Consider the following 72089-nt stretch of genomic DNA (forward strand, 5'->3'; position numbering starts at 1 on the left):
TCATTAACTGCTTGGCCATTAACCTTGGACAGTGTCGATTGGTGATTGATGTAGCTGCTAGTGTTTATAAATAAAGAACCAGAAAGCCAACAGATCTCTACCCCTCCTTCTATGACAAGAAGTCTCCTTCTCCGTCTACTACCATGTCATTGCCTTCAAATTTGCTACCCTTAAAGTTAAACAATGCGTGAGAGAGCAGAATACCATTGCAAGGGATACCCGTCGGAGATATTTAGCTCGTGAAAGAGAGAGAGCTAGGCAGGCCGGCGCATCCTCTTCTCATGGGGCTCCCCTCCTTTACCTCCTACGATCAAGCTCCCCCATCAGCTTGAGCATATCCTACCTATAATTCGAGAGCGTTACATTACAAAGTTTTAGAATTCTACGACATTCAGAAGGGAAATGCTCGACGTCGCCACCGCCACCTTCATCCAGAGCTTCGATGATTGTAAGATCTATCTACTGAAGGTAATGCCGTATCTAAAATTTTATAGCATATAAACTGACAGTACCGATGAAGAGGTGGAGATCTCGACGGATGAAGATTGAATCAGCTCATCCAGATGGTTAGAAGGTGAAGTCCTCAATAGATGAAGATCAAACCAGCTCATCTGATCGATCTGATACTCCGTAGATTATAGTGGGATGTCTCTCCTCATCTTCTTCTCTTATTTTTCTCTCCTTCTTCTGCTATCCTTTTCTTTTTTCTCTTGTTCGCAAGACGTTGCCTGGAGCAACCATCCTCTAAAGTATTCGAAATACCAATTTTTTCTTCGTAAAGTGCTTGGAGCACCAGCTTTTTCTTTATAAAGACTTTAATAAATAAAAAGAAATGCTTTATTTTGAAAGTCGTTGCTTCGTTTTCAACTTTAAATTTATCTTTGTGGACTTTGTGAATTTTGCTCGGCTCGTAAAGAACAATACAAATAGATGCTCAAATCATCGTGAGGAAATGCTTAATGCTCAGCTCAGCATGAGTAAGGTTCTAAGTAGCTCAGATTTAGTATAGATATATTTAGGACAACTTCGATTGAAGTAAACATATTTAGAGCAGTTTAGAATAACTTGAATGTAATCCGGCCATCTATGGATTTGAGGCTTCATAATAATCATCTCAACACTACCTCCTACTCCTGAGTTTGAGACAATGGCTCTAGCAGAAGGAGTAATATTGAGGTAATACCTCTGGTCATACATTGTCCATCTTTTTACTCTTCTTCTGAAGAGGCAGTGTGTGTCGGTGGCGATCTTGTTCCTATGACATCTAGAGCTCTTTTAGTGGCATTCTGAGGGTCTGATCAGTTATCCCTCATGAGTGGCATTATGTGCCTGCGGTGATCTTGTGCCTAAGGCATCTAGCATTTCTCGTCTTCACACTAGAGGCAGTATGTGCCAATGGCAATCTTGTGCCTAAGGCATCTTACACTCTCGATGATATTCTATGGGTCTGATTAGTTATTCCTCACAAGTGACATTGTGTACCTACGATGATCTTGTACCTACGATATCTAGCACTTCTCATCTTCGTGTGAGAGGCAGTGTATGCCAGCGGTGAGCTTGTCCTACGGTATCTTGTACTCTCGATGGTATTCTGAGGATCTGATTAGTTATCTCTCGAAGAGTTTCCTTAAGGGTCTCCCTCCTTTTCTCACGCGACTCAGGCTCTGCAGGGGTCTAGTAAGTTAGCCCTGCCTCGGAGTCGTCGAGATCTTCTCAAGAGTCTAGTAAGTTAGCCCTCCAGAGGTCCCTCAAGGGTCTTCCTCCGCTTCTTGTGCGACTTGGGCTCGCAGGGATCTGATAAGTTAGCCCCACCTCAGAGTCACCGAGGTCTTCTCGAAGGTCTGATAAGTTAGCCATCTAGAGGTTTTCTCAATGGTCTCCCTCCACTTCTCACACGACTCAGGCTCTGTAGGGGTCTGGTAAGTTAGCCCCATCTTGGAGTCACCGAGGTCTTCTCGAAGATCTTATAAGTTAGCCCTCACGAGTGGCGTTGTGTATCTGCGGTGATCTTTTACCTACGACATATAATACTTTTCATCTTCATGCGAGAGGCAGTGTGTGCCAGCGACGAGCTTGTGCCTACGGTATTTTGCACTCTCGACGGTATTTTGAGAGTCTGATTAGTTATCCCTCTGAAGATTTCCTCAAAGGTCTACCTCTGCTTCTCATGCGATTCGAACTCTGTAGGGGTCTGATAAGTTAGCCCCACCTTGAAGTCATTGAGATTTTCTCATTAGTTGACCGTAGTTATAGTTCAGGGTCTTAAGTAGGAGGAGGCAATTCTTGGAGGACTCGGGCACCCATCGTAAGTTGATGACTCTACAAATTTTATTTTTATGAAAAATATTGTTACATCATTGGTAATATATACTGAGATTCACTGAGTTTCATAGTCTAAAAATTGGAGTCTCGTCGAGCTGCTTTAGCCTACAAGTTTCTGGGCAAACCACTTCATCCACCCGATAAGGACCTTCAGTCGGGCGATAGCCCTCCTTCTAGCATCTACTCGATAGGTTGTGAGACTTTGGCTCGTCGTAGTACCAGAACACCAGCTTGGAACTTTTATCTAGAAGTGAGCCGATTTCACCATCCAGCTTGGATTCTTCTTCCTCAGTGGGACATCTAAAAGGTCTTCTATTGGCTGGGGGCGTCCATCAATCAGGTCTTCCCTAGCATCCAAGCCTATCGAAAGTCTGGACTGGATCTTTATTGGGGTCGGTTGATTCTCTGCTTTCAGCTTGGTGGCAAAGCATCCACGAGCTATGGCTTGGTTGCCTTAGATCTGCCCCACTCCATGCTTGGTTGGAAACTTCATCTTTAAATGGTAGCTTGAGGCATCAGCTTTTTAAGTCCATAGGCTAGGATGATCGAAGATGGCATTGTAAGTCGAAGAATTTCTTTGACTGAGATGGCCTTTGGTAATCATGTGGATTTCTCCTTGGATGGATAGCTCTTCTTCCGTCATTTGCCCTCCGACCTGCTACTGTTCCTACCGTGCTGGCGTTTGCTGTAATTAAGGCAAAGGGAGAGGTTGCTGGGATAAAGGGGGTGGCTGCTGAACTCTCGGAGCTCGATGTTGAGGAGTTGCTCTCCAGACAAAATGATTCAACCACCCCTGCCTGATAAGCCTCTCGATCTCGTCGCAAAGTTGGTGGCAATCTTTAGTATCGTGACCATAGTCACAATGGTAAAAATAGTATTTATTCGGATCTCGATGGTATTTCGACCTTATTTTCATTAGTCGAGGCTCAGATAACTCAGGCCCCACTTGTAACAATACCTTGCTCCGAGGAACAATCAAGGGCCTATAGTTATTATAATGCCCAGGAGGTGATGGTCACCGAACCCTTCTCGGAGGACTCTGGGATCAATAATTTCAACCCCTATTATGTCACCTCTGGGGTGGAGACCGAGAGCACTGGCAACTTTTCTCCTCTCATCTTGGATGGCGCTCCTTACTGAATCCCACCACGGCTGAACCGACAGAAGTATCATCGGCAAAGGCCTCTTCCATGCGGACATACTTCTCCGCACGGGCAAGCATATCTAGGAGATTTCGAGGATAAGTCTTAATTAACGACTTTTCAAGTCGTTCTTCAGCAGACCACTCATCATTATGGCCATTGTAGTTGACTGATCTAGGTTTTGGACCTCCAGGATTGCCATATTGAATCTATTCATAAAAGAGTAGATTGACTTGCCCTCCTTTTGCTTGATGGTGTGGAGGTTGTCGGACTGCTTCTGCTGTCGTCAGCTACTAATGAAATAGCTGACGAAACATCGGCACAAGTTTTCAAAGAAATGGATAGATGCCGGTCTCAAACTCGAGTACCACTGTCGAGCGACCTCCTTAAGGATTGGAGGCAACGTTCGATAGAAGATTGCATCTGATGCTTTTTGAAGGAGCATGACTGTCTTGAAGGTCTCCACATGATCGACGGGGTCGGCAATCTTGCTGTAGATCTCTAGCTAAGGCAGTTTGAAGTGTAGAGGGAGTGGTTCCTACACAATTCTCGAGATGAAGGATGGCTGGCTGTTATATTTTTCGTAGGACAGCATCGAGGAGCCATTATTGTTGAGGACCTTTTCTATTTTTTGATCCAATTGCTGGTCGAGCTTTTGGAACTACCTTTCAAAATCAACTTCATAGACAATACCAGCCTCAGAGCGTAGAGGAGATCGACGTTCGAAGACTGAGTCATGGCCCAACTATGAGCTTAGAGATCATCACCTGGCCAGCTGCTGGACCCTAAGGTGACTTTGATGAGTCAACCTCCTCTCCAAACTTCGAGGAGGTGCCTGCGGTTCTGGTTGAGGTGGTGGCTGCGGAGCTGCAGTCAAAGTAGGATTTTGTGGGAGCGCCACTACGAAAGGCACAGGCGGCACCACCAAGGGAATTGTATGATGCACCACTATAAGGGATACAGGAACAGTCTGAGGAGACTGTGGTGCCATCTAAAAAGATATGAGAAAGATCTGGACTACTTGAATTGTGACCGTCAGATGTTGAACTTGCTGAAAGAGTTGATCGAATTGGTCAACCATGACTGGCGCTGGTTGGGTCGATTGAGTCGATGAAGGGATGATTGGTTGAATCGATGGAGAAATTTCTGACACCAGTGGTTGAACTTGATTGTTAACTTGACTGGCCATCTGTCGGAAAGCGACGATATTGAAAAGTCAGAAAGATGTCCATCTCAGAGCCATGAATGCAAATGTAGGCCCTTCTTTTATCTGTTGCTGTTGAAATTGATCGAGATCGAAAAATAGACATCTGATCCTAGTGTAGAGATACTGGCGCTGGAGTGATCTATAAAACAAGTCTTAAACTAGAGGTGGTGGCTCCAATAAAGACCTTCCAACATTTAAGTCAGAAAAGTAGATAACAAAAGAGCAGCAACGGATTCTTTAAGAGAAATTTGATTGGACTTATCTTGATCCTCAGGGTTTTAGTTATTTATATAGAAGGGTGCTGGACAGCTGGATTGTTAGCCGTGAGATTGTACAATCTCGAGATTGTCGGACCATTGGACATGCCAAATTTGATGAGATAATTCAATCCTTAATCGCTCCCGCGAGATCAGGGAAGACGGTTACATCAAATTCTATCTATTCGAGATAGATAGCTGTCATGCACGTTGAAAAGATAAGTCGGCTAAGCAGTTCATACACAGATTAGACCTCAAAGATGCCTCAGCTCAGCATGGAGATGGACTCCTCAGCTCGGATGGCGGTCAGCAATCGTGTTGATGACCCGAGCACTTGAGATGCCTTGTGATGTAGTGCTGATCCGAGGCGCTCATGGTAACCACCATAACAGGACATAAATTCAATCTCTCACAAATCTCTTGGATCATTGATCAGATCATTATCATCTCCAAAATTAAATCTGAACCTCATGTCTAGTACTAGCTAGACATAGTCAACTGTTTAATCCCGTATGATCTCTAATTTAATTCTTAATTAAGTTAATCTATTTATTCAATCAAGTCAAGTACTTTCAAATTGAATATATAGACTTAGGTCAATTATTTCTTACTTTGTCTGACTTTTATGCGTGACTCTATTGGTTCGAACACTAAGTCGGTAGCACAGAAAATTATTTTTTATACTAATCGAAGTTACTATCTAGAAATAATTTTTGACGTTTGGATAGGTCGAATGTTTGTAAGATAATATTCAAGAATCAAAGAATATGGTTACCGCATAATTTATCCCTTTGATCCTGCATGCTCAAGATGATTTGGAGTTTAACTGTCAACCCTAGAATAGTCATCCACAATGTGTTTCAATCTTTTTCAAATTTTGTGGCCCATCACATAGATTGCTCTGACTGAGGTCGTACTCAATTGAAATACAATAATGCATTAACTCCTAAAATATGGAGGGGTCAATTTTATTTTGATTCACACACCAACTACCATAAGTACTTGATTGTGCCCAGCAACCAAAGCACCAAAGCATAATGAGTTGCTTGCAAGTCATCATGATGATCTCAGATCGGATAGACACTTATGTCCATATTCTTCACGAGCTGCTCTTGACAGCAGAGTGCTCCATAGATGAGTCACTTATTCAGTAACGTTGTACTCTTACATCTCACCTGTATGTCATACCAGTGTCTTCATACTCCTTAGTTAAAAGGACAACCAACCTATATGATATACAATGACATACACTCGATAAATGTCATCACCCTTTAATGACGTATCATTTGGTCGTGAATATATTTAAGAACTATTTGATAAATCCTCCTTTATCGATTGTCTTATAATTTTAGAGACTTTATTACAATATTAGAGTTCAATCAAAAAGATGTAACCTTGTGATGAAAAAGCTAAATAATTTTTATTATTTTATAATTCATATACCAATTACAAAGAGCACAATCATCCAAACGATTAGCTTTAAGACATATTTTCTAACATATTGGGGATGGAATAGCAAGTACCCTTCAACAATATTATGGTGGCACCATCTTATCCCGCACATGCAATTGTCGGCACTTTCTTCTGCCTGGGGGAGTCTTCTCCTACCTTCGATCAACCATAAAGAATCTCAAGGGAAAGCGTCAGCAGGCATTCTAGTTTGGCATGGGAGGTATTGAAAAAAATTGCTGCTCCGACAATGAAGTCACAGTGATGGTCGCTAGCAAGTGCTTCAGCATTGTGCTCCATAAAAGGATCTTGGATCTTTCTAAGGGTTGTCCCCCCCGGCCAATTAGCTTTTTGGCCCTTCTTAAAGGAATTTTCAAGAGATAGGCGGTTCCTGAGAGGGTACCCACTATTCCATCCTCAATATCTTTTACCGAGGACCGACAACCATCGAAGGGGGAGGTCTTCATGCACGGATGTTGTCGAGGACTTCACTAACTGTAGTTCAGCTTTGCATTGGATGATAGTCGATGACATGGACATCGATCAAGCCTCAATTTTATGTCTTTTCTTTCTTTTGCTGTAATAAACTTTGTCCAAATGAAGTTGTTTTGTAATAAACTTTTTCTGAAAAAGATACAGACCTTTTGAATAAAGTATTCCTTTGTTATCTCTTTCATGTATTTTGTGTTGCTGTCGACCTGATATTAGTGTCAAGTTTTTATCATTCCCTCAATCTGATTCTTACGGAGATATTTGGTTTGAAGTGAATTTCAGTGCAGGGGTAAAACGGTAATTTTAAAATTTTTTCAAAATTATAATTTTACAGTGAAAATTATTAATTAATTTAATTAATTAATATATATTAATCCTACATAAAGATCTAAATATGATATATATAGCATGTATTTAAATTTAAAATTTAAACTTCTACAGTAAACGTTTTACTGTTATGTGTTCAGAACACATTACCTTCGTGCAGGTAGTCGATCACTGCAGTTTGATCACCGTCGGAAAGGTCTGATCATTGCAATGCAGCCACACAGTATGTCTGACCTCTGTGGATCATCCACATGAAGCTTTCGATCTGATCGGCTCCTCACGAATGCTAGTTCGTTGCAGAACCCTTTCGACGGCTGATGCTGATCGAACTCCTTCGATCGATGTCTGTCGACTCTTTGAATGCTCCAGATCATCAGTAAAGGTACTTGAGAGATTGATGAAGCTCTCCCTAAAGTTTGGTGGGCTCACGACACTCGTAGCTCACCTTCTCACTTTTCGAACCCTAGACAGAAATCCTAGGGTACTCTCAGAAAAACCCTGCGCCTTTTCTATTTCTTTTCTTTTCTCTTCTTTTCTTTTCTTTTCTCATGCACAGAGCCTTTCTCACGACACCCTTTCTCTTTAAGAAAGTTGTGCGTATGCCCCACCTTCTCTTCCCTTTTTAAAATAGTGCAAGACTGCGTCTTTACTACATCTTCACTGCGTGAGAGGATAAAGCTAGGTGGTTGCTCACTTGAATTCAAATCGAATTTGAATTCAAATGCCAACCAACCAATCTTTATCCATACTTGGCACGAGAAGAAGGGGGCGTGGGTTCTTTGTGCGTGGAGAGTTTACACGAGAAATTTTTTCTCGTGTAGAGCAAGTGGCGCACAAGTGGATAAGGTGGCGCATGAGATTAGTTGCCCATTCAAATTCAAAGATCATTTGAATTTGAATGGCCAACAAACCATCTTTATCCACTCAAAATGATGCACAAGGGAGGGACGTGGGAAGGCTTCTGCATGGGAAAAAATTCATGAGAATTTGTTTTTCATGAATTCAAATAGGCGCAGGTGGGTGAGGTGGCGCAGGGAGATAAGTCAAAGTGGTTTCAAATATTAAATCAACCTAATTGAACCAACCTTATTAAAATAGGTTAGGCATAATTAGACTAAGTTAAACCCAACATAATTAGGCTTAATTAGACTGAATAAAATCTTAATCAAATAAAAAATTGACTAAGCCCAACCCTTGATCAGATCAGGGACCAAACCACCTTGGCGATTAGGTCAACTCTTAACCTAATCGGGTCAAACCCAACTGAATCCAATTCAATTAGACTTGATCCAAAAATAATTACTTAATCAAATTGAGTTAATTAATGATCAAATCACTAATTAAACCTCTCATAAATACTGAGTCCAAATCCGATGGGCAATCGGGCATCAAAGTCCATCGATATAAAACCTTGATCGAAGAGTCCCAAACCAGTAGGACTCTTGACCCCGGTACCCAAAATATGTGGAACTCATGATCAGAGAATCCTGATTCTCGATCATAGAGTCCCAGATATGTAGGACTCAGAGTCTCCAAGTATTAGGATTCTTGGTCGAAGAGTCTCAGTCCAGTGGGACTCTTCACCAGCCATCAGATCAGATAGGAACCTCTAATGTGTGTGACCCCGCAGGTTCGATCCTAAGCCGGTAGCACAAAAACCAATTTCTGTACTAATCGAAGTGACCATCTAGCAATGGTACCCAACGTCTGGATAGGTTGAATAGTCGTAATTGCAACATTCAGAACCTACGCGAATATGGTTACTGTATAATTCATCCCTTTTGGCCCTTGTGTATAGGACAGCTCAGGGTTAAACTGTCAACCCTGATCAGATCATCCGAATCGTGCTCAACTCAAACAGTCCTGTAACTCCTCACTAGGACTACCTTGGTCAAGATTTTGCTAAATTGAAATACGACTATACACAGCTTCTGAACTGGAATGGTCAATCCCATCTTGACACATGCACCGACAAGTCAAGTACTTGACTACATCCAGTAGCTTTCCGTCACTGAATTAGAAATTCAGGAAGTCCAGTGCCTAAGTGCAGTGAGTTGCTTGCAAGTCACTGTGGCAGTCTCAGGTCGGAGGGACAGTTATACCCATATCCCATCGGAGCAAATCTTGACAGTAGAAAAAGCTCCGAAGTCAGTCACGTTCAGTGCAGATGTACCCTTACATCTCACCTGTATGTCATACCAGTGTCTCCACACTCCTTGATTAAGAGGACAACCAACCTATATGGCACACAACGACCTATGCTTGATAAACGTTGTTATCCTTGGTAACAACGTATCATTTGGTCACGAACAGGTTTAAGGACTAAACGACAAATCCTCCTTTGTCGAGTCTAAATAGTCTCAAGGACTTCACCACAACACAGGAGTTCATTAGAAGATGAAACAATTTGTGATGAAAAATACCAAAATAACTTTTATTAATTTATAATTCATATACTAATACAAGAAAGAGCACAACCGTCAACAGGCTGACGATTGACTTTGGGACACTATTCCCAACAATCTTTCACTTGGCCTAAAGCCAATCGATGTAGTATCTAATACCCATCTTCAACATGAAGTTGTCGAACTCCTTCACCGCAATGGCTTTAGTGAATGGGTCGGCCAGGTTCTTCTTTCCGTCGATCTTTTGAAGGTCGACGTCACCTCTATCCATGATTTTTCGGATAAGATGGTAGCGGCGTAGAATATATTTCGTCCACTGGTGTGCCTTCGGTTCCTTCGCCTGAGCAATGACTCCAGTGCTGTCACAATAAAGCAGAACTGGACCAACAAGGGAGGATGCTATTCCGAGCTCGGTGAGAAATTTTCTCAGCCACACCGCTTCTTTGGCAGCACCTGATGCAGCAACATACTCTGCCTCGCAAACTGAATCTGCCACAGTGTGCTGCTTGGAACTCTTCCAGCAGACAGCCCCACCATTAAGGATAAAAATAAATCCTGACACACTTGCTGTCATCGTGATCAGACTGAAAACTGAAGTTTGTAAATCCTATAAGTCTCAAGTCTGATTCACCATAAACAAGGCACTGGTCCTTAGTATTTCTTAAATACTTCAGGATGATTTTAATAACCTTCTAGTGATTTTCTCCTGGATCAGATTGGTATCTACTCACTACCCCTAGTGTGTATGCCACATCTTGTTGTGTACATGTCATGGCGTACATGACAGATCTCACTGTCGAAGTATATGAAATTCTACCCATATGCTCTCTCTCTTGAGATGTTGTCGGACAATCCCTCTTCAAGAGAGAAATTTCATGGCCTATCGGTAGATAGCCTTTCTTGGAATTCTCCATGCCAAACCTCTTCAGCATAGTATCAATATACGTGAATTGGGATAAGCCAAGCAACCTTTTAAATCTATCCCTATAGATCCTCATCCCTAGGATATAGGAAGCTTCTCCCAGATCCTTCATGGAGAACTGTGACGACAGCCAAATTTTTATTCCCTGTAATACAGAGACATCATTCTCGATTAAGAGAATGTCATCCACATACAATACAAGAAATACCACTACTGGACCATTAGCCCACTTATAAATACTGGGCTCTTCTCTGTTCTTAACGAAGCCATACGTCTTGATCGTCCTATCAAAATGTATGTTCCAACTCCGGGATGCCTGCTTAAGTCCATAAATGGACCTCTGTAGCCTGCACACCTTAGACTCATCTGTGGACGTGAACCCTTCAGGTTGTATCATATACACCTCTTCGTCCAGCTCTCCATTTAGGAAAGCTGTGTTCACATCCATCTGCTAAATTTCTTAATCCAGATGGGCAGCTATCACAAGCATAGTTCGAATGGATTTGAGCATTGCCACAAGAGAAAACGTCTTGTCATAGTCTATACCATAATGTTGACGATATCCCTTGACAACCAAACGGGCTTTATAGGTCTCCACCTTTCTGTCTGTGCCCCTCTTACTCTTGAAGACCCACTTACACCCTATGGATTTTACTCCTTCGGGTGGGTCAACCAATGTCCACACATCGTTGACCTTCATGGACTCCATTTCGGATTTCATGGCCTCTAGCCATTTCTCAGAGTCAGGTCTCTACATTGCATCCATGTAGGTGATCGGATCCTCATTGTTTTCATCAAGTTCGACAGGATCACCGTCCCGAATCAAGAAACCATAGTATCTGTCCGGTTGATGTGGTACTCTACCAGACCGCCTTAAGGGTGCAGGAACAATAGGCTCCGGATCTGATCTAACCAAATCCGGTTCAAGTTCAGCAACTTGTGTCAGTTTTTTCACCTACCGAACTTTCTCAAGTTCGATCTTAGAGGCAACAGTCCCTTCACCAAGAAACTTCTTTTTCAAAAAGATTATCTTAAGGCTGACAAACACTTTTTGCTCATCAGCTAGGTAGAAATAATACCCTTTGGTCTCTTTTGGGTACCCTATGAAATAACACTTGTCAGACCTAGGTCCAAGCTTGTCCGTAATTAAACGTTTAACATAAGTCGAACACCCCCAAATCCTAAGGTGCGAGAGTACTGGCTTACGCCCTATCCATATCTCAAAAGATGTTTTGGTTACAGACTTACACAGAACCCTATTTAGAAGGTAACAAGCTGATTCGAGCGCATATCTCCAGAGATAGATCGGCAGACCAGCAAACCCCATCATGGATCGAACCATGTCCAACAAGGTCCGATTCCTTCTTTCAGACACACTACTATGCTGTGATGTTCTAGGAGGAGTCCACTGAGAGAGAATCCCATTCTCCTCAAGATATGTCAAAAACTCATTGAAAAGATATTCACCTCCTCGATCAGATCGAAGAGTTTTAATACACTTCTCAGTTTATTTTTCTACTTCATTTCGAAATAGTTTGAACATTTCAAACGACTCCGACTTATGCTTCATTAAGTAGACATACCCATACCTCGATAGGTCGTCTGTGAAGGTTATGAAGTAGAAATATCCACTTCTTGCACTTGAGCTCATGGGTCCACATACAATAGAATGTATCAGATCCAAGAGTTCACTGGCTCGCTCACCTTTTCCAGTAAAAGGTGATTTGGTCATCTTCTCAAGAAGACAGGACTCACAGGTTGGAAGTGATTCACAATCACCAACTTCAAGAATTCCTTCTTGAGCCAACCTGTTTATCCTGTTCTTATTGATATGACCTAGCCTACAGTACCAAAGGTAGACTTTTGACATATTATCCATTTTAGGGCGTTTATCGGAGGTTTAAACCATATTAATAAGCTGTGATAGTAAGTAAATTCTATTATTTAGTTGTCCAATAAACATTGTAACACCATTCAAAATGATATTGTAAATATTTTTTTTTTATTAAAAATTCATAAGTGTACATGGCCAAAAGGCCTACAGAAATAATATTTAATAAAAAATTTGGACAATAGTGATATTCACTCAGAATTACATTACGAGAGTTGATTATAAGGTTCATGATTCCTAAAGCTAGAACTGAAACTTTGCTTCCATCTCCAACGTTCAGGAACCTCTTGCCTTCATCAAATCTTCTACTGACCTGCAGACCCTGCATCGAATTACAAATATGATAAGGGCTTCCGGTATCCAATACCCAGGTAGTAGTATCACAAATGAAAAAGTTGCAAGGTGTGATCATATAATTACCTTGCTTCTTCTTCGGCCTGTTCGGGTCTAGGGAGGCAATGTATAGAGGACAGTTCCTCTTTCAGTGCCCCTACTTCTTGCAAAAGAAGCACTCCGTCTGGCTCTGGTCGGGCTTGCACTTCTTGGTCTGACCCTGTGCAGACGTCCCAGCATGCGGCTGCACCTTCTTATTCTTCTTCTTCTTGTTTTTCTTCCCTTTTTTAAAGGATTGACGATCAGAAGAAGATCCTCCCACAACATTCACCAACTCCTTATAGAGCTGGTGGTCCTTCTCAAAGTTCTGCAGCAACCCCAACAAGCCGTGGTAGTTCACTACAGGTTTTGTCATCCGAAAATGAGTAAAGAAGGGGAGGAAGGACTTGGACAAAGAATTAAGGATCGCATCCTTACCGAGTTGCTCAAGCAAAGGAAAGCCCAGTTTACTTAGGCACTCAATCATTTCGATCATGTACAGTACATGATCAGTGACTGAGGCTCCATCCCTCATCCGAGCATTGAAAATGGCACAACTAGTTTTATGCCTTTCAACATCGTCAGGCGTGCCAAAAGAGTCGTTCAACATTTGAAGCATCTCCTGCGATTGGGCGTTCTTGAACCTGCGGCTAAACTCATCATTCATTGCCGCCAGCATTTGCACCGAACGGTGGTGCGGTAGTTGAGCCACTTCTGATAAGTGTCTCGGACTGTCTCTCTAGCATTCGGGGCTGGCTCCTCAGGTGCCGAATCCATTACTACATAAAGGATCCGTTCATGCTCAAGGACGATTTTCAATTTTCGATACCAGCTATTGAAATTAGGTCCCATGAGCTTATCATTATCTAATAATGATCGGAGCGATAGGATAGTGGCCATAGCTGCATAAAGAAAAATCAGACCTTTATTAGTATATAAATTATTAATACTAAAGACTTGGACTTTAGTCTAAAGTTTCTTCCAGTATTTTTACGAACTGGTAGCCTTAATCTCCTATTCGAGGAATTACTTTAATTTCTTAGTGGGTACTAAAATCCACACAGACTACACATGAGCCCAACTTTGGCTAGTCAACCCATGTGCATCTATGGGTAGGTTCATAAATAATTGTTTCTCTATACAACTTCTAGTAATTGATTTTGCCCCAGAACCTAATCAGTAGGCTTTGGTCTCCATTGAAAAGATCTGGTTAGGTCCAACCATTAACATGATTTGATTTGGTGAATCTGACCAATAAATGATCAGGTCCGACTTTGGCCGGCCAACTTGACCACCATCAAAAAGACTCAACCAAATTATCATATTATGAATAATAATTTCATTAGTCAATAAGCACCAGGCCTTTGGGCCTCCAGTGATTATTAAACTAATGGACTCATTATCACTCACTTAATGGGAGGCTATGACTTAGTTATCACTATAACTTAATCATTTTTAGGGACCTAATAATTTTTGAGAATTTTATTAAAGGATAGAAGAGAAAAAATTAACCAGCCAATTTCAATCCTCCCACTGACTTCACCAAGTCAGATTAAAAAGGATTTAATTAAAGCCGACATTAAGAGCACCTAAATCAGTCACACTGATTTACCTAATGACATAGGTGAGCCCTAATCATCAAGTGATCTAATCAAAACCTAACTCACTAGGTTGGCCAGATAAGTGAGATCAGTGGAAGGGATATGCCATTAACTCGTCAGAGATCGAATCAATGCGAGTAGCTCCCAGTTAAAAACCACTGGTCAGACTGTCGAACTTATCTTAAACACTAACCGGTTCATTAGTTTTAATTTGATCAACTTAGTAAATAGGGTTCCACCGTGTAGCCATGAATTAAGTCCATCTTGGTCTAGTTAAAGACATGGACCTATTCAACTACAAGTATTGGAGTTGAGTCTAGAGTGTCCTTAACCTAATCTAATTTAATTTTTAATTAGATTTGACCAATTACTCTAATTTAGTCCATTTCTTTAAGCTAACCTTAGGTCTAACCCAATTATGGACCTAATCCATCTAACCCATTGACCCACAAGTTTATGCAATTGTCTTAGGTCTTAATTCACAATTCTAGACCAACTAGACAACACTTAATTCTTTTAATTAAGTATTTGGGCTGATGGATCAGGGTTTGATATTTTGAAAATAATTTTTAAATTTGAAAGGTTTTATTTTTTGTTCACCAAATGTGTTGACTCATTTCACAAACGGATCAGCATATTTCATAAACAACAATCCTATTGCTAATTACATAATAAAAAATAATTCAATCAAAATAAATCATGAATATTTTTTTAGATCTAATCTAACACATTCATGATAAATTTTATAATTGAACCTTTACAATTAAGTCCTTTCGCTGCTTCGTTTGCATAAGATATAATCGCTCTGCACCCCTACCGCTATAGGAGAACCCCATCGAATGAGAGGAGAGGGCCTTTAAATCCTACTTTTTTTCTTTGATCGGACGACCATGGCAACCAACCCAATTAGACTACTTGCTACTTGGATCAAGTATATCTAAATATACCAATTTTAAAATTTAAATTTTAAATTTTAAATTTTAAATTTTGAATTTCAAATTTCAAACAAATTTTAAATTTTAAATTTTTGAATTTTAAATTTTGAATTTAAAATTTAAAATTTCAAACAAATTTTAAATTTTGAATTTTAAATTTTTGAATTTTGAATTTTAAATTTTAAAATTTAAATTTCAAATTTTAAATTTTAAAATCTAAATTCAAATTTTAAATTTAAATTTTTAGATTACTACTTAATCTATGCATGCAAATGTATATCATATTTTAGAACCCGCTCTGATACCATTTGAAGTGAATTTTTGTGCAAGGGTAAAATGGTATTTTAAAATTTTTTCAAAATTATAATTTTACAGTAAAAATTATTAATTAATCTAATTAATTAATATATATTAATCCTATACAAGGATCTAAATATGATATATATAGCATATATTTAAATTTGAAATTTAAACTTCTACAGTAAATATTTTACTGTTATGTGTTCAAAACACATTACCTTCGTGCAGGTAGTCGATCGCTGCAGTCTGATCATCATCGAAAAGGTCTAATCATTATAATATAGCCACACAGTATGTTTGGCCTCCGTGGATCATCCACACGAAGCTTCCGATCTGATCGGCTTCTCACGAATGCTAGTTCGTTGCAGAACCCTTTCAACGGCTGATGCTAATCGAACTCCTTCGATCGGTATCTGCCAACTCTTTGGATGCTCTGGATCATCAGCAAAGATACTTGAGAGGTTGATGAAGCTCTTTCTGAAGTCTGGTGAGCTCACGACACTCGTAGCTCACCTTCTCACTTTTCGAACCCTAGGCAGAAATCCTAGGGTACTCTAAGAAAAATCCTGCGCCCTTTCTATTTTTTTTCTTTTCTCTTCTTTTCTTTTCTTTTCTCACGCACGGAGCCTTTCTCACGCCACCCTTTCTCTCTAAGAAAGTCGTGCACACGCCCCATCTTCTCTTCTCTTTTTAAAACAGTGCAAGACTGCATCTTTACCGCATCTTCACAGCATTAGAGGATAAAGCTAGGTGGTTGCTCACTTGAATTCAAATTGAATTTGAATTTAAATGCCAACCAACCAATCTTTATCCACTCTTGGTGTGAGAAGAAGGGGGCGTGGGTTCTTTGTGCGTGGAGAGTTTACACGAGAAACTTTTTCTCATGTAGAGCAAGTGGCACACAAGTGGATAAGGTGGCGCATGAGATTAGTTGCCCATTCAAATTCAAACATCATTTGAATTTGAATGGCCAACCAACCATCTTTATCCACTCAAAATGGTGCATAAGGGAGGGGCATGGGAAGGCTTCTGCATGGGAGAAAATTCATGAGAACTTGTTTCTCATGAATTCAAATAGGCGCAGGTGGGTGAGGTGGCGCAGGGAGATAAGTCAAAGTGGTTTCAAATATTAAATCAACCTAATTGAACCAACCTTTTTAAAATAGGTTAGACACAATTAGACTAAGTTAAATCCAACACAATTAGGCTTAATTAGGCTCAATAAAATTCTAATCAAATCAAAAATTGACTAAGCCCAACCCTTGATCAGATCCGGGATCAAACCACCTTGGCGATTAGGTCAACTCTTAACCTAATCGGGTCAAACCCAACTGAATCCAATTCAATTGGACTTGATCCAAAAATAATTACTCAATCAAATTGAGTAATTAGCAATCAAATTACTAATTAAACCTCTCATAAATATTGAGTCCAAATTCGATGGGCAATCAGGCATCAAAGTCCATCGATATGAAATCTTGATCGAAGAGTCCCAAACTAGTGGGACTCTTGAGCCCGGTACCCAAAATATGTGGAACTCATGATCAGAGAATCCTGATTCATGATCACAGAGTTCCAGATATGTAGGACTCAGAGTCCCCAAGTATTAGGACTCTTGGTCGAAGAGTCCCAGTCCAGTGGGACTCTTCACCAACCATCAGATCAGATAGGAACCTCTAATGTGTGTGACCCCACAGGTTCGATCCTAAGCCAGTAGCACAGGAATCAATTCCTGTATTAATCGAAGTGACCATCTAGTAATGGTATCCGATGTTCGGATAGATCGAATAGTCACAATCGCAACATTCAGAACCTACGCAAATATGGTTACTGTATAATTCATCTCTTTTGACCCCTGTGTATAGGATGACTCAAGATTAAACTGTCAACCCTGATCAGATCATCCGAATTGTGCTCAACTCAAACAGTCCTGTGACTCCTCACTAGGACTACCCTGGTCAAGATTTTGCTAAATTGAAACACGACTGTACACAGCTCCTGAACTGGAGTGGTCAATCCCATCTTGACACACACACCAATAAGTCAAGTACTTAACTACACCCAGTAGCCTTCCATCACTGAATTAAAAATTCAGATTGTCCAGTGCCTAAGTGCAGTGAGTTGCTTGCAAGTCACTGTGGCAGTCTTAGGTCGGAGGGACAGTTATACCCTTATCCCATTGGAGTAAATCTTGACAGCAGAAAAAGCTCCGGAGTCGATCACGTTCAGTGCAGATGTACCCTTACATCTCATCTGTATGCTATACCAGTGTCTCCACACTACTTGGTTAAGAGGACAACCAATCCATATGGCACACAATGACCTATGCTTGATAAACGTTGTTGTCCTTGGTAACAACGTATCATTTGGTTGCGAACAGGTTTAAGGACTAAACGACAAATCCTCCTTTGTCGAGTCTAAATAGTCCTAAGGACTTCACCACAATACAGGAGTTCATTAGAAGATGAAATAATTTATGATGAAAAATACCAAAATAACTTTTATTAATTTATAATTTATATACTAATACAAGAAAGAGCACAACCGTCAACAGGCTAACGATTGGCTTTGGGACAATATTTCCAATAATTTAGGAGGACTCCTATATGGTGCCGTCCAAGATCGATTTGAAGTTGATTCATGACGATCTTCGTCAAGTTATCGTGGGCCTCTTCTTGACTCACCTATGGATGAAGAGCATCAGATGGCTATATAGGATCTTTGGAGGGTTAGCCTCTTCATAGTCATTATCATTAGCCTTCACTCAATCCATTCATGGATGAAGAGTGCTAGGTGACTATCCAGAGTCTCCGAAGGACTAGCCCCTTAGTAGTTGTTGTTATCGGCCTCCACTCAATCCGTCCATGGATGAGGAGTGCCAAATGGCCATGAGGAATCTTCGAAGGGATAGCCCCTTCATAGTCATCATTATCAACCTCCGCTCGATCCATCCATGGATGAGGAGCGCCAAGTGGCCCTGTAGGATCTCTAGAGGGTTAGCCTATTATAGTCATCATCATCGATTGATTTTGATGGCATCATTTATGAGTAATTGATGATAGTCTAATGTTTCCACTTTAACAAAAAGTTTTCATTGAAGTTCGAATAAGTCTTTATTGATAAGATGAGGGAGTTTACAACTCACTAGTAGTATATTATCAAATTCTCGACATTCCATGTCGAGAGATGAGTATTCCATCGAGGTTCTCAATCTTATATGCTCCAGCCTTAATGACTTCGGTGACTCTATAGAGGCCTTTCCAATTTGAGATCAGTTTATTTTGCTTTATAGGCTTCGACATCTCAGTTCGACATAGAACGAGGTCTCCAGGTCAGAACACTATTGATCGAACTTGTGCGTTATAATAGCTGGCCATCCACTATTAATACGATACCATCCTTACTCAAGCCCACTTCCTAGTTTCCTTGAGCAGGTCCAAGTTCGTTCATAGTTGACTCGGATTTTCCTATTCATTGTTATTCTCCACCCTGATCATCGGCATCCCAATTAGGACTGACAATTTTTGATACGACCTATTGATACAAACATGACATGACATGTACTTAGGCAGATTTAGATTTGAAATAAACAGATTCTTGTCATAAATAGGTTGACCCATTTATGACATGACAAATTCGTGTTTTAAGTGGGTTGACTCATATAACCCATTTTGACCCGTTTAACTAAAAGAGTTAAAACAGGTTAATGGATTACACGACATGTTTAAATAGGTTTAACATATTTATTTTAAGATTACTTGAGGGCAAATGAGGAGCGTTTATAAATAAGATTAATTTTTTAAAGTTGTTTAACTTTATTTTAGAGCTGTGAATTAGAATAGCATGTAACTAAATCATTTTTATATTATTCTATTTTTTTGGCCAAATTTTTATTATTTTAGTTAAATTTTATAAATAAGCTAAATAGCTAAATGGGTCATTAAACGGGTCGTGTATCCATTTGACCTACCAACATGATTATTAATCATGTTAGACGGATCATCTCGTATCAATCCGTATATATTTATGTCATGTTTGTGTTTCACAAGTCGATCTGTTTAATTAAACGAATCATGTTTAGGTTGAGCTAATCTGTATTATACCTCTAGGTCAATGCAATCCGTTTACAACCCACGAACATGAATTGCCTGCCCTAATCCCAATTTCAATCATAATAATTACTATGATGCTGAAGGTGAGATTGAAAAGGGTTTCTTTGGTTGGGTTTCGAGAAGTCATCTGATAGGTCAGAGCATGTTGTATAGTTTCTTCAGCTTAGAGTCCTTTGGCTTGACCGAGTCTTGCCTTCAATCCTTGTAATATTGTTCAGTTAGCCATCTCGACTTCTCCATTTGACTGAGGATGACTGATTGAAGTGAGCCTATCATCGATATATAGTTCGGTGTAGAATTTTTTGAACCTTTGGTTGTCAAACTACCACCCGTTATTGATGATGATAGCTTGAGGGAGTCTGAAGTGGTAGATGATGGATTTTCATATGAAGTCTTGAGCCTTTTTTTCGATGATTTGAGCTAGGAGCTCATCTTCTATCTACTTCATGAAATAGTCGACCGCAACAATCAAGAACTTTCTCTGATTGATCGCCATCGAGAATGGTCCAGGAATGTCGATTCTCCATATGATGAAGGGCCAAGAGGCGATAATTGATGTGAGCTTGATCACTGGTCTCCGTTGGATGCTGGCATATCTTTGGCACTGCTCGCACTTTCTGATGAGGCTGGCTACATCTTGTTGTAGAGTGGACCAGTAGTATCCTTGTTGGACTACCTTATAAGTCAATGATTTATCCCTCAAGGAATTGCTGCAGATCTCTTTATGAATCTTCTGGAGTACATAATCCATATCGATCGATCATAGGCACCGAAGTAGAGGCAATGAGAATGACTTTTTGTAAAGTATCTCTTCTAAGTAGATGTACTTAGGAGCCTGACACTTGATCCCTCAGGCCTCAATAGGACCAGTCGATAGGGCACCATTGAGGAGGTAGTTGATCAGTGGATCCATCCAACTTGACTCATGGTCGACCTATAGGACAATCGATTCCTCTTCAATGCTCAATTTTGGTCGGTGTTTGATGAAGACTCATTTATTGAAGTCAGGACATCCTGAGGTGGTAAGGTGAGATAAGGCATCAGTTCGAGTATTCTTCAATTTTGATATTTATTATACCTTCTGTTGGGAATAGTATCCCAAAGCCAATCGTCAGTCTTTTGATAGTTGTGCTCTTTCTTGTATTAGTATATGAATTATAAATTAATAAAAGTTATTTTGGCATTTTTCATCATAAATTATTTCATCTTCTAATGAATTTCTGTGTTGTGGTGAAGTCCTTAGGACTATTTAGACTCAACAAAAGAGAATTTGTCGTTTAGTCCTTAAACCTGTTTGCGATCAAATGATATGTTGTTACCAAGGACAACAATGTTTATCAAGCATAAGTCATTGTGTGCCATATGGGTTGGTTGTCCTCTTAACCAAGTAGTGTGGAGACACTGGTATGGCATATAGGTGAGATATAAGGGTACATCTATACTGAACATGACCGACTTCAGAGCTCTTTCTGCTGTCAAATTTGCTCTGATGGAATATGGGTATAACTGTCCCTCCGACCTGAGACCACCACAGTGACTTGCAAGCAACTCACTGCACTTAGGTACTGGAGTATCTGAATTTCTAATTCAGTGATAGAAGGCTGCTGGGTGTAGTCAAGTACTTGACTTGTCAGTGCATATGTCAAGATGGGATTGACCACTCCAGTTCAGGAGCCGTGTACAGTCGTATTTCAATTTAGCAAAATCTTGGCCAGGGTAGTCCTAGTGAGAAGTCACAGGACTGTTTGAGTTGAGCATGATTCGGATGATCTGATCAGGATTGACAGATTAATCCTGAGTCGTCCTATACATAGGGGTCAAAAGGCATGAATTATACAGTAACCATATTCGCATAGGTTCTGAATGTTGTGATTGCGACTATTCGACCTATCCAGATGTCTTGCACTATTTTAAAAAGGAAAGAGAAGGTGGGGTGTGTACACGACTTTCTTAGAGACAAAGGGTGGCGTGAGAAAGGCTCTATGCATGAGAAAAGAAAAGAAAAGAAGAGAAAAGAAAAGAAACAGAAAGGGCGCAGGATTTTTCTATGAGTATCCTAGGGTTTCTGCCTAGGGTTCGGAAAGTGAGAAGGTGAGCTACGAGTATCGTGAGCCCATCAGACTTCAGAGAGAGTTTCATCAACCTCTCAAGTACCTGTGCTGATGTTCCGAAGCATCCGAGGAGTCGACAGACACCGATCGAAGGAGTTCGATCAGCATCAGCCGTCGAAAGGGTTCTGCAACGAACTAGCATTCGTGAGGAGCCGATCAGATCAGGAGCTTCGTGTGGATGATCTGTGGAGGCCAGACATACTGTGTGGCTATATTACAATGATCAGACCTTTCCGACGGTGATCAGACTGCAGCGATCGACTACCTGCATGAAGGTAATGTGTTCTGAACACATAACAGTAAAATATTTACTGTAGAATTTGAAATTTTAAATTTAAATACATGCTATATATATCATATTTAGATCCTTATGTAGGGCTAATATATGTTAATTAATTAGATTAATTAATAATTTTTACTATAAAATTATAATTTTGAAAAAGTTTTAAAATTATTATTTTACCCCTGCACTGAAATTCACCATAAATGGTATCAGAGCAGGTTCTAAAATATGATATACATTTGCATGCGTAGATTAAGCAGTAATGTAAAAGTTTAAATTCAAAATTTAAATTTAAAATTTAAAATTCAAAATTTAAATTTTGAATTTTGAAATTTAAAATTTAAAAATTTAAAATTCAAAATTTAAAATTTAAAATTTAAAATTTGTTTGAAATTTCAAATTTAAAATTTCAAATTTAAAATTTAAAATTTGAAATTCAAAAATTTGAAATTTGAAATTTGTTTGAAATTTGAAATTCAAAATTTAAAATTTAAAATTTAAAATTTAAAATTTGAAATTGGTATATTTAGATATACTTGATCCAAGTAGCAAGTAGTCTAATTGGGTTGGTTGTCATGATCGTCCGGTCATAGGAGAAAAGTAGGATTTAAAGACCTTCTCTTCCCATTCGATGGGGTTCTCCTATGACGGTAGGGGTGCCGAGCGATTATATCCCATGCAGATGAAGCAGCGAAAGGACTTAATTATAAAGGTTCAATTATAAAATTTATCATGAATATGTTAGATTAGATCTAAAGGAATATTCATGATTTATTTTGATTGAGTTATTTTCTGTTATGTAATTAGCAATAGGATTGCTGTTTATGAAATGTGCTGATCAGTTTGTGAAATGAGTCAACACAATGGTGAACAGAAAATAAAATCTTTCAAATTTGAAAATTATTTTCGAAATGCCAAACCCTGACCCATCGCCCAAATACTTAATTAAAAGAATTAAGTGTTGTCTAGTTGGTCTAGAATTGTGAATTAAGACGTAAGACAATTGCATAAACTTGTGGGTCAATGGATTAGATGGATTAGGTCCATAATTGGGTTAGACCTAAGGTTAGCTTAAAGAAATAGACTAAATTAGAGTAATTGATCAAATCTAATCAAAAGTTGAATTAGATTAGGTGAAGGACACTCTAGACTCAACTCCAATAGTTGTCATTGAATGGGTCCATGTTTTTAACTAGATCAAGATGGACTTGATTCATGGCTACGCGGTGGAACTCTATTTACTAAGTTGATCAAATTAAAACTAATGAACCGGTTGGTGTCTAAGGTAAGTTCGACAGTCTGATCAGTGGTTTTTAACTAGGAGCTACTCGCATTGATTCGATCTCTGATGAGATAATGGCATATCCCTTTCACTGATCTCACTTACCTGGCCAACCTGATGAGTTAGATTTTGATTAGATCACTTGGTGATTAGGGCTCACCCATGTCATTAGGTAAATCAGTGTGACTGATTTAGGTGCTCCTAATGTTGGTTTTAATTAAATCTTTTTTAATCTGATTTGGTGAAGTCAGTGGGAGGATTGAAATTGGCTGGTTAATTTCTTCTCTTCTATTCTTTAATAAAATCCTCAAAAATTATTAGGTCCCTAAAAATGATTAAGTTATAGTGATAACTAAGTCATAGCCTCCCATTAAGTGAGTGATAATGAGTCCATTAGTTTAATAATCACTGGAGGCCCAAAGGCCTGGTGCTTATTGACTAATGGAATTATCATTCATAATATGATCATTTGGTTGAGTCTTTCATGATGGTGGTCAGGTTGGCTGACCAAAATCGGGCCTGATCATTTATTGGTCAGATTCACCAAATCAAGTCATGTTAATGGTTGGACCTAACCAGATCTTTTCAGTGGAGGCCAAAGCCTACTGATTAGGTTCTGGGGCAAAATTAATTACTAGAAGTTATTTAGAGAAACAACTGGTTATGAACCTACCCATAGATGCACATAGGTTGACCAACCAAAGTTGGGCTCGGTGTAGTCTGTGTGGATTCTAGTACCCACTAAGGAATTAAAGTAATTTTTCGAATTGGAGGTTGAGGCTACCAGTTCGTAAAAATACTGAGAGAAACTTTAGACTAAAGTCCAAGTCTTTAGTATTAATAATTTATATTCTAATAAAGGTCTGGTTTTTCTTTATGCAGCTATGGCCACTACCCTGTCGCTGCGGTCATTATTAAATAATGACAAGCTCATGGGACCTAATTTCGATAGCTGGTATCAAAAATTGAAATCATCCTTGAGCATGAGCGGATCTTTTATGTAGTAACGGATCCGACACCTGAGGAGCCAATCCTGAATGCTAGAGGGACGGTCCGAGATACTTATCAGAAGTGGCTCAATGACCGCACCACCGTACGGTGCATAATGCTGGCGGCAATGAATGATAAGTTCAGCCGCAGGTTTGAGAATGCCCAGCTACAGGAGATGCTTCAAATGTTGAATGACTCCTTTGGCATGCCTGACGATGTTGAAAGGCACAAAACTAGTGCCATTTTCAATGCTCGGATGAGGGATGGGGCCTCAGTCACTGATCATGTACTGTACATGATCGAAATAATTGAGCGCCTAAGTAAACTGGGCTTTTCCTTGCACGAGCAGCTCGGTAAGGATGCGATCCTTAATTCTTTGTCCAAATCCTTCCTCTCCTTTCTTACTCATTTTCGGATGACAAAGCCTGCAGTGAACTACCACGGCTTGTTGGGGTTACTGCAGAACTTTGAGAAGGACCACCAGCTCCATAAGGAGTCGATGAATATTGTGGGAGGGTCTTCTTCTGGTCATCGACCCTTTGAGAAAGGGAAGAAGAACAAGAAGAAGAAGAATAAGAAGGTGCAGCCGCATGCTGGGACGTCTGCACAGGATCAGACCAAGAAGCACAAGCCCGATCAGAGCCAGGCGGAGTGCTTCTTTTGTAAGAAGCAGGGGCACTGGAAGAGGAACTGTCCTCTATATATTGCCTCCCTGGATCCGAACAGGCCGAAGAAGAAGCAAGGTAATTATATGATAACACCTTGCAACTTTTTCATTTGTGATACTACTGCCTGTGTATTGGATACCAGAAGCCCTTATCATATCTGTAATACGATGCAGAATCTGTAGGTCAGTAGGAGATTTGATGAAGGCGAGAGGTTCCTGAATGTTGGAGATGGAAGCAAAGTTTCAGTTCTAGCTTTAGGAATCATGAACCTTGTAATCAACCCTCGTAATGTAATTTTGAGTAAATGTCACTATTGTCTAAGTTTTTTATTAAATATTATTTCTGTAGGCCTTTTGATCATGTACAGTTATGAATTTTTAATAAAAAAAAATATTTACAATATCATTTTGAATGGTATTACAATGTTTGTTGGACAACTAAATAATCGAATTTACTTACTATCACAGCCTGTTAATATGGTTCAAACCTCTGGTAAATGCCCTAGAATGGATAATATATCAGAAGTCTATCTTTGACACTGTAGGCTAGGTCATATCAATAAAAATAGGATAAATGGTTGGCTCTAGAAAGAATTCTTGAAGTTGGTGATTGTGAATCACTTCCAACCTGTGAGTTCTATCTTCTTGGGAAGATGACCAAATCACCTTTGACTGAAAAAGATGAGCGAGCCAGTAAACTCTTGGGTCTGATACATTCTGATGTATGTGGACCCATGAGCTCAAGTGCAAGAGGTGGATATTTCTACTTCATAACCTTTATAAACGACCTATCGAGATATGGGTTTGTCTACTTAATGAAGCATAAGTCAGAGTCATTTGAAATGTTCAAACTATTCCGAAATGAGGTAGAAAAATAAACTGAATAGTGTATTAAAACTCTTCTATCTGATCGAGGAGGTGAATACCTTTTCAATGAGTTTCTGACATATCTTAGGGAGAATGGGATTCTCTCTCAGTGGACTCCTCTTGGAACACCACAGCATAATGCTGTCTGAAAGTAGGAATCGGATCTTGTTGGACATGGTTCGATCCATGATGAAGTTTGCTGATCTGTCGATCTTCTTCTGGGGATATGCGCTCGAATCGACTTGTTACCTTCTAAATAGGGTTTCAAGTAAGTCTGTAACCAAAATGCCATATGAGATATGGATAGGACGTAAGCCAGTACTCTCGCACCATAGGATTTGGGGGTGTCCGACTTATGTTAAACATTTAATTACGGACAAGCTTGGACCTAGGTCTGACAAATGTTATTTCATAGGGTACCCAAAAGAGACCAAAGGATATTATTTCTACCTAGCTGATGAGCAAAAGGTGTTTGTCAGCCTTAAGGCAATCTTTTTGGAAAAAGAGTTCCTTGGTGAAGGGACTGTTGCCTCTAAGGTCAAACTTGAGAAAGTTCGGCAGGTGAAAAAATCGACACAAGTTGCTGAACCTGAACCGTATTTAGTTAGATCAGATCCGGAGCCTATTGTTCCTGCACCCTTAAGGCGGTCTGGTAGAGTACCACGTCAACCAGACAGATACTATGATTTCTTGGTCCAAGACGGCAATCCTGTCGAACTTGATGAAAACGATGAGGATCTGATCACCTACATGGATGCAATGCAGAGATCTAACTCTGAGAAATGGCTGGAGGCCATGAAATCCAAAATGAAGTCCATGAAGGTCAACGATGTGTGGACATTGGTTGACCCACTCGAAGGAGTAAAACCCATAGGGTGTAAGTGGGTCTTCAAGAGGAAGAGGGGCGCAAATGGAAAGGTGGAGACTTATAAAGTCCATCTGGTTGTCAAGGGATATAGTCAACATTATGGTATAGACTATGACGAGATATTTTCTCCTGTGGCAATGCTCAAATCCATTCGGATTATGCTTGCGATAGCTGTCCATCTGGACTATGAAATCTGGTAGATGGATGTGAAGACAGCTTTCCTAAACGGAGAGTTGGACGAAGAGGTGTATATGATACAACCTGAAGGATTCACATCCATAAATGAGTCTCAGGTGTGTAGGCTACAGAGATCCTTTTATGGACTTAAGCAGGCATTCCGGAGTTGGAACATACGTTTTGATAGGACGATCAAAACGTATGGCTTCGTTAAGAATGGAGAAGAGCCCTGCATTTATAAGTGGGCTAATGGTCCAGTAGTGATATTTTTTGTATTGTATGTGGATGATATTCTCTTAATCGAGAATGATGTCCCTACATTACAGGGAATAAAGATTTGGTTGTCGTCACAGTTCTCTATGAAGGATCTAGGAGATGCTTCCTACATCTTAGGGATAGGATCTATAGAGATAGATCTAAAAAGTTGTTTGGCTTATCCCAGTTCACGTACATTGATACTATGCTAAAGAGGTTCAGTATGGAGAATTTCAAGAAAGACTATCTACCGATAGGCCATGGAATTTTTCTCTTGAAGAGGGATTGTCCGACAATACCTCAAGAGAGAGAGCGTATGGATAGAATTTCATATGCTTCGACAGTGAGATCTATCATGTAGCCATGACATGTACACGACCAGATGTGGCATACTCACTAGGGGTAGTGAGTAGATACCAATCTGATCCAGAGGAGAATCACTGGAAGATTGTTAAAACCATCCTGAAGTATTTAAGAAATACTAAAGACCAGTGGCTTGTTTATAGTGAATCGGACTTGAGACTTATGGGGTTTACAGACTCCAGTTTTCAGTCTGATCATGATGACAGCAAGAGTGTGTTGGAATTTATTTTTACCCTTAATGGTGGGGCTGTCTGCTGAAAGAGTTTCAAGCAGCACACTGTGGCTGATTCAGTTTGTGAGGCAGAGTATGTCGCTGCATCAGATGCTGCCAAAGAAGTGGTGTGGTTGAAAAAATTCCTCACTGAGCTCGGAGTAGCACCCTCCCTTGTTGGTCCAGTTCTGCTCTATTGTGACAGCTCTGGAGCCATTGCTCAGGCGAAGAAATCAAAGGCACACCAGCGGACGAAACATATTCTGCATCGCTACCATCTTATCCGAGAAATCATGGATAGAGGTGACGTTGACCTTCAGAAGATCGACGGGAAGGAGAACCTGGCCGATCCATTTACTAAAACCATTGCGGTGAAGGAGTTCGACGACTTCAAGTCGAAGATGGATATTAGATACTGCACTGATTGACTTTAGGCCAAGTGGAAGATTGTTAGGAATAGTATCCCAAAGCCAATCGTCAGCCTGTTGACGGTTGTGCTCTTTCTTGTATTAGTATATGAATTATAAATTAATAAAAATTATTTTGATATTTTTCATCATAAATTATTTCATCTTCTAATGAACTCCTGTGTTGTGGTGAAGTTCTTAAGACTATTTAGACTCGACAAAGGAGGATTTGTCGTTTAGTCCTTAAACCTGTTCGTGACCAAATGATATGTTGTTACCAAGGACAACAACGTTTATCAAGCATAGGTCGTTGTGTGCCATATGGATTGGTTGTTCTCTTAACTAAGGAGTGTGGAGACACTGGTATGGCATACAGGTGAGATGTAAGGGTATATCTGCACTGAACGTGACCGACTCTGAAACTTTTTCTGCTGTCAAGATTTGCTTCGATAGGATATGGGTATAACTATCCCTCCGACCTGAGACCGTCATGATAATTTGCAAGCAACTCACTGCACTTAGGCACTAGACTATCTGAATTTCTAATTCAGTGACAGAAGGCTGCTGGGTGTAGTCAAGTACTTGACTTGTCGGTGCGTGTGTCAAGATGGAATTGACCACTCCAGTTCAGGAGCTGTGTACAGTCGTGTTTCAATTTAGCAAAATCTTGATCAGGGTAGTCCTAGTGAGGAGTCACAGGACTGTTTGAGTGGAACACGATTCGGATGATCTGATCAGGGTTGACAGTTTAACCCTGAGTCGTCCTATACACAGGGGTCAAAAGGGATGAATTATACAGTAACCATATTCGCGTAGGTTCTGAATGTTGCGATTGTGACTATTTGATCTATCCGGATGTCGGGTACCATTGTTGGATGGTCACTTCGATTAGTACAGAAATTGATTCCTGTGCTACCGGCTTAGGTTCGAACCTACGGGGTCACACACATTAGAGGTTTCTGTCTGATCTGATGGCTGGTGAAGAGTCCCACTGGACTGGGACTTTTCGACCAAGAGTCCTAATACTTGGAGACTCTGAGTCTTACGTGTCTGAGACTCTGTGATCGAGAATTAAGATTCTCTAATCATGAGTTCCACACATTTTGGGTACCGGGGTCAAGAGTCCCACTGGTTTGGGACTCTTCGATCAAGGTTTCATATCGATGGACTTTGATGCTCGATTGCCCATCTAATTTGGACTCAGTATTTATGAGAGGTTTAATTAGTGATTTGATTGCTAATTAACTCAATTTGATTGAATAATTATTTTTGGATCAAGTCCAATTGAATTGGATTCAGTTGGGTTTGACCCAATTAGGTTAAGAGTTGACCTAATCGCTAAGGTGGTTTGGTCCCTGATCTGATCAAGGGTTGGGCTTAGTCAATTCTTAATTTGATTAAAATTTTATTGAGCTTAATTATGTTGAGTTTAACTTAGTCTAATTGTGCCTAACCTCTTTTAATAAGGTTGGTTCAATTAGGTTGATTTAATATTTGAAACCACCTTGACTTATCTCCTTGCGCCACCTCACCTCACTTGCGCCTATTTGAATTCATGAGAAATGAGTTCTCGTAAATTTTCTTCCATGCAGAAGCCTTCCCATGCCTCACCTGTGTGCGTCATTTTGAGTGGATAAAGATGGTTGGTTGGCCATTCAAATTCAAATGATGTTTGAATTTGAATGGGCAACTAATCTCATGCGCCACCTTATCCTTTTATGCGCCCCATTCTCTACACGAGAAAAAATTTCTCGTATAAATTCTTCACGCATAAAGAACCCACGCCTCTTCTCTTCTCACGCCTTGAGTGGATAAGGATAGGTTGGTTGGCATTTGAATTCAAATTCGATTTGAATTCAAGTGAGCAACCACCTAGCTTTATCCTCTCACGCGGTGAAGATGCGATAAAGATGCGGTCTTGCACTGTTTTAAAAAGAAAAGAGAAGGTGGGGCATGCACACAACTTTCTTAGAGAGAAAGGGTGGCGTGAGAAAGGCTCTGTGTGTGAGAAAAGAAAAAAAAAGAAGAGAAAAGAAAAGAAACAGAAAGGGCGCAGAGTTTTTCTGTGAGTACTTTAGGGTTTCTGCCTAGGGTTCGGAAAGTGAGAAGGTGAGCTACGAGTGTTGTGAGCCCATCAGACTTCAGAGAGAGCTTCATCAACCTCTCAAGTATCTTTGCTGATGATCCAGAGTATCCGATGAGTCGGCAGACACCGATCGAAGGAGTTCGATCAGCATCAGCCGTCAAAAGAGTTCTGCAACGAACTAGCATTCGTGAGGAGCCGATCAGATTGAGAGCTTCGTGTGGATGATCCACGGAGATCAGACATACTGTGTGGCTGCATTGCGATGATCGGACCTTCCTGATGGGGATCAAACTGCAGCGATCGACTACCTGCATGAAGGTAATGTGTTCTGAACACATAACAGTAAAATATTTACTGTAGAATTCAAAATTTTAAATTTAAATGTATGCTATATATATCATATTTAGATCGTTATGTAGGGTTAATATATATTAATTAATTAGATTAATTAATAATTTTTACTGTAAAATTATAATTTTGAAAAAATTTTAAAATTACCATTTTACCCCTACACTGAAATTCACCACACCTTCGTATTTAAAAAAATCTTCATAAATTCTTTGAGCTTCTGTAGGGAGTGAACCATCTTTAGTCCTTAAGCTTCATATTTTCCTTGAACTAATATGACGACGAGCTACAAGTCCATAAAGACCCTTAGGTCCTATATCTCGAGCTCTTTGGTGATATTGAGGTCGGCAAGCAATGCTTTATATTTGACTTCATTATTGAAGATGTTGAAGTCGCACCAGAGTACGTATTTTGTCACGATCTCTTTTGGGCTCACGAAGATCACTCTGGCCTTGCATCCTTAGGAATTCAAGGCTCATCTATGTGGAGGATCCAGCAAAGAGCCCTTATCTCTTTGAGGGGATCCAGTGTTGGTTCCTCATCAAGGATCACACACTTCATAAAAAAGTCAGCCAAAATTTGGGCTTTCATCACTAGTCGAGGATGATGGTGGACGTCATATTCTTCGATCTCTATTTTCCATTTAGTCATTTGCCCCGAGACATCCAATTTTTGGAAAATAGCCTTTAAGGGCTGATCGATCAAAACAATCACTGAATGGGCTTAGAAATAAAACTGAAGTTGTCATGTGGTGGTAACCAGCACATAGATTAGCTTCTCGATTGTAGAACATCTCGTTTCACTACAAGGAATTTGATTTTTGACGATGAAATTTTAACGATAAAATTTATTTCATCATCAATAATTAAACTTTTGCAATGAAATTTAAATTTTGTCCCAAAAAATCAGGTATTTGCGATTAAAAAAATTTTGTTGCAAAAAGTTATATCTTTTGCAACGAAAATTTCATTTTTGTTGCTAGAAGTTGATCTTTAGCGATAAAAATTTTTTTTGTTGTAAAAAATAATATTTTTTAAGATAAAATATTTTTTCGTAGCAAAAAAATATTTTTTTGTGATGAAAAAAAATTTTATCGCAAAAAAATTACATTGTTTGCGACAAAATCGATATTTCGTTGCAAAAAATAAGGGCTTTTCCAACCAATTTTATTTATATTAAGCGATGAAACTATTTCATCGCTAAAATTTATTTTATTGAAAAAATTTAAATATTTTATGATGAAATTTTAATTTTCATTGCTAAAAATTGATGTTTAGCGACGAAAATTTTTTTCATCGCAAAAAATTATTTATTTTTGATGACAGATAAATTTTTTGTTGCTAAATTTTTTTTTTTACGATGAAAATAATTGCATTGCAAAAAATTTGATTTTTTACGATGAAATATTTATTTCATTGCAAAAAATTTGATTTTTATGATAATTTTTTTATATTTGCGATGAAATTAAACTTTCATTGTAAAAAATTAATCATTTGCGATGAAAAAATTTTTGTTGCAAAAAATATATTTTTTTACGATAAAATATTTACTTTTTGTGATGAATTTATTTCATCGCTAAATATTTTTTAATTAAAAAAAAGTACTTTGAAATAGGGCAAAAATTTGTCCTAATCAAAAATTTTCCCACGCTGTCACGGTCGTCAAAGCTCTTTCTTCCTCCCCGATCTCCGACGACAGTCCTCCCTCTCCGGTTGCCGATCATCCTTCCCGGTAAGTGCTCTCCCTCCCCGCCACCATCCTCTCTCTCTCTCCCTCCCGACCACCATCCTCTCTCTCTCTCTCCCTCCCCGCCGCCATTGAGCCCTTCCTTCCCGCCACCGTCGTCGCTCGAGCCCGCCCCCCATCGTTGATTGAGCCCACCATCCAGCGCACCGTCTCCCTCCTGCCTCGCCACCCTCTCCTTCGTGCACCATCCTGTTTCTTTCTATCCCTCTCGATCTCCACTGTGTCACCGCCGGTCGAGTCCTCCCTCCCCACCACCATCGCCGGTCGAGGCCTCCCTCCCCCATGGGTGGTGGAAAGCATCACTCCTCTGCCGCCTCCACCTCCGGAAAGAAGAGTAGGCCCTCTCCCAGTCCCCCCTTCACCGCAGAGGACCTCACGCCTGTCCTCTCCCTCCTCGCCTCCGCCGTCTCCCTCTCCCTCCACTTCCTCTCCGACTCCAACCTCCTCCTCCTCCCCTCCCAAACCCTATCCCTCGAATCCTCCCTCTTCTCTGCCTCCTTCTCCCTCTCTCGCCTACTCTCCCTCCTTCCCTCCAGTTCTCTCCAATCCCTCAAAACCCTAACCCTAGAGCCCTCTCCTTCATCTTCTTCCTCCTCTTCTTCTTGGTTCCTTCGCTTCCTCTCCTCCACCTCCTCCCATGGCTTTGGTCCTCGTTGGATCAAAGTTTTTCGCATGTCCAAGCCTTCCTTCTACCTCCTCCTCCAGCATCTCTCCCCGTCCTTGGTGGCTTCAACCGGTTCTCTGTTGAGGGAGAGTTGAAAGGGGGGTCGGTGATCGCCCAGGGGTTGGTGGATTCGGAAGGGAGGTTCCTTGATGTCTCACTCTCCCTCCCTCTCTTTCTCACACTTCCTCCCTCCCCACCGTCGATCGAGCCCTCCCTTCCCACCGTCGATCGACCCATCCCTCCCCTGTCTCCCTCCCTCATTTTCTTTCTCAGTCTCCCTCCCTTACTTTCTCTGTCACTCTCCCTGTCTCCCTCTCTTACACCTGGCTTGTCTGGTTTTGTAGGGCCACCGCCGTCGGGCCGCCACCACCATCGTCGGTTGCCGTCACTGTCACTGCATAGCTATCGGATTCACGGAAGAGTTGAAGGTGAGAACAATTTTTTTAATTTATATATTTTTTAATTTTTATTCTTTTTTTTCTCAATTAATTTTAGCCATTAGAAGTAATTATTTGTTATTTTAGTAATTAGATATAATGTTAGATATAATTATTTGTTTGATATAATTAATTTTAGTCATGATTTAAAAATATTTTAAAAATAATAATAATAATAATAATATATTAATTATAGCATAACAAATTTATAAGCCTTAGAATTTTCGTTCGAGGATAGCGTACATAAACTAATATTTTTTTTTATGAAAAAATATTGATGCTTTACACACTATTCTCGAATTGTCCTCGTGGACAGTTTGGGCACGTGAATAAATTTAATATTGCAACACATGTGCTTCTACATCACAGAGTTTTGTCGATATTTTCGATCATGTTCTCTGGATACATAGCATAACTTTAATGCTTGTGTATCTGGAGAACTGCGTCGAAATACTGTCAAAATTTTTTTGGTATAGAAGACATGTATTGCAATATTAAATTCTTACACGCAATGAAGATTGATTCTATTCATACGCAAGGAGTAAGATTGGTTCTGTTCACACGCAAGGAGTACGATCGGAGGCGAATAAGGTGAATAGGAGTTAGCTTGATTCTATTCACACGCAAGGAAGTGCCTCTTTTGCACAGGGAATGAAGATGATGGTACGTAACTACATTTGCAATCATACTTTGTAACTTCTTATTAAATATTTATATTATTTTGATATCTTTTTTCTTCTTTTTTTTGTTTGAATAGGGACTATCCGGAGTCGACACCTATGCTAAATTCTATCAAAACAAGAGTGACGAGTTCGTAACCGAGGAGGCGAGGCAGCGTCATGTAAGTATCATTACTCTACATTTTGAATACTTTTAAAGAGTTTGAAAAAAATTTATGATTTTATTTGATTTATTGTGAAAGAAAAAAATATTACAATTGAGAGAGCATGCGACGAGGGAGGTTGGATCTGACGGTGATACTGGATCGCAGCAGGTTTGTTTGATGACAGATGATACGATTTTGGATACCATCCTCGGACGGCAGCTAGGATTTGATCATAACATGCGGTTCAAAAAATCACGCAGTTCGTCATCTGGCCGGTCTGATGATGCATCGATGCTAGAGACAGTTAGGACATCCATGAGCATGATGCAAGATCAGATTAGTTACTAAATGAATCGTAGTCAGACGCTCGAGAGGATAGTGGCTGCGATGGCGGGACGGCTCGGTATTGATGCTTCTGAGTTAGCATCTCTACAGTCACATGACGTCATCTCTGCACCACCATCGTGACACATATCGGGTCAGGGATCGATGCCTGGAGAAGGAAACGAGGCCAACAAGTCAGATCATACCTAGTTTGTAGTTTTTTTAAATTTAAAATGGTGTATGGACTTATATTTTTGTATATGACAACGGTGGTTATGAAATTTTTTGTTACTTGGAATTGGTATTTTGAATTAGAATATTTCTATTGTGTTAATATATTGTTATATAAAATATGTTTCATCTGAGAATTTGTATTTGAGCAGATTTTTTTTGATAAAAAAATAAAAATTAAATTTTTTATCCAAAATTTAATTTAGCGATGAAATATTAATTTCATCGTAAAAAAAAATTTATGAATCCAAAAAAATAAAATTTTTATTATACATTGTGATGAAATTTTTTATTTTGTTGCTAATTTTGTGATGAAAAAATAATTTCATTGCTAAAAGTATCAATTTTTTACGATGAAATTTTTATTTCATTGTCATTATCACGATAAAATTTTTATTTCATCATTATTATCGCGATGAAATTTTTATTTCATCGCCATTATCATGATCAAATTTTTATTTCATCACAATTATAGCGCCGAAAATTTTATTTCGTCGCAAATATCACGACGAAATTTTTGCGATGAATTTCATCACCATTTTTTACGATGAATTTTTTTTTCATCACAAAATATTACGACGAAAGAAAATTTTCATCGCAAAAAATAAGAGGATATTTTTTTTAATCACTATATTTAGCAATGAAATTATTTTCATCACTAATATTTGTGATGAAATTCAATTTTCATCGTTAAGATAAAAAAAATTAAAAAATAAAAAATTATTTTTTACGATGAAATTATTTTTCATTGTAATTTTAGCGATAAAAATTTAAGCTCTTGCGATAAAATTTTTTCGTCGCTAATACAGCGAATACTTCATCATCTAGGTTGACTATTTTTTGTGATGAAATAAAATTTTTTCGTCACTAAGATCTTTTGCTACGAGGCTTTCTCTATAAATATTTAGCGACGATATATTTCATCGCAAATACTTTTAGCGACGAAAATATAATTTTTAGTGATGAAAAAATTTTATCATAAAAAATTAATTTTTTTGTAGTGTTTCAGCATCTCGAAGGAGCTTGTTGGTATAGTAGATAGGTCTTTGGATCTCTACATCTTCTCGGACTAACATAAAATTGGCAACAACATGTGAGATTGATAAGTATAAATACAAGTCCTCACTTGTGTTTGGTTTGGAGAGTAGTGGAGGCGATTCGAGGTATTGCTTGAGATCTTTGAACACTCTTCAACATTCATACGACCACTCAAAGCTTTTCATTTGTCTGAAGCCTTAAAGAATAGGAGGTATTTTTTGGCCGATCTTGAAATGAATCGGTTGAGGGCAAATACACGGCCTATTAGTTGCTATACATCCCTTTTGGTCCTTGAGTACTTCATCTCCAGCAATGCTCGAATCTTCTTCGAATTCATCTCGATCCCCCACTGAGTTATTATGGATCTGAAAAATATTCTCAAGTTCACTCCAAAGGTACATTTATCAAGATTAAGCTTTATTTGGTTTCACCTCAGCTCAGTGAATGCTTCTTCCAGATCAGTAATATGCTGGTTGGCTTTTGTACTTTTGACCAGCACGTCGCCGGCATAGGCTTTCATATTATGCCCAATCTAGTGTTTGAACATCTTGTTGATAAGGCGCTAATATGTAGCCCCTGTATTTTTCAATCCAAAATGTATCATTTTATAACAATACATACTTTTATTGGTTATGAACATCATCTTCTCCTCACCTTCGAAAGCCATCTGAATCTAACTATAGCCGGAGAGAGCATCCATGAAGCTTAGGAGTTGGTGTCATGAGGTGGCGTCTACAAGCTGATCGATCCTTAGAAGAGAAAAGCTATCTTTTGAATAAATTTTATTAAGGTCGATGTAGTCGATACAAACCTGCCACTTGCCATTCTCTTTTTTCACCATGATGACATTGGTGATCCACTCCAGATAATAGGCTTCTCAGATGAATCCTGCCACCAAAAGCTTGTCAACTTCTTCCTTGATCACCCATTATTGCTCTGAGGTGAAACTTCTTTTCTTTTATCGAACAGGACGATGGCTCGGATTCACATTTAATCGGTAGACAATAACATCAGAAGGTATACCTGGCATGTTCGAAGCTGATCAAGTGAAGATATCTTCATGGGTGTGTAGAAATGACATTATTCTATCCCTGAGATCCAGCGCTAACTTTGCTCCAAGCTAAATGATTTTGCTCGATTCATCGTCGAGTGGAATGGCTACAAGTCATTCAGTCGGTTCACATCAAACCTCCTTAACCTTCTTGTGGTCTTCGATCGATAAGGCCTCCACTAGATGCTTCTCTTTTATTATTGCCAAGAAGCACTGATGGGCCAGGATCTGATCTCCTTGTACCTCATCGATCCCATTTTGGATTAAAAATTTTATAAGTAGGAGATACGTGGAGACAATAGCTTGCAAAGCATTCAATTCGAATCGTCTGAGAATTGCATTGTAGGCAGAGGGCACCCAAACAACCAAGAAGGTCAATTGCATGATCCAACCATGAGGCTCCTATCTGGTAATCACTGGAAGAGTTATTTCACCTTCCATAGTCACGGAGTCTCTAAAGAATCTGACCAATAGAGTATTGACTTTTTTCAGTCGATCAATGGATAATTTTATTTTTTGAAAGATATCATAAAACAAGATATTGACTGAGCTTTCATTATCAAATAATTTTTTTTTTAATATCATAATTCGCTATTGTCATTAACACGATGGTAGCATCATCATGAGGGGTTTGCACCCCTCGAAGATCATCATCAGATAAAGAAACATCACCAATGCATTGTCTCTTCACCTCTTTAGCTCGATCCTCTACCCCACTACCACCGACGGGGCCAGAAATTACATTGATAACACCAAATGTAGGTCGGTTGCTGTTATTCTTCTAATCAAGTTGGTGCCATTGCGGCTCTTTACGGGCTCGATTCTACTGCTCTTAAACATACTTATTAAGATAGCCTCTTTGGATCAAGGTCTCGATCTTGTTCATAAGCTAGAGGCATTCCTCAATAGCATGATCATGGTTATAATGGAAGCGACGGTACTTTCTCTTGATCCTTTTATCCGGAGGGACCTTCATTGGTTCAGACTGTTGAAGATATTTTTGACTCTCGATCTTCATTAGGATTTAGGCTCGAGGAGGGGACAGAGAGGTGTAGCTGTTGAATCATCAAGGTAGGCTCTTCAGTCAATGTTCTTCGATGGTTAGGAGGACTCTCCTTCTGCTCGAGTCATCCGAGAATCCTCTCAACCCTGCTTCTTGCTAGAGATCTTTTTTTCTCTTAGCCTGCTTGCGCGATACTCGGGCTTCTTCCACCTGAGCATACTTTTGAAGTCCTCACTTGAGCGTCGATGTTATCACCGATTCATCAAGATTGTGCATCTCCAAATGTGGTGGCATTGAAATGTGCAACATAGTTGAGCAGCGACTCATCCTCTTCTTATTGGAGAGAGAAGAGATCGTCAAAATTTCTTGGCTGTGCTCAGTTACTGCTGAAGTAAGCAGTGAACAACCTGCTGAGTTGCTTGAATGAATAGATGAATCCGAGCTGAAGTCTCAGAGTACCATGCCTATGCCAATTTTTTGAGGATGGTTGGAAAGATAAGACAAAAGAGGGCGTCTTAGGCGCCCTGCAATGTCATGAGGGTCTTGTAACCCTCCAGATGGTCGAGGAGATTCGAGGAGCCATCATATAACTCTACCTGAGGCATCTTGAAACCAATTTCCTCAAAATGGTTTGGGAGAAAGGAGGTTGGGAGTTGAAGTTGAGACCGTCATTGTTCCGATGAGGCTCATTCTAGACTTTACTAAAGTAGTGCTCGATATCTTGGAATTTTTTCTTAAACTCTTCCTTTTAGTACGACTTCCCCGGCCTAGCTAGGGAGAATAGTTAGGAGTTGAATCTCCATCAAAAGAAGTGCATCGTTGTCAGTCCTCTTCCCTCAAGTTCTGGTGGGAGGACGACTAGGGCAGGGAAGCAAGAGCAGAATGGAGGCACTGGTGAGAGGTACGCTCTAGGCTTTGGGGGCTAGACCATCGATTGCATCGGGAGGGAGCTGCCTTAGGGACCGGCTCCGAGCATTGCTGCTGCTGCTCCGCTATGTACTGGAACTATTGCACGGCACCAGTTAGAGCCTGGATCTAATGAGCCAGGGTGTCAAGGGGTTGCGGATCCATCATGATAGGGGGCTGCACTATGACGGACCCTCGAGTAGCACTGCTTTGGCTGTGACGAATAGACTGTCGGTGAGAGATGGTGGAGTTGTATGCTCTCATCCATTTCATATTCTCTTTTCTCTTGAAATGGGCTTGACTGTTCCTCTAACGTCAATTTTATTGTTGCAAGTCTTTGGTTGCTGATAACATGACTAAGTTAGACGATATTTGAAAATTGAAACGTCGGAGGGAACCTATAAGGAAAGTTCACACTCACTGGAGGGTTTCCAGCGGGGAACCTTCCGATACTTAAGTTAGCCAAAACCTTGAGAACAATAAAGAAAAGAATGGGAGTGGAAGAGAGAGAGAGAGACAAAGAGTAGAGTGGTGGTGTGTTATTTCTTTGTCCAATGGAGCTTATCTAAGGATCCTCTTGGTATCTTTTTCATATAAAGATGGAGCTGTAGGTAGTTTAATTGAAATCTTTAGACTATTATACTAGTCTTATTAAGATATTAGGCTACATTCCGACAGGTCGTTAAGATAGAAAATCTTCCTACTATCATGCGAATCAAAATTATTTGATGGTTGTGGATTTTGTTCAGGTAGACTGAAGAGCTAGTAGTCAATGGTCGGTACTGAGCTGAGGCCTATCACCGATGTCTGTATCTGAGACTTGGGTGTCATCTCCCATCAACTTATGAGAGCTCTATCCTCGATTCTTGGAGTGATTAAGCCATCGAATCGGTACATCTCCGACTTCGCAGTTGGAAGATTTTAGCCACGGGGTTGGTCGATGATCGATTCGGAGGTTGGAAGGAGAGCAATAAAGTGGTTGGTCCATCTTGGCTACTTTTCGTTTTCCGGTGTTTGAGGCAATCTCACCGAATGGTTCGTGGATGTTTAGTCATGCTTTGGAAGGAAGAGAAATGTTATGGATGGTAGATTTCCACAATACTATTCATTGCTTTTCAAGGAGGAGCAACTTATAAGAAATTTTTTTTTGAAATACTGTTTGAATGCCCAGAATACATTATACGATTTCCTGTGAAAACAAGCAATAATTCATGATGTATGCTGTGGTATAGTCCAACAAAGGCGTACCGACAGATGATACATGACAACTTGAGTCTTGCTCAAGATTTATTACATATTAACGAGTAGCTAGAAGACTTTCATACAATTTGAAATCTATTAAGCTAAAGTTGATTAACTTAATAATTACTTTAACGTGACAACCGTTAGCATGCAACGCCCTTCTGGTAGAACGGTTGAAGGCTGGTTGAAGAGATATGATCATGAATATATTGGCTATGGAGAATGGAGGCATAGATACGATGAAATATATCGAGTAGATGTATGAAAGTTAAAGGGATCATAGGACACCAAGCATGTGGAAAATATTTAGGTGTGTGCTACTATTGCCAGTCAAATTAGTGATACCAACAAAAGCTATATCAATTAGGTGACAATTACCATCAAAAGGATGGATGCGCACTACTGCATGTATATTGATGTTAAATTGCCGGTAGGTTTATCACCTTAGTTCATATGTAAAATCAATATCTATTGTTCATTGCCAGCACTGGAAAGCAATGGAGGCTGGCTTCAAGCGGCTTTCATTGGGCTTCAGAGTTTTCCAATGTGCCATAAAAATTTAAAAAAAGAAACACATCTCCTTTTGAATGTATCGGTGCAAGCCAAAGTGCTCAATCCTATTGCCGTTGGTCTCTCTTTCAACAGTTCAAAGACCTTCAAGGATGGGTAAATATGGCCAAATAGCAACGAAATTGAAGAGAGAATCATTGATGCAGAGCAACTTATACTGGAATAAGCTCGCAAGTCAAGCCTTTTTTTTAAAAAAAAAAAGAAGAAAAGAAATATTAGATAACTTGCCATTATTGTGCATCAAATTTGGAGAATATGAACTTATTGGGCTTTACTTTTAGATGACTGCGTCATTTAATCGAAAGTTAATTGCTGTAGAGAATATTGTCATATGTAGCTTGGTCGCTTCTTTTGAAAAGATCGAACCTTGTATTTTGTTCTTGTCACTGTGCAGCTGCTGTTTATGAACAGTTATGAGCTTGTTATAAATTTTTGCTTTCGTATTCATTGAGGGAAGAAAGCTCAACAAAATTTCAACTAAGCTCAATCACATACACCAGAAAGTACAACATCAACAAAACTGCTCTCACCATGGGATTGTCTATCAATATCAATATCAATATCAACTACTACCACAAAATTTATACAAACAGCTTGATTTGCTTAAGCCAAAAGGGAAGATAGACAAAGATTGAGGAGAGCTGGTGGCCTTTCAAAAACCATAGGAAAAAAAAGCGCATCATATGCCCCACCTTTGTTCTCTAACATGTAATAATTGCATGCGGCAAAGCTTGTTAACTAACCTTCACATGGAGCTTCTCACTAAAATAAAAAAGAACATACACAAGGAACCTTGATGATTTCAAGCCAAAGGCCAAAAAGAATACCTGAATTCTTAATAGAGGAGTTCATTGACATGCTCTCACTTATTTGACATTGCTCAGCTTCTCCAGGATTCAGTTTATGGATCGAAGCAGATTATATAATGTTCTAGTGACCCAATGAAACAGAAGTAGGATGACACAAGTCTCAAATCAGAGGCAATTAAGAAAATCTCTTCCATATCATTACATAAAAACAAAAAAAATAAAATAAAATAAAACAAAATGAAACAATAGTAACTTTAGCATATTACATATCTGAAATCCCATTTCAACAACATAACTACTCTGTAGAAAAGAATGAACATGAAAGAAGATGGAGCCACAGCCAGAGCACTGAATGTCCTTTTGCTATAACCCAAGGCACTTGTGTATCAGGATCCTTCTCACAAAATAAGCATCAAGCCACTGGAAAGTGCCATAACCAAGTAACCGAAAAGGCTAATGCAGATGTTGTGAGCAGAACTTTCAGTGGTTGACGACTCGGATGATTTGGGAGCAGACCTGATTCCACCACCGCTCGTCGGAGCTAAATCTGATGGCTTTTTAGTCTCTGGAGCTGGGGCCGGAGCTGGTGCTAGTGGTGGCTCAGTTCTGAAGATTGCCATTGGAAGCAGAACCTTGTCAACCTCATAAATGGCGACAGGCGCAGTTGAGTACACACTGCTGGTAATCTCTGGTTTCGACCAGGTAGAAGCGACATGAATAACCCCTGAGGTGTCAGTGAGGTTCAGAGTATAAGATCCACCCGCAAATGTGTTCACAGGGTTCAAAGCACTAAGGTTTTTGAAATCAGACAGGGAGTAGTACTGGGGGAAGGCATGGTAGAGGAGGAGGGTCTTGAGTTGGTCTTGGGTAAGGTTGGAGAAGGTGGTCTTTTTAAGTGATGAGAAGGCTGAGTCCTTTGGGACAAAGATGGTGATGCCTTGTTGGGTATTGTTTGCTTGGTTTTGGAAGGTTTGGATGACTTGAGTTTTTTCAAGATAGTTGAGGAAGGTATGGAAAGGACCAGCAACAGAGAGCAGGTCGGCAAGGTTCACGAAGTGTGGGGCAGGGGCAGGTGCTGGAGATGGAGGCAGAAGTGGTGCAGGGGCAGTTTGTGCATTTGTTGGAGAAGAAATCAATATGGCCAGAAAACTGCAAGCCACAAACACTGCAGTAAGCCCCATTGGTCTAATACTTCTCTTTGCTTTCTCAGTGATCAAACACTCAAGGGCCCTGCAGAAACATGACCCATCAAAATAAGCAAACCTTGTATATATACAAGTTTAAATTCTTATGCCTGAAAAACTGAACGAGTTGTCTTAAAACACATGTAGGTATGTAGCTTTTCTCCTTAAATTGTGGTGGATTATGATCTTCTCCTTTCAACTCATTAACCCTCTGCAATTGTATCAGCTTAAACAAGTTTTCTGCCCTGTAACTATGGTCTGTTTCTCTTCTTCCCGTTGATTATTAACTGTGTAAAATTGCAAAGCTTAAACAACATGAATGTCTTGTTCATAGAACAACAAAGGGAATCAGAACCACTAACACGATTGAACAGAGCATAAAACATAACAGACAAGCAAATATATTTATATGTGCTATTTTTCCTGTGTTGGGTGTGTTTGGAAACAAAGAGGACATAAAAAAGAGGAACAAAATATAATTGTCACCATGAACTAGACTCTAAATCAAATTTTTTTAGCTGTAAAAAATGCGGATCTAGCTGTAAAAATAAATTTTTACCAGATGGAGCTCTGTCGCGTTCAAAGGAAGGCCAGCCAGATATAAAAGTACACCATGCTCTTTAAGGAAATGGTCTACATCTTAAAAGTGACTATTGATATAAAAACAAAGTAGTGAAAGAAGTAGAAGCTGGGAAAACACAGCGCAAGAAACAGATCTGGTGCTTCAGGAAACTGAACGGTAACCATGACCTTAAAACATGATATATCCCAAACAAAAAGATCCACTCATCATAAATTCAAGAAAGCAAGTAAAAATGACCGAGAGCTACAAAGAGGTCTTCCTAGATCCAAAAAAAGAGAAAAGACCATAATAGTTGTACATTGTTCCCATTTGGGAAAAAAACATCATAAGAAAGGAAAAATAGATGAAGCACAACATATAAGATCTAGAGACACAGTCTTCACATCATGAAACTAAGAGACCCCCCACTGCAGAACTCATTTAAGAAAATGCAAAGAACATATAAAGCTGCACTTAGATCCAACCAGAAAGGATCCATATCTGAAGGTCTAAAAGCCCCAGAATTCATGCATAAATAAAGAGAAAACAAGGTAGAAAACAACATTCTATATTTCATCCCACCTCTAGGAAGAAAACCACCAGAGGAGAATGCCACAAAAATCACAACACAAGCAACATTTAAGACCAGTAGAAGAGAACTTAAATGCAGAGAGGAGAAAGGTGTGAAGCACAGACCTGACCAGAGGGCCTTGAATGTGAGATAGGAGAGGCACAACTTGAAGTCAGGCGAGGTAGCGGGGTGGGGAGGGGCTTGTTATATAAAAGAGTGTTGATTGGTAGTGTTGCGAACCAAAAGGTGGCAGCTGGTGAGGGCGGCAGTAGGTACCCAGAAAAACCAAATGGAGTGAGCAAGGAAAGGAAACGCCAGCCAGATGTGTGCCAACCTTTTTCTTTTCTTTTCTTTTCTTCTTTAACCCCCCCATGTTTGGACCACGCCTCTCCCTGGGAAGCTTCAGGACAGGCCATGTCAGGTGAGATTTCAAAACAGACCCTCCAACTAATGATTCTTTTTTATTTATTGAAATGTTCCACCTTGCACTCTACCCCAAGTTTTAACACCAAATTTATCAAGGTGAGAATTCTCTGCAATTTCTCAGCAGCTTCTCATCTCGTGAGAGGTTTTTTTTTTTTTTCCCGGTTGCTGGTGCCTTATTGGGCTCTCCCATGCATGCGTGGCTCCGTCTCTGACTTCGTACGGAGCACTGAATGAGAGGCCCACGATGAGCCCATGGATTCCATGTGTTGCTAATTTATGGGTCACCACTCACCTGTGATGACTCCAAGTGGGACTGCTTCATTATACTACCCACATCATTACAAGCACTTGGTCATCAATTGAGAAGGGTTGGATGGCTACTGGTGATGCTACCGCTAAGTTGTGATCTCAAACTGGCAATAAGTTATCAATTTCAATGTTTTATATGGCGAAGATTTATGCACTTGCATAGCTAATGATCTTGGGCATGGTAAAAACACTTCATGGTGTATGTTTGCACAACATTGAAATTTTAGCATATGATAAATGGTTTGGGTGGATCCGTAGCTGAACATTTTTTAAATTTAATTCTTTTAAATTTGAAATTATATTTACATACTATAATGCGTTATCTATAATCAAGAGCAAAATTCGCTATATTGGTACTGGATCTCGTTTTGATACCATCATAATGCAATATTGATATATGATCCAATAGAGTACAAGATAGTATATTGAGCATAGATACGATATAAGATAATACATTATTTTGATATCTGTATAGTATGATATATATGGTACTATACAATACCGACTAGTATGACAAACTATAATCTAAAAAGATTTATAGAGAACGGGTGATATACTTTGAGTTCTAAATTTTTGATAAATAATCTGCTTTGTGAAAAATATCAATATAAATTGTGAGGATCTGTACAAGCGTGCATTTGATCTTACGTCGATTATTCGTCAAAAAAATAATAGATACTTATATAGAATTCAAAAATTTTAATAATATATTTTGGCTAATTTTTTTGGAAAAGATCTAGGGTTATTAAATATAATACAAAAATCATGCACATACTAACCGGATGACTCGGACATTCAAAGTAGAATTGCACTATCTTGGGAATTAATTTTGATTATTTTCTTAGTTGACTAAATCATTGGTATATGAAAATTAGGGTCATTGACAGATGGTTGGTGTTTACAAGCCAATGGCCCAATCAACATTCTACAACATATAGCCTTGTCAAACGACAAAATCCACCTCCATTCTAGAACAGCGACTTCAAATCCGGTTACCATGTTGATCTCTATCTTGTAACGGATGTTGGAAGGGCCATTGTTTGGCTTTAGGCCTGTAAAAGTATTGTCTCCTTGCTGTTATGGTCCCCCATTCTGTCCACCGGCACGTTACAATGTCTAATCCTGCAGGCCTCTCATGCAAGGACTGGAACGAGATACAGGGAATTTGTTGCCATTTTAACGGGAATGAGATGGATATTCTTCAAGGCAATGATGCATTTTGTACAGACACAATTACTCGTGCATGATGCCATGATTTATAATAAATTAAGTAATCATTATTCTTATGAATTATGGATCCAGTTTTTGCTGCTGTCATAATGTGCAAGCTTTGCACCGTTGTCTATGAGATCCGGACGGTATCTAGTTTCCTTTATCATTAACTTGTTTTTAAGTTGGTCATACCATAATCATCAAAAAAAAAAAAAAAAAAAAGGTTGATCATACCACAAATATCATATATAGAATGTTGGATTTTATTTTCCCCACGTTTCTGATGATGATCAACATGATCGAATATTATATTGTAGTCATCATATAGGTAGCATGCAATTAATTGGGTCACAAGCTAATACTACCATCATGGTAAAGTTTCTAAAGGCGACCAAAAGGCTTCTAGTTATTACACTAATAGTTGCATCCTGGTATCTTCAAATATCAATCTCTTTTTTTCCTGATAAAGCAGATGGATTGAATCTAATTAAATATAAATAGATACAGCCATATAAATCCAAAAATAAATTATTTAAAAATTAAACAGAAAAATTAATCGAAGAAACCCATAATACTGATCCTATATAATTAGCTATGTATTTCACTCAGCACAATAGTAGTCTTCTAGTAAACATATCATATATCAATAGCAAGCAATGAGAGTTAAAGTGGTTCAGCTAAATATGAACCTTTAAAAAATCACACACTAATAGAGCAAACAATAGGTGCACTCCTCTTCTCCCACAGGAAAAAAAGGTTAATCCAATAGATGCTAAAGATTAAAATGTGGAACTTGACAGATGGATCGAGAAAATCAACCAAAGCTCGAACGAAACATAAAATCTGGACATGAGTCAAAATCATCCAAATTAAACACCAATCCTCAAATGATTTATCAACAACCAGTACAACAAAGACTAGATTCAATGCGTGTGAATAATTCAAAAACCTAACCTAAATTGTCTTAAAAGTTTATTCCTTGGCCTTAAAGTTTAAATTTAACCTAATATTGAATGAAAATGTAACCTAATCACCATCCAACAATTCAACCAACAAATTTGGACCCACATCCAATTTTTCATCTCCTAATAGCATTACGTCGACTTGTTTCACCCTCAAAGCTAGTTGGGCCCATTGTAACAAAAAAAAAAAAGCTAGTTGGGCCCATGTCCATTATCTCACGATAAGATGGCTAAATATTAAGAAGATCGTGTCCCACGCCCACATGATTTGGACCGACGAGCCTGGTTGTTTTCCCTTACCAACATCATTACTGTACGAGCTGAGTTCAAATATTCCGCCGGAACGCTCTAAAACTTATCACAGACTTCTGTGCACTTCTCATCAAATCACTTGTTTTTTTATTCATACGTTTCGAAGTTTCATGGTTCCCATGGCTTCAGAGATGTATTAAATGGCATGCCTTGACATTGTCTTCAAGGGACGGCAACGTGGGGACCAATCACTCCTTTGTGAACCACCAACAACAAAGTCTTCCGAAGCCTTGCGTTACATAGAGCTGTAAAGCGTTGATCATGCGTTTGGAGAAGGGTTTGAGAGGGGATCCAATTAACAATCAAACTGCATGTGCCCATTACTTGCTGATTTCCATGTTATGTTAACATGCTTCCACTCCTTTTATGGGCAAGTTGTCATTGTGGAGCACTGCACTGTTCCATTAAGAATGTAGGTCAGCTCTATTATGCAATGAATTAGAAGTTCACAGTGATTCGATCTTTCGGCATATGTGGTGCTCAAGATCTGGTAATAGATTTGATTTTCATTATGATATCTTTGTTTCGTTAGAAATGCAGGTTAGCTAGCAGATAAAATAGCTTGCTCTGTTAGGATCATACAATTATTTGGTGCTTCTCGAATCGGATCCGAACATTTTATTCGTTGTATGAAAATTATTAGCTTAATAGTCTTTCTCGAATTGGATGTGGACTTGATCGAATATTAATGAAACATTTTATTCGTAGAACATTGTATTCATTATATGAAAATATTATTAGCCTAATGGCGCATTGTGTTGGTCCACTTCTTCTTCCATTATTTAGTCTATATATGTCTTCTTTAGATGATCTTTGATCAGAAAACTATTTGCCTTCCCCTGCCAGAGTAGTGGCAGTCTTTTGTTTTATTTTGGCAGGGCATGATCATATAAGTGGTGGTATCATGGGGACATACTGGGGTTGGAGATACCACGTTGGGTGCTACACAAGTGCAGGAAGAAGCTCATTTTGAAAGACAAGTACTAGCTCGCATGATGCATAAGTTTTTATAACACACATGGTCCATGTGGAAAGCTGGGAATGAACTAATTTTCAAGGAAGAGATCCTTTGCTAGCTCCACCAAACATCTCAATCTCTTTGAAAAGACTTTGTAAAGCGACTTCTTTGAATAAACAATTCCACGTGAACCAAGTGGATGGAAGTTTGCTTTCACGTCCAATGCTCGCTACAGTCAATCAATCTATAGCTGGACATCAGCAGGAATCATTAATACTAACATAATAGCTTCATAACAGAGCCTTGCAAACAAAGAGGATGAGAAATAAACCGGAGGGAAAAAATTGGTATCCATGACTCAATAGATTGCCCTGCAATTGATATGCTGATCAAGTGGAACCGCCTTTTATACCCCTCCACCAACAATTGATATGCTAATATGCATCATGTACCTATGCACGCCACCAATCATAAACGACCATTCCTGTAATGGTGCACCAAAATGTATGCTTGATGAATAGAACCCGTGGGAACGTGCAGCTATGATTGGTAGCATATACGGCCATATGGTGCATGTAGTTTAGGAAATCAGTTCTCCCAATAAGTTTCTAAATGGAAAGTCTCCTCAAATAAAAAATATATTAGTCCAGTAGTTATATGAGATAACTTTTTGCTCTTCCCTTAGTTAGTGAAGATAAAGAGCGCCTAAAGCCCTATTAATAATAATAGATGGCACTTAGATGAAGTGGGCCTCTTTAACACACACCCCAAAATAAATAAATACATAAATAAAGTGGGCCTCCAAACTGGTTCACAAGAGGCCATTAGATTTTAAGTTGGGCTCATCTGAAACCTAAGCGGATGGAAGGATATGCAAGTTGGCAGTCTGGGCTTGGATATATTTGACTATATGAGTAATTTTTTGTGCACCACGTGCAGTGTAACAAAATTATTATGAAGTATACTGTCTAATCACATTAGACTACATAGCATAATTAATAATGAGATGGATATTTAATGCCGCTCAGCTTTTTTTCATCAAATTTTTACGAACGAAAATATCCTTTCCCTCCATAGAATAAAGAAAGAATAATATTATTATTTTCTGATACTTTGTATAACTTTCTGTGTCTTTATATGATATCCTGAATAATATACATAACTTTTTGATGATTTATATAACTTTCTGTGAATATATATGATATTTTGAATAATATATATGATTTTTTATAAATATAAATGACATCCTAAATAATATATAGTTTTTTTATGCATTATATAACTTTCTGTCAATATATATAACATCCTGAATAATATATATAATATCCTATAAATATATATGATATCCTGAGCAATATATATAATTTTTTGTATCTTTATATGATACCCTATTGATTATTATAATATTCTGATGCCTTATATGACTTCTTATTGGTTATAGTAACCAATAAAATATATACAAAGACACAGAAAGTTATATACATCGTTTAGGATATCATATATATTCACAAGAAATCATATATATTATTTAAGATACCATTTATATTTACAGAAAGTTATATAAGGCATCAAGAAACTATATATATTATTCAGAATATCATTTATATTCACAGGAAGTTATATATATTGTTCATAATATCATTTATATTCACAGAAAGTTATATAAGACATCAAGAAGCCATATATATTATTTAGGATGTTAAATAAAGATACTTGAAGTTATATAAGGTATCAGGAAATAATAATATTGTTCTTTTTTTATTCAATGGAGGGAAAGAGTATTTTCGTCAGTAAAAATTTGACGGAAAAAAAAAAAGCTAAGCAGCATTAAATATCTATTCTATTATTTATTACGGTACATAGTCCAATATAATTATGTGATATACTCTACATCAATTTTGCTGCACCATATGCGGTGCACAAAGAATTACTCTTGACCACATTCCGTCTGAGCCCGCTTAGTTTCCCAAGCCATCGGCCTGTGGTTTGTTTATTTGACCTTAGAATCTAAAAATTACAGATGACTCAAGGCTGCCCACTTCTTTATTGATAAGGGTTTACAAGCGGCTGCCTCACTCTTTGGTGTAAAAAAAGAATCTTTTAATTGGAAAAACTAATTTAAATGATTTAATTTTCTAATGTACTTGTTAACTACATATCTTTTTGTTATACATAAAAGGGACCCAAAATTGAGACTTTCTAGTATAGTAAAATAAAAAAAGAAGTCCGAATATCAGTTCATTGCAATGCAAAAATTCTCGGAACTTTTTATATCTCGAATCCTCCCAATTTATTCAAAAAAGATATAAACATATTAGCTTTTGAATAGAATCTAGTAAGGGTGCATCATCAATCCTTGGTCAACATAAATTTGTCATTCCTTCACAATAGGGTCCCTTCTTGGAGGCAGTTTTGCTATTCTAGAACAGAAATAGAATCAAAACTAATTAACGTGATGAAAAGTTTCCAATAGCATATCATTAGAATAACATGGCAATATCATAATAACCGAGAAAAAGCATATCATCCAAGTATTATAATGATATTACCATATAGTGACAATATTACAAGTTTCGGGATATAGAGATGGGTATATTTCTTTATTATCTCCTGAGTGTGAATCCTCTTGCCCCCCCATCAACCCATATAATATATATTCGAGTCATCTAAATATACTGAGGATTGAAGAATATAAAATATAGTGTAATGACAATTTCTTAGATTTGAAGAATGTGAGAACATAGATTTCAATATGAAGGTAAGAAAGTGCCAACTTACCAAAGAAGATAGTATGCTGTGGACAACATTGGAATATCCCCCAATGAGAAGTCTTAATTTAAAATGACGAATTCTTTTCAATCCAGGATTACCATTGTCACTTAATTAATATTTTTCAGTGGACTAATCTGCATCCCGAGCAGAAAACAAGATGCTGACGGCAGCCATCAAGAGTAGTCCAGCACACTAATTTGGCATTAGACAGATATTTAATGGAAGAAATAGATTTGGGCTGAATATATTTCAGCCAAAGAGCATTGGACTTTCACATTTAGTTACAAGCATCGATGTAGAACGTATTGAGAGAACATTACAACAAATGAAATAGCTTTTGTTCAACCAGAAACAGACCTCAAAAGATTACTACAAGTCATTGCTACGAAACAAAGATAATGTAGCTCGACAGTACTAGCATCAGATTTTCCTTTATATATCAAAAAAATTAGCTGATTCAAATGAGCTACCAATTGACAGGGGCAAGTTACTTCATGGAAAAACCCATGAAAAATAGCTGCGAGAGTTCAAAGGCAATGAAAGCCAACAAACCGTAGTGCACTCCGAGCTGATGCTTCCTAATCATGATTGAAAAGCATTGCAGTGGAAGAGTACTTGCATGGCACATGCATGGCTTGGAAAATTACCATAGGGAAGATCATGGGTAATAGTTCACCGATGACCTTAAAAGAGCAACAAGCATGAAGATAACAATGTTTGAAACAGTCTCAAACAAGAATACGTTCCAGGAATAAAAATCAGTTGACCTATGCAAGGGACAAGCTAGTGTTCATGTGCTGACAAATAGACTAATAGTAGTACATCATGTGACTCCATCAATGCTATTCCCCAACAATCCATATACAGATGGTGAAACCTTTCAACAAGAAGTCAGTCAAAACAATAAAAACAAATAAATTCCTTCACCCACAATGGCATTACACACTGACAAGTAAAAGGAAAGGATAAATCTCAGAGTGCCAAGCTTCCTTATGATGTCCACTTTCTTCTTGTCGGCAACTGGATTTTGCTGAAATTGCTGAGATAATTCATTGCCTCTGAAGGCATGTGAATTCTCTAGATGGAAAGGATACTCTCAGCTGGTTGTGGCCGGCCATTCTTTACGGATGTCAAAAGTGTAATTGATTTCCAAGTAGCATTTGCCATCATCATCAAGAAACTGACAAGAGAAAGTTACGACATTAGAAAAACAGAAAGGCTTTACATGGTTATCAGATCAAGGCACATCGACGTGGAATGATAGACAAGCACCGTAAGAAGAGTAAATATGGATGACAATGTTCGTCTAGAAAAAGATATCAAATAAGTGTTGAACTCGGCCATAATTTTCTTAGGGTTCTTTTCCTGGAAATACACCCTGACCTGAAGTATTATTACTCTTCTTTTTAAGCAGAACACATAGTCAATCTTATTCAACTATTGTACTGTCACAATTTTATGATATTAGAATGATATGGAAATAAATGGTGATTATAAAATTGTTGGCTTCATTAAAATTTTTAATGCATCAGTACACATTTAAGCTTTTTTTTTCTTTTTTTGTTTTTTCCCAAATTCCGGGCAAGTCATTCTTAAACCATTTGAATTCTTTTAAGTAAACCATGCCCAGGTTCAGAATAAATATGGCAGTAGAAAACTGACCCTGTCCTTGAAAGTTGCATAAGCCCACAGGTTCAAAAGGAGGAAAGTTAGGCTTTTGTATGGTTTCTTGCGTCTCTTGTAAACTAAATACAGCAGATCTAGGAACTGGGTCATGTAACGTTAATACAGAAAGAAATGCCGGAATGACCTCGAACATGGGCATTCCATTAGCATGAACATCCAAAAAAACCATCATCCTTAATTGAACATACACATGCATGTATATAATTAGTTATGTATGGATGTATGAATTATTGTTATTTCATCAAAGAAAATGCTTCAGCATATACAGAGTACTCATGTAACTCATGTTTAGTGAGTTTTGAGAACAAGAGGTGGCATGATCATACCCTTGTTCTTGCAGAATATGATCCTCTCGCAAATATTCCAGAGGGAGTGGTTTCTTCTGGTGCCTCATATGTATAAGGCTCAACTTGAGGGCTAAAGGTACCCAGCATTTCTTTTATGCTGTCCACTGAAATGGGAACCACTCAAGTCAACACCAATTTAACACCAGTGAGCTGTAGAGCATTAACATGGTGCCTCTTTCTAATCAAACGACAAGAACAAAATAATTTTTCTTCTGAGATAAAAAGAAGAACATGTTAATTCAAGATAATTATAGCATAAACTCATGGTTGAAGTAATTTATCAAGCATTACTTATAAATAGCTTACTGCCATTTGAAATGCCAGCATCGATATAGAAAGCTCACCCTTAACACCAGTTTTCCAGACTGTGTTGGTGTATCTTAGGCCAGAGACAATGTTCTTGCTCACCGAGAAGGAGAATTTGAGTCTGTAGTTGCTACCTTCTTTCAAAGTAAACCATACACCCTTGGAATTGGGGACCATAGGAAGTGGAAGAACTATGTCAGGTCTACCAAGAGACTGGATTGAAAGGCTTAGGATCTTAACCTCTGGCTCCAAATTTTCTATAACGAAGTCAAGTATTAGTGTACCAAACATAAACTTCGCCAAGTTGGTTCAAAATAAAATTAGTGCAGTTCACAGAAGAATAAGTAAACAAAACGGAGCAACTGTTCAGCACCCATTTCACAAAATCCAGCTATGGCTGAAATGATAGAGATAAGTTTATACCCGGATCTCTGCTTCCTAATTTTGTATCAGATATATGTGGATCAAAACAGAAGCAACACAAAGTTGAAGGCAAAAAGTAGTTTCAAAAAATATCTAATAATCAAATAACAAAAACAAGAAACGAGAGGATAAGATAAAAGCGCAGCCTGCATTAAGACAGAAACAGTAGACTGGACAAAGTAACCGACAGAAACAGTCCCATAACAAAGTAGGATTTGAAATAAAGAACTTAAGGGAGTGATTGACTCCCTCCAACAGAAGCCAAAATGTACATTTTTTTTAAAACAAAGGTATACTTTAGTGAGTACAACAAATAAAAGTTTGGCAGAGACAGAGAGAGAGAGTGGGGTACCTCCTACAGAGCTAAAATCCACGCTCCCCAAAAGCTGCTCCTTCCACCTCCTCAGGCTCTCATCATCCTAAACTCCAGAATAACACATGCCAAGGAGTGCAGCCCATAAATACCAATAATTATAAGAAAACAAAGGAATGATACTCAGAAGAAAATAATGAAACCTAAAGGACGGATATGGCACCAAACCTTATCTTTCTCCAGCTGATCCTTGAGACTGACCTTAGGTCCCAAATCAATCCCCTTGGCTCCTTTCCCATCCTCCTCCTCCTCATCATCATCATCCTCAGTGGCATACAGAGAGGCCACACTCATCTGCCTGTTGAGACCGTCCTCTCCATCATGCCCATCCTCTCTCTTCTCCTTCTCCTCTTTTTCTCCTTCCCTTACAATCAAAATCCCATTTTTCTCAGCAACCTCTTTGTTCTCCTCCAAGCCCATGGTTTTAGAACTAGAGAGAGCTCCGACGGCCAAAGACATGGCACTCCCAACACATCAACAACAGACTCCAAGAGTCAAAACGGAGCAAGAAAAAGGCTTCTACCCACCCAACCACTCACTAACGGTCGAAAAACAAAGGAGCTCAAAAGAAACAAAGCTCAGATGCCTACGAATTTTAAACAGAGCAAGAGGGAGATAAAGAGACAATCCAAGAGAATGGCTGCAAAAAGGCAGCCACTTGAAAGATCCCCTGCAAGAAAACAAAAGGAGCCCAGAAATGGGAATTCACTTATGCGAGAACATACAGCAAGGAAAAAGCTCGAAGATGGCAACTTTAAGAACAAACAGAGGATAGCGACTCTTACAAGGAAAAAACAAAGGATAGTGAAGGGAAGTAGAAGAAGGGAAGAGAGGAGGAGAAGAGTGTTTACTGTGTAGCCTTGGTGGAAAAGCAGAGAGAAACAAAAGAAGGGATGGACTTATTGGGGTGGACAGAACGTGAGGGTCACTAGCCGCTAGAAACAGAGGGAAAGAGAGGAGAGGAGAGGAGAGAGGAGGGAGAGCTCTCCCATGAGATTGGTTGGAAAATGGCGCATTTGACCTATTCCAAAACATATCTTAGCACTTACTGGAGGAGAGATGGGCTCCGAATTATTTGGCTACATCTATTAATTTATCTGCTTATTTAATGGAAGAATTATGGAGATGCGGGTGTGGTGTGGGACCCACAGTTTGTGCCTGTCCGAAGTTAATGTCAGATTGATTCGTCGCAGTGGATAAGCGAAGGAATAGCGATCGATAGAATTTGAATAAATATTATATTATTTATTTTTAAATTTAAATTTAATAATTTAATTTAAATTTTATTTTATATTCATCGAATAAAAAAGAGATATATATTTTTATATTCAATAATTTGGAGATATTCATAGATAATTTATTTTTTCATATCCATCTATATCCATCTCAAATCTATTTCATATCTAAAAAAATAAACAACTAAAATAATTTTATTATATTATAAATCAAAATAAAATTATCAATTCAACATAAAATATAATTTATAAATCAGTTTATAAAAATCAACATAGAAATAAAATTACAATTCAACATAGAACATATAAATAACTAAAATAATTTTATTATATTATCAACCAAAACAAATTACCAAAACAGAATTATAAACATATATATTTGATATCGATTCGAATATTACCATATCCATAGGTTCGGATCTGGTTTGGATTCGGATTTGGATAGAAAATAGCATTATCCATACTCTACCCATACTCGTGCTACAGTTTTCAGATTTTATCCAAATCCGAATCCAAACCTGATCAAACCTTATTTTTCGGATTTGATCGGATTTGAGTAGAGTGCATATCCATCGGATCAGATCGATTTTTCATTTTTAAATAGATGTACCATCTTTGGTTATAACTTATGAGGCATTTGGTATAGATTGATCCATATGAGACCAAAAATGATGTAGATAAAGATGATAAGATTATCATATTTAATTACATCATAGTAATTTTATATATCAATAATTTTAAATTATTTTAATTTTTTAAATCATCTTCAATTTATAATGGGATACTCATCTTTGAGATTGAAAATCCGATATCATCTCCGGACAATGATCTTAGATTGAAATATATGGATAAAAATATCCATCAATCTTACAAAAAAAATGATATATCAATATATCATTAATATATTATATCAATATATATATAATATTATATATTATATTTATGATATATATTATATTATAATATACTATTAATCATATTATGATTCAATAATAATTTTAAATCAGAATAAAAATATCTTATTATACTTTATATTTATATAATAAAAATATTTAATATTTATTTCTATTTGTCTTATTTTTCTAATCTAAGTATATTCATATTAATAAATAATATATTATAGGTATAAATAAAAATATTAATTCTATAATAATAATAGATATATTTATATATGATTAATAATTTATAGGATTAATAAATATATTTTTATAGAATCTATTTATTATTAATATATTAATAAATATAATAATATTTTACTTATAATATACTATATGTGATTAATAAATATATTTTTATGAAATATATTATTGATAATTTTGATATTATATAATCAGTAATCTTGGATTCTCATAGAATACTAAATAAATTACTCATGGATATCTGAGAATCTTTAATCACTAGACCACAGCCTACCACATACAATGATTTTAAATTACTGATGATCAAATCATTATAGGATTTAGATCATCGGTGATCTTAGATCATCGTGATGATCTCATTTGAGTTATCAAATGCTATGTATGAATGTTGTTAATCTTGATTCAACTCATTTTAGATTCAAATCAGTTATTTGTTTTATAAATTGATCAGGTTTGAGTTTTGATTCTATCAAAAAAAAAAAAAAAAAAAACAGATAAAATAGATAGCACGGAAATGAGCATGGATATGGGACCACTTGGGACCACCGTTAGCGGTTGTTACCGTGGACAAATCAGCACAACCCAGGCCACACGTAAGCGGGTTGTGACTTAGTCCATGGCTCATTAAATTTGAGTTGCTCAAGTGGCCCTAGGGACAAATATTATGAGAATACGTCGGCCTTTTTTAACCGTGCACCGACCCGGATAAAGTGCAGGGGTTAAAAAAAAAAAAAAGAAGAAGACCCTTCTTATTTTTAAACAGCATGCAAACACCAAAGCAATATAGTATTTGCAATGGATGCTTTGTTACCAAAAGATGCTCGCATGCTTGCATTAAACAACCATTTATTAACTTTAAAGAATTGGATACCTGGTAACAATGGAAGCAAACGTTATATCTTACCTTCTTACACAAAGTGGCTAGAATAATCAAGGCTTTGTATTAAATAGTTCATGTCATGGGCTTATTTTGTTGGTTACATCGGAGAAGTTAATGGGTCCTCACCAGCTTTATGGGTTGTGCAAGTGTGGGTAGAGGCAATTCTGTGGGGTTGGAGTTGTAATGAGAATTTCATATTATAATGGGAGGGCTAATAATATTCTCTGATGGTTTCAAAGGACTGGTATGCCCTTAAAATTTCTTTTAAAGATGTAGATTTAGCTTTCACCAAAAAAAAAAAAAAAAAGAAGATGTAGATATAGATGGGCTTAAGGACGGCTACAAATTCTTGAATAGGCCATGACCACGAGTGGTTAAAGAAATCGGCCTACGGACACGTATAAAACAAAAGCTTGACCCGTCGGCGACGCAGTCGCAACTTTGAGGATGGTGATTAATTATACCATCATTTACTAATGAGTAGTCGCACAATTTAAGACGCATTGGGAAATCACAAAACAAGGATAAGGTGACCAGATTCGAGACATTGGAGTAACAAAAGCCCCCTTAAATGTTCTCATTTACAAGTCAAGGGACAGGGTAATTTAAAACGTACTAGGAAATGGTGAAGTACCTAGCATAAGAGAGAAGGTGAGGCCATGGCAAGTGGGGGCTCGAGTCTTGAAGTCATGGTGAGGAAGAAGGTGAAGCCATGGCAGTTGATGATCAATGCAACACTGTTGATGATGGTGGTGCTAGCTTCAGCTTGTCCAATAGAAGCCAAGTGATGTGAAGATGCATTCTTCATCAATTCAATTGCGACTGTCCTGATTCTGGACCCATCCTTTGGTGCATTGCTCATTGTTTGTGGAGTGGAATGTCTCATGAGAAATGCTTGAAGATATGTGATTCATGCAAGAGGAAGCCTTGTCTCTTCGAATGTAGGAAATGCATAAGAAAGTGCAACTATAGTTGTGTCCATTAGCAAATTAGTGTATGTTTGCTATTGTATAATCTGTCTTTTAAGCTTTTTATGTATGAATAATTGGAGTTTGGTATTGTTAATCTCCAAACAGAAGGTGGTTGATGCTTTTTCTTTGCTTCTCGGTTGTCTTCGTACTTGCAAACTTGCTTTTCTTCTTTTTTTTTTTTTTTTTTTTTAATCATGCAAACCATAGTGTGTAATTTTTTTAAAAAGAATGATGGTGGGGTACAACCAGCTATTTCAACTAATTTCTAAACTTATATAAATCAGAGAGGCATGGTGTAATGATTGACGTTGGAACATGAAGGCACCAATTGGCTCACCTGGTAATGTTATCGAGTATTGATGCTAGTGGTTCTGCTTAAATCTTGTCCTTACCACATGTGTGTCAGACTTTCTCCAATCATAATTTTAGAAAAAAAGTTGGATCCTCTTCCAAATAGAAGAGAGGTGTAGTAATCAATCAAACTATCTCGCCTTGCACTGTATTGAATATTTTAAAATTAAGGCATCAGCAATGACCAGACCTCTCAACTTAACGAGCAAAAGGTTTTGAATTCAAATTATGAATGGTGTATCTGCAAATTTGCAAATTGGATTATCGTAACGCATGCATAAGTTAGATAAAATAACACTTCAATTTTTATATATTTGGGTGCTTGATTATTATTCTTCTCTCATTTTATGTCTCGCAATCCTCACCAGGTTAAAAACTTTCAGAGCTGTTTTAGTACTCATTTCTCTGAGGAGATGAAGGCGTTTTTGAATGCATCATCCTTGCACTTTGATTCTATTCAAAAGAATCACAGTATAGTTTTTGAAGATCCCATGTCCCTGTCACCTACCCCTTTCGTATTTAGGCACTTGCTTGGACTATATCCCCTCATGCATGGCAAGGGGACAAGGATTTGATCATGGTTTGGTGTTAGGCCCCTATAGATGGGGCTGATATGAAGTTGGGCTAGCCCTTCTTAGTCTCCCTTGTGTGTGTGTGCGCGTGAGAGAGAGAGAGAGAGAGATCCAAGGTAAATTAATTCAATCTAGATATTTAGGGATGTACTATCCAAGACTAGAATTGTGAACCTCCCCCAAAAGATGACCAATGTGGCAAAGCTCAATTAACATACTGTTTGTTTTCTGATCAAATCAATAAAGTTTTGATGTATTTAATGAACGAATGCCTTGCCTTATGTCATTAATATATTTGAGCTATAAAATATTCAATGTTATTATGGTCTTCTCGTAGAAATGTTAAGCTTTGGTTTTTTTTTTTTTGATCCACTTTTTGCATAAGAGACGACTATTTAATCAAAGTAGCCCTCTCCCGAGTATTGTTAAACTTCCCAATAATATTTAGATCAGGATTCAAATCTAGAAGTAGCTTTTAGCAAGAAAAATTAACATTGTTATGCACATCATGATTGGCATTCCTCTCGCTCTACATATTTTTATATTTGTTACTTGTAATGATATTATATTTTGATAATATTATTATTTTTTAAATATAAGACACAAGAGCTATTCACAAGGTAAACTCTTTAATTTTATGGGATCACAGCCATCCAAACTACTTCCTTATATATATACATACATACATACATATACATATATACATATATATACATATACATACATATATATACATACATATATACATATATATATTACGGTGATACCATGAATACCTCGGATCGGTATGTTATCATGGAATATCTCGGATCATCGAGCTATCTTCGTGATAGCCGACCCAAGCAACAAGCTGAGGTATGTAGTGCTGAGCTATTTGCATCCAGTTTGCTGTGCGATCTATCTGTCACGTGAGCTTCCTCCGTTATCTCGGTCTATCAGTTCTTTGACATGTACAATAGCTATCCACTTTGAATGGATAAGTTCAGGTGTAACCAACTCCTTATATCTCATGGAAGCAAATAAGAACTAGAATATCTCATCCACTACCAGCACGTTTAACTGCCCAACAACCTCGAAACTATATGTTCTCATGGTTGTTCAGCCATATCCTTTATAAGTAACTAAAACTCTGAGGATCCAGATAAGTAACCCCTCTCAAAGAATCAATTGCTGCTTTTATTGTTCTCTGATTCCTAACTTGAGCATCGGAGGATCCTCGTAGGAGCGAAAATCTCCAATCCGGACTTTATTTTGCAGATCACTCCAGCACTACTATGCAAGGCTCAGTTGTCCACTTTTTGATCTCAGTTGAAACAAGCAGCAATAGATAGAGGAAGAGTGTAATCTTCATATTATGCCACCAAAGCGAATCTCATCTCGTCTCTCTAGTGCCACTGCCTCCCGTCAGGCAGGGAGTCAGGCTGACAGCCAGGTGCAGCCATCGATGATGGAGACTCCTCCATCAATCCAGCCAGTGCTGGTCACGACGGACCAATTTAACCTACTCTTCCAGCAGGTCCAGCTTTGACAGCCGCCATCTAGGCAGTCCAAACTATTCTTGTGCCTCCATTGATCGTGCCACTAGTGCCTCTTGCAGTGGCGCCTCCATTGAATTCGGCTCAACAATCACCACCACAACCTTAGCCGTGGATGCTTTCTCAGAGCCCAGAGAGGAGGCAGATCCGTCAAAGCTATCTTAAGGCCCAGCAACCGGCAAGGTGGCGATCTTCCATCCCACGATCAAAGCATGATTCAACTCCTGATCGTCATTCTCCTCAGTATTCTGAAATCTGCACCATCCGGGATCTTGCAATGGAGAGAAGGTTTCGGACACTCGATAAAAAGATCGAGAATGCTCTCAACAATACCTCCTTGGTGCAGCTCTATGAAGGGTTCAATAGCGAGCTGCCCTTTGCATTAAGGATAACGTAGGAGCCACTCTCTCGGTACTTTAAGGTACCCCAGTTTGAGACCTTCAACAGGACCACCAACCCCATCGATCATCTGAAGATTTTCAAGGCAGCAATGCTCCTTCAAGGAGTAACAGATGGCATCCTCTGTCGAGCATTCTCTACTACTTTTAAAGAAATAGCTCGATAGTGGTACTCAAATTTGAAACAGACATCAATCCATTCTTTTGAAGAACTATGCTGGTCCTTCGTCGGTCACTTTGTCAGTAGTCAGTGACAGTAGAAGCGGTCCGACTATCTCCACACCATCAAGCAGAAGGAGGAGTCGATCCATGCCTTTGTCAGCCGTTTTAATACGGTGACCATGAAAGTTTGCGATTTGGATCAGTCGATCGTGATGTCTGCTATGATTAGCGGACTATTGAAGAACGACCTTAAAAAGTCATTAATAAAGATTTTTCTCGAGATTATCCCAATATGCTTGCCATGCAGAGAAGTATGCCCGAATGGAGGAGATTTTCGCAAAAGAGACCCCTGCCAATTCTGTTGTGGTAGGACAGAATAAGGAGCGCTCTTCAAGGTGAGAGGGGAGAACCCATCAGCGCTCCCGATCTCCATTCCAAAGGTGAAAAATGGGGGCCTTCAAAATCGTCGATCTCGAAGTCCTTAGAGAAGCGATCGACAACCCTCACCTCCAAGGCATTATACTAATTATACGCCTTTGAATGTTTCTAGGAGGGAGGTATTGATGGAGGTGCGAGCCGAGCTACCTCAGCCTCCGAGAATGCAGACGAAACTTGAGCACCATCGTGATCTAAATAAGTACTGTTTCTGCCATTGTCACCATTGTCATGATACTGATGATTGCCTCCAGCTCTGTGATGAGATTGAAAGGCTCGTTAGACAGGAGAGGTTGAACCACTTCATCCGAGGGAGAGCACCTCCACAACGACCTCCTCCAAGGGCTCAGCAGCCACTTCCTTTGCCTCAACAGCCGTTCCCTTTGCCTCAGCCGTAGCCAACACCGGTGTTGTCAGAGAGACAAGAAGCAGAAGGATAGGCGGTAGTAGAAGATCGATCCATACAAGGAGAAATCCACATGATAATTGGAGGGTCGTTTGGGTCAGCAAAGCTACTGGAGGCGAAGAGGCCGAGACTCGAGGATGGGCTCAAGGATGCCATCACCTTCACCGAGCAGGATGCAGAGGGTGTGCATACCTCGCACAATGATGCGGTGGTTGTAACCGCAAATATCGCAGATTGTAATGTATATCGTCTATTTATTGATAATAAAAACTCGATCGATGCTTTGTATTACTTTGCCTTCTCCCAAATGGAATTTACTCTAGATCAATTAAGTAGGTTCAATACCCCAATTCAGGATTTCTCTAGAGGCTCGATGATTCCAAAGGGGATGATTAGGCTGCCTATCACAGTAAGCATCCCACCTCAGGCAATGACGATCCAGATAGATTTTCTAGTGGTTAAACTTTCTTCAGCCTATAATGCAATCTTTGGCCGTCCGAGTTTATAAACTTTGAAGGTCGTAGTGTCGAGTTATCACTTGATGGTGAAGTTTTTAACAAAGAATAGCATAGGACAAATCTAAGGCATCCAAGCTATGGCTCAACAATGTTTTACTGTCAAACTTCGAGTAGAAGGCCAACCATCCCAAGCAGAGGTCTAATCGAGGAATGCATCCAGCCATTTGAGGACCTCTTGGAGGTCCCCCTAAGGAAGGAGATCCCAACCAGATAGTGAAGATTGGCTCACACCTTGAAGAGGTAACAAAAGATCGACTAGCCACTCTTTTATAAAAAAATACTGATCTCTTTACCTGGTCGGCCGTAGATATGCTTGGCATAGATCCGGAGGTGATGTCCTACTACTTGAAAGTGGATCCAACTTATCATCCGGTGAAATAAAAGAAGCTAGGCTTTGCCCTGGAGCGTTAGAAAGCTATAGCCGAGGAGGTGGACAAATTGGTCAAGGCTAGCTTTATTAGAGAAGCAATGTATCCAGACTGTTTGGCAAACATTGTCTTGATCAAGAAGGCAAATGAAAAGTCGTGCATGTGCATCGACTTCACCGATTTGAATAAAGCTTGTCCCAAAGACAGCTACCCATTACCTCGGATCGATCAGCTGGTGGATGCAACTTCAGGGCATGAGCTTTTCATCTTTGTGGATACCTTCTTCGATTATAATCAGATCCAGATGGTGCCTAAGGATGAGAAAAAAATAGCCTTTATTACTGATCGTGGACTTTGTTATAGGATGATACCCTTTGGCTTAAAGAATATAGGGGCTACCTATCAACGATTGGTGAACAAGATCTTTAAAGATCAAATCAGCTATAATATGGCGGTATATGTAGATGACATGCTGGTCAAGAGCCGAGCTACTCCAGATCATATTACTGATATTCAAGAAGCCTTCAACAATTTCTGCCAATTCTGGATGAGGCTGAATTCAGCAAAGTGCACCTTCAGAGTTATCTTAGGCAAGTTTCTCGGATTTATCATCTCATGAAAAGATATCAAGATAAATTCTAAGAAGATTAAGACAGTTCTTGAGATGACAGCATCAAGAACTATCAAAGAGATATAGCATCTGTCTGACAAGATCACTTCGCTCAACCGCTTCATCTTCAGATCGACCGAGAGATGTCTACTTTTTTTTTAAACCCTCAAGCAGGTAAAAGACTTTCAGTGGACTACTGAGTGCCAGAAGGCATTTGAGGAGATAAAAAATATCTTATCTCAATACCATTGCTCATGAAGCCTCAGCTTGGTGAGGAGCTATTACTATATCTCGTCATTTCTCCAGTGGTGATTAGCTCAGTCCTTGTTCGAGAAGAAGGATGGATTCAAAAGCCCATGTATTATACTAGCAAAGTCCTTCAAGATGAAAAGACCAGATACTCCAAGCTGGAGAAGCTGATTTTTGCGCTAGTCATTACGGCGAGAAAATTTTGACCCTATTTTCAGTTTCACACTATTGTGTTGCTTATTGATCAGCCGATCAAGGCCATTCTTCATTGTCTAAATACTTCAAGATGGATTGCAAAGCGGGCTCTAGAACTCTCGAAGTTGGATTTGTAGTATCGTCCGAGGCCTTCCATTAAAGCCCAAGTATTGAAGGACTTCATCCTTGAATGCACCATTTCGAGCGAATAGAGCTCAAAGAGTGGAGAAGGCTCAAAAAATAGAGAGAGTTCAAAAGCTGGAGAAAGCTCGAGAAGTGAAGAAGTAGATACAGGATCTGATCCTGAGGAGCCATGGACCTTGCATGTCGACGACTCGTCGAATGCATCAGGATCAGGAGCCAGATTTATTTTAATGGGTCCTGAAGGCGATGTCATAGGATATGCCCTGCATTTTGAATTGTCGGCTACCAATAATGAAGCAAAGTATGAAGCTTTAATTATTGGTCTCAAAGTTGCGAGAGAAACAGGGGCTCAACACTTGAAGGTCTTCAGCGACTCTCAACTGGTAGTTGGATAAATCAAGGGCAAATATGAGATCCAAGAGAAAAACATGAAGAGATACCTTCAAAAGATAAAAGATTTAATCTTATCTTTTTTGAATTTTAATATTCAACAAGTCTCCGGAGCGAAAAATATTAGGGTAGACGTATTGTCAAAATTAGCAGTCTTATTGCCCGCTGACTTAGAAAAAGAGACATACTTTGAAGTATTAAAAATCTCGAGCCTCGAAGAGGCTCTTGTTGTCCAGTAAGTTGATGAGGAACCCAGCTAGATTCATCCTCTGCTTAAGTATTTAAGGTCGGATAGCTGCCGTTTGATCACGGGAGGCCCGAAAGATAAGAAAATATGCCGCTCGCTATGTTCTGTATGGTGACAAATTGTACAAGCGATCATTTTTTCTGCCTCTTCTAATGTATTTGAGTCCATCCGAGGTCGATTATGCACTATGAAAAGTTCATAAAAAAATCTACGGCAGTCACTTGGGGGGTAGATCCTTGTCTTAGAAGATTCTTTGGCAGGGCTACTACTGGCCTACTATGCAACAAGATGCAGGCAACTTTATCAGAAAGTATAATTGTGTCCAAAAAATTTTAATATTCATCATCAGTCGACAGTACTTCTGACTCCCATCAGCGCCCCTTGGCCATTTGCTCAGTGAGGAATGGACATTCTTGGTCCTTTTCCTCATGTGTTGGGTCAGTGCAAATTTCTTCTGATAGCTATCGATTACTTTACAAAGTGGATAGAAGCCGAACCTCTAGCCCATATAACTGAAGCGAGAGTGAAGGATTTTATTTGAAAATCTATTATCTGTCAGTATGGTCTCTCCAGAGTGCTGATCATAGACAACGGTAGATAATTTAGTGGTGCTCGACTTCGCGAATTCTGTGAAAGCCATAGAATAGAACATCGCTTCACATCACATCAGTAGGTCACCCACAGGTAAATAGAGAGGTGAAAGTAACCAATAAAATTTTTCTACAGGGCTTAAAGGTCAGATTAGATTGGATAGGGGGGTTATGGACAGATGAGCTCCATCATGTGTTATGAGCTTACCGAACCACTCAAAGGCTCCCAACCAGTGAAACTCCTTTCAATCTCGCATTTGAGATTAAAGTAGTTTTACCCATGGAGTTCGAGCTTCCATCTCTTAGAGTCGAGGATTATAATGAAGACACCAACTCAGTATGGCTCTGGACTAACCTTGACTTGATCGAAGAAAGCAGGGAACGTACTGCTGTTGGAATGGCTGTCTATCACCAGAGGGTGGCTAAGTGTTATAAAGCCTAGGTCAAGGCCCAAGAATTTCGAGCTGGCGACTTGGTGTTGCAGCGAGCTAAAGTTTCATAGCCCATTGAGTAAGAAAAGTTATCACCCAATTGGAAAGATCCCTATCAGGTGGATGAAGTGGTACGTCCGGAGATCTATTGGCTGAAACAACTCGACAGGATTCCACTCCCCAAGCCATAAAATTTGGCCAATTTGTGTATGTATTATCAGTGATACTGTAATATTATTTTATTATATATATATATATATATATATATATATATATATATAAATTTTTAGATTTGTTAACTCATTTTTGAACATAAAAGTGGTATAAAAGGCCAAAGCTCTTTTCCAACGAGCTCCACTAAAATTTTTTAGTTAGGAATTATTGTTGCTAAAGTTTCTTTGTTTGGAACTATTATTGCTAAGGTTTTTTTGTTTGGAACCAAAATTTCTTTGTTTGGAACTGTTACTACTAAAGTTTCTTTGTTTAGAATTATTGTTCCCGAGGTTCTTTTGTTCAGAACCAAAGTTTCTTTGTTCGAAATTATTGCTGCTAAAGTTTCTTTGTTCGAAATTGTTGTTGCTCTTTTATTCGAAACTGTTGCTACTGAGGTTTCTTTGTTCGGAACTAAAGTTCTTCCTTTGTTCGAAACTGTAGCTGCTAAGGTTCCTTTGTTCGAAACTATTGTTGCTAAAGTTCTTTCGTTCAGAACTATTGTTGCTCCTTTGTTTGGAGCTAAAGTTCTTTTGTTCGAAATTATTGTTGCTGAGATTCCTTTATTCGGAACTAAAATTTTTTTATTCAAAATTGTTGCTGCTAAGGTTCCTTTGTTCGGAACCAAAGTTTTTTTGTTCGAAACTGTTGCTGCTAAAATTTTTTTGTTCAGAACCAAAGTTTTTTTGTTCAGAACTGTTGCTGCTAAAGTTTCTTTATTGAAAACTAGAGTTTTTTTGATCGAAACTATTTTTATCAAAGTTTTTTCGCTTGGGACAGTTCTACCTCCCTTAAGTTGGAACGGATTCATCTAAATTCTTAAGGTCGGAATTGAATCAAATTGTGATAACTCTTAAGTTCCTTAGATCGAAGTTATCTCTGTGTGTTGAATAAAAATACACGAGCATAAATGAAATGCAGAGAGTATGAAGAAAAATAAACTTCATTCATTTTTTCAAAATTTTATAATGATCTTGAAAGATTCAAGTACAAAAGAAAAGAAACAAAAAATCTAAGGGGCAGCATCTGGCACAGGAGTGTCCGTCAGGGGTGCGTTGACTTCAGTGGGCTCCCAGACTTCATCCAAAAATTTTAGATCTAATTCTAGATATTTGACAGCAATCCTATCCTGGAGTAGTTGCTTCCCATCGATATAAGCATCAGCGGCAAACTCGATCTTCTCATCATTGTACTTCTCTGACACTCGAAAATCTTGAACGGCCTTTGTAGTAGCCTCCGCTATCTTCCTTTTTGCTAGTTTGGCCATGGCTTTATTCTTCTCTAAGAGAACCTCAAGCTCCTTTATTCTGGCTGCCTATGCTTCCTGAACGTCTAGCAGTCGAGAATTTTCTTCTACAGCTCCTCTCAGGGCCGCTTCAGTGTCTTCAGCCCTTTTCATGATAGCATCGACTCTCATGGAGGCCTCTTCAGCCTCCTTTTTAGCCTTGTCCTTCATGACTTTGAGTATTTCGATGTTAGCTTTGTGCTTCCTCACCTCCGCCAAAACCTCACGATAGTGCTCCATATACCCATTCAGAAAATGGGCGAGCTATTGAAGAAAGAAAGCCTTTTAGCAATAATATCATAAGCATATGCTTAGAATAAATAAAACATCGTAGGAGCTTCAGCTTACCTGGATGAAGCACTCCATAGCTTTTTTCCTTATTGCCCCACATGATGAGGCCAGCTACTTTTTTGTGTCGGTCGGAAGGAGCATCCCAGTGAACAATTTGTGCGTCAGTTTGTAATCTTCCAAAGTCGAAGCCTCGGGCTTCAGGCCAGCTGGTGCGGTCCTAGAAGCCCCAACTACCTCGGCTGATGCCTTTTTTAGGAAAAGGTTGACAACTTGAGGGGCCGATCGGCTCAAAATTACTTCTTCCAACAGGCTCAGAGTTGCTTTCTTGGGGGCTCGACTTATTTGGCTTCTTCGATCCCCATCAAAGGCCAGAGAAGCTGAGCCCGAGTGAACCCTCACGACTCTGAAGTAATCAACGGAAAGAGGTTCGGGTCCCTCTGACCTGGAAGCCGACGGCATGGGGGGACTTTTAATCTTGATGCGAGTGCTTCGGCCACCCATAGGCGTTGCTACCCTTTTTCGGTGGGCCTTCTGCTTCAGTTTCTTCAACACATTTGGATCCATCTCTGCAACCAAAGTGGTCAAGTAGTTAGAATTTATAAAAAAAAAAATAGCATACAGCTTTGAGACAGGCAACCCATGTGCACCTTCGGGACCGGCCTAGCTAATGCCGACATTAAACAATGTCTACACTGATAGAAGCTCCTTCGACGTCGGGATCTTAAAGTTGTGCAAGATCTCCACCTCCTGCCGCAAGACTGATCTAATGACGGCTCTTTCAATACATCTTTTTGGGTTCACCCCAGGCGATGAGTCTCGAATCTTCACCTGACGTCTGAGAGACGAAGATAAAACACTATTTTCAGTCATGGACAGTGAAAGGAGCATCTGGATCAATAGACAAATATTTTTTTTCTTTCATAGCGACACATACCACCACCCGCGTGATCCAGGATGCCTCTTGAGGCTGAAGAAAGAACAAAAAAGAGTGATGTTGGGATCAATTCCAGCCAATACACATACTACGGTAAAACCACAGATATGCCGTCATGAGTTCAGAACTACCAAGCATTGATATTTCAAGAAATTGAAGAAGAGTTATAAAGAAGGGATGGAGAGAAAGCCTCAGCCCAGCCCGAAAGTACTCTTCATAGAGGCTTATTCAGCCTGGGGGGATGGCAAACTCGATCATTCGGCCTCAAAATTTTCAGTTGAAATGTTGGAGGGATCTGAAACTGCTCATAGAGCAATACTATATCCCTTTCTATTAGCTCGGACTGAAATTCCAGCGGGACGAAGTTAGAGCCTCCAAAAGCCATTTTCCCTTATAGAAAAAGAAGCTCTGAGGTGAAAGACGAAGGAGGAGAACCTATGGTAAAAGAAAAGGATAATCAGAAACCCTAGAAGTCTGAATCCAGTCTCACCTAGGGTTTAAATAAATCCAAACTTAGAAGATCTTCAAACGATACTTTCTCTCAAAGCATTAATGGCAGGAGACATGACCGATGAGGTTTAAATAAATACTTGATGTGTGGCAGTCACCAGTCGGGTACAGTACCTACAGTCGATATGGTAGTTAATACCAGTGACAGGCAAATAATGTCCTACACTATTTTTGAAGAGATGTGAAGAGACGTGCGATGGTACCTACCACATGAAAGTGATTTGAATCCCGATTTTTTCAAAACCAGCACAACAGGTATGAGTCATATAACTTGGATTATAGCTCGAATTGTGACTTAGATTATACCTTATGATTTGAATCATAACTAAATTCTTAGTGTGGATTGAAATTCGGCCAATATGACTCGAAATGTGGTTTGTATTCATCCATTCAAACATAGTGAACATTAATAAGAAAAATGAGTTTTATTCATTTGCATCAAAATGATTACAAAATTCATATTACAAAAGGGAAAATATATTATTGCCTCAGAGTGCCATCAGGGTGATTCTCTTCAACACAACTCTCCTCAGTATCGGTAGTCTCTTCTATCTGGGTGGCTGTATCGATTTTATTTGTCTCAATAATATATGGAGGTATTTTTGTAAATCTTTTTGTGCTATCTTCTGTCACGACCTTCAGACTTTCATCTAAAAAACTAGCTTGTAGAAGCTCGACATTGTCGGTAGGAAGGTGCACCCAAGCCATTATTTTGCATCTCTCAAAACCTATGGAGAATGCTATCTTGTAGGCCTGGTTTATGATTTCAGCTCATCTTTACGCCAGCTGATCTATCCTTTTGAGCACATTCATAGTGAGAAGCTTTTGATCTAAGAATCGACGGTGGAGAAAAGCCTGACTCTCTTTCTCCTCCTTCAGCTTCTCCTTCAGGTATTCTACATTTGTCAGGGCCTTCAGGTACTCCAGCACTACTGTGCAAGGCTCAATTGCCCACCTTCCGATCTCAATTGCAACAAACAACAATAATATACACATACTATAAAAGAAGAAAAATCAAGTGGAGAGTAGTGATACTATAATCCATCTTACTCTGCCAAATTTTGTCCATCTTATTTGTGGTAGTCCTTTTACCACGTATTTTTGATGATTTAATATTTATGGTGAGCTTAATTATGGTAGGATCTTTTTTTATGCTTATAACATATGGACATTTAAGTGACAAAATAATGGTTTAACCGATATCCACTTTTAAATATCATTTTTTTTATATCGTTAGTTCTTTGTGTTTCACTATTTATGAGGTTGCATTATGGATGTAGCAAATAATAAAAAATACAGTCTAAAAATATAGCAAGTAATTTGTTAAATATCCAATTTCTAGGCCAAACCTTTTTTTTTCCTATCCGGTATTGAATATGGGCATAGAGGTTTATTTGGACTTTTGAATCTAACAAATTTTACAAATATATTTTAGATTTGGATATGGATAATAGCCAAACCCTACCCGAACCCGACCGGTTAACAACCACTATTCGCATGCGAAGTGGCGACTATGAATGCGCTGGGAGCGCCGGGAAGGTTCTACTTCCAAACACCGACCCGGGTTGGAGCTTTGCCTTCCACGGCGACGTTTTTAGGGCTTTGAGATCAAAACTTGAGGCTGGAGAGAATGGAGACACCGAGGAAGAGAAGACCCGGAGGAGAGGGAGAAGAAGGTCTCGTCTCGGACCCAAAGAGGCAACGGCTCTCATCCGAAGAAGGAGAAGAAGAAAGGGTTGGAGTGGATTCTGTGAGCAACAATGGCTCTCTCCTCGTTCTCGCCGATTACCCAGACGACGACGATGAAGAGGAGGACGAGGAGAAGGGGAAGGCCCGAGAGAACGGGCGTACGGAAGAGGAAAGGGAGGAGGAGGAGGAGGAGGTGCGACGGCCGGCGCCCGGGAAGCGGCAGCGGCAGGTGGAGGTCCGGAGGGACTGTCCTTATCTTGATACTGTCAACCGCCAGGTGATCCCAGTGATCCAATTTCTTTTATTCCATGACAAAGCTATAGTCTTTTTGGTAATATATTGATCTGTGAGCTTGTGATGTTGTTTTAGTTCAAAATTTGATGTTTTGAAGTAGGTTAATGTTATTTCTTTAACTTATGACGGGTCTTGGGATCTTTTAATTGATAATTGGGGAATAATGTGGTAAGGCTTGGAGACTTTATTTCTTGATTGCCTTGGCTTGATTTGGGGAATATTGTGGTAACGTTTGGAGAATTCATTTCTTGAATTTTTCACTTTGTGTGCTGCTTTTCCAACTGACGTGACTCACGTTGGAGCTTAATGTTCGGCATTCTTTACTGGATGATCTGTAGGTGAGTACGGAGGTGATTCACTGGTGATTGTTCGAATCTACTTTTTGTTTCGCGTTTTTATCGATGAGTTTGTTTATGGTTTTTTATTTTCATGGTTAATTGTCGAACTTGGCGGACTTGGCAAGTGGTGATATCGGATGCTTACTTAGGATTATTGAGAAAGGGATGCCATTCTATAGCTGTGAGATTGCCATGCGGCATGTATGTTTTTCTTCTGGTGTATCTAAGTTGGGAAATTCTTGGTGCTCCTTAGTGGTTTTCTTTATGATGTTGTTGCATTGAGATGGCTTTAAGCAATTGTTTCATTAGTCAACTCAGATTTCTAGACATTGTATAGCCTAGTAGATTATCTATGCACAAAAATATTTGGTTCAAAAGCACAAGTTTATCTTATGTTGATGGTGGAACCTTCTCTGTATGTTGGAGTTGCATATAATTTCTGACTTAATATGCGACAATCTCAACAAGGAGATGGAAAGACATAAATTAATATGCCACGACCTTCTATGCTAGATAATGGTTTGGTTAAGGAATGGAAGGAAGGAAAAGTGGAACTAGCGAATGCAGCTACAAGAACCCTTCTTCCGATCTCAATTGCCTTGCCATGACAGCCCTAGTTCATTGACTTGCTACGGCTAACTCGCTGTGCACTCCCCCCGGTGCTTCGACAACATTACCGCCTACATCTGTACTACTTTTTCCATCTTGAATAGAAGCATGGAGAGTTCGCCTTAGATCGTCAAAATCTAAAGTGGGCACGAACGGTTGATTTATTGTTGTACATTGCTCTGGCAGGACCAAATGAAAAAGCCC

At 38.9% G+C, this 72089-nt stretch overlaps 3 protein-coding genes across 5 annotated transcripts in view; 1 reads left to right on the forward strand and 2 right to left on the reverse strand.

The window, feature by feature from the left end:
* Positions 1-41645: 41645 nt before the first annotated feature.
* LOC105038952 (fasciclin-like arabinogalactan protein 7) lies at positions 41646-44098 on the reverse strand. Its single transcript, XM_010914889.3, has 2 exons — positions 43939-44098; positions 41646-42726 (listed from the first exon to the last, which is right to left on the reverse strand). The coding sequence occupies exon 2, from the start codon at positions 42675-42677 to the stop codon at positions 41895-41897; it is 783 nt and encodes a 260-aa protein (XP_010913191.1). The 5' UTR covers positions 42678-42726; positions 43939-44098; the 3' UTR covers positions 41646-41894.
* Positions 44099-51480: 7382 nt separating this feature from the next.
* Positions 51481-54844, reverse strand: LOC105038951 (rho GDP-dissociation inhibitor 1). Of its 2 annotated transcripts, XM_073242943.1 has the most exons (6): positions 54685-54844; positions 54068-54569; positions 53879-53945; positions 53142-53360; positions 52777-52901; positions 51481-51944 (listed from the first exon to the last, which is right to left on the reverse strand). In XM_073242943.1, exons 2-6 carry the CDS (start codon positions 54356-54358, stop codon positions 51861-51863), a joined length of 786 nt encoding a protein of 261 aa, XP_073099044.1. In that variant the 5' UTR covers positions 54359-54569; positions 54685-54844; the 3' UTR covers positions 51481-51860. The 2 variants fall into 2 exon arrangements, with proteins under 2 accessions (XP_073099044.1, XP_073099045.1); XM_073242944.1 differs by lacking the exon at positions 51481-51944 and having other exon boundaries at positions 52878-53009; positions 54068-54844.
* Positions 54845-70488: 15644 nt separating this feature from the next.
* Positions 70489-72089, forward strand: part of LOC105038950 (uncharacterized) — a 13797-nt gene continuing 12196 nt past the window's right edge. For both annotated transcript variants that reach the window (XR_830814.4, XM_010914887.4), the window contains exon 1: positions 70489-70921. Coding sequence is in view for 1 of the 2 variants with exons in the window: in XM_010914887.4 (XP_010913189.1) it covers positions 70586-70921 (336 nt within the window). In the remaining variant the exon portion in view is untranslated. The remainder of the gene's footprint in view (positions 70922-72089) is intronic.

Source organism: Elaeis guineensis, chromosome 1 (assembly GCF_000442705.2).
Source record: "Elaeis guineensis isolate ETL-2024a chromosome 1, EG11, whole genome shotgun sequence".
NCBI classification, from domain to species: Eukaryota; Viridiplantae; Streptophyta; class Magnoliopsida; order Arecales; family Arecaceae; genus Elaeis; species Elaeis guineensis.

What these genes read in the sequence shown, in the direction of transcription:
- LOC105038952 (XM_010914889.3), bottom strand. Translation starts at nt 42,677, where the DNA reads ATGGGGCTTACTGCAGTGTTTGTGGCTTGCAGTTTTCTGGCCATATTG.
- LOC105038951 (XM_073242943.1), bottom strand. Translation starts at nt 54,358, where the DNA reads ATGTCTTTGGCCGTCGGAGCTCTCTCTAGTTCTAAAACCATGGGCTTG. An exon ending in GGATTTTAGCTCTGTAGGAG is followed by an intron (nt 53,361 to 53,878) that starts GTACCCCACTCT and finishes ACTTCGTTATAG; the next exon opens with AAAATTTGGAGCCAGAGGTT. An exon ending in CTGGAAAACTGGTGTTAAGG is followed by an intron (nt 52,902 to 53,141) that starts GTGAGCTTTCTA and finishes TTCCCATTTCAG; the next exon opens with TGGACAGCATAAAAGAAATG.